The following is a 72,089-nucleotide window of genomic DNA, read 5'->3' as shown; positions in this document are numbered from 1 at the left end:
CAGCTGAATAAGAGAGTCCGGAATATCTTTATGGAGCCATGACTCAGTTAAAAACATGATACAGGACTCTCTGAACTCATTACAGTGACGAGTGTTAACCCGTAGCTTGTCCATTTTGCTGCACAGTGAACGCACGTTACTCAAAGTAATGGAAGGAAGTGGTGGCTTGTTACCCCCTCTGCCGCAGCCGTTGTCTGAAGCCACCTCTTTGACTCCTTTTTCACCGGCAGTTGGTCCACCGGCAGTCGGTCCTCTCTTTACCTTGTCTGGAAGGTGATCCGGCTGCGTGTCCCCTTTGTGCATAGCCAAAAGGCTAGCTTACATCCGTAGTCCCTTGCCAGATGTTAAAAAGGCTCCCTAAAAAGACCAAGATTAAACAAAAAATGAAATAAAGCAAAATAAAATGAAAATAAGAAGGGAGAGGAGAAACCAAAACACAAACAAACAAAAAAAGAGAAGAAAAGAAAAGCACAAATAGCACCATATAATTGAAATGACTTAAAGCTACATAAGGAGATGACAGTCTTTGAGAATGTTTCCATGGACATAAAATGCACGGAGCAAGACAATCAGGAAGCAGCAATGAGGGAATGTTAAGGAAGACAAGCAGACAAAACAGGACAACATTTAACAGTGCTGTACACATTTGCATCTGACAAAGACTATCAATCATTAAACTAGCAGCATGCAATTCAAAAGAATCAACATACATTAATATCCATACTTTTAATACTTTGGTCATTGCCCTTTGGTTTGCGTTGGAGTAGTTTTGAAGCCTTGAGCTGCAGAAGAGACTCTGTGGACAGCTGCAACCTACTAGCAAAGATGCTACAACTGTTAGCGAGTGTAATGGCAATTTCTTGTTCAGGCTATGATGTCAGCGTGATAGATGAAATAAACTCATGGAGAGACAAATGATTGTCTATTGTCAAACTTTATTATCAGCACTCTTTGCAAAGAGGAAGAAAACAAGTGAACTTCACTCAGTGGAAGTCAGATGTCTTCTGCCCTGAAATGTGAGTTCAAACAGTATATAGAAAATAATCAAAACAGGTGTGGTACATTGACAGGAAGCTTCTTCCAAAAAAGGTAATATCCTGTGGTTTAACAAAGATCATTGATGGGTAGAATACAGGATATGTAAAGAAGGAGTTATGGGAATACAGGAAACCTTACTTCTCATCAAACAAAAGCCTTCTGTGTACGACCTTGGATAACTTCACCTGCAACAGTTCCTATAAGTCTTACAGAAGCACAGAGAAACAGAAAGCACAACAGTTTATTCATTCATTTTCCACCACACGAGCTAATCTGCAATCATGTGCCCTCAAACCTGTATTTGTAGGCAGTGTGAGCTTGAGCTGTAGTCGGGCCTTAAAAGTTAGACCCGACCTGACCCAGAGCCCGACAGAAATCTGCCCAAACTCGGATTTGGGTTCGGACAAATATCATCAAGATTCAAGATTCAAAAGATTCAAGGTTCAAAGGTTTTTATTGTCAACTTTCACTGTATATATGAGACATACAGGAAAAACGAGATGCTGTTTCTCTCTTCCAGCTTTTAAATATCTAAAATTTAAATATGAAATACAATAAAATATAATAAAATACAGTATATAAAAACAGCCTATGTACACAGTGCAGGCAGTGCAGTGACAGTTTAAAAATGGACAATGAAAATGAAAATAGATAACAGTGCAAATGATATTAAGGTGCAGACAGTAGTCGAGATAAGTAAATGATTAAGTAAATGGTTAATGTGCAAAAAGCAGAAAGCAGCTCTGGTGTGAGCTATATCATTACTGTCACTGTGACTGTCATGTGATAAACCCTTCCAACTGTGAGTTAAAACACAGGATATAGCATTCTTTTGACCTGTACTTCCTCAACCAGTGCTTAAAAGACAGTTTTGGATCAGCAGAACTTAAACTGTTTTACCCAGCACTGCAGTGGGATTCTAACTAACATTTAAGACAGTTTCCACTGTTGCTTCTTCTCTATTTTTCATTAAATATCAGATTACAAAGTCAGTAGCTGCATTAGGTACAGTGGGAAGTGTTTTATTGTCAGACTTTAGTTATTATTATGAGCCGTTAAATGGTTTGGGTTTGAGCCCACTAACTGGCCAAGCCGCCCACAGGTGTGCCAAATACTTAGTTTTTCCGATTAGTGGCAGACCCCAGAGGCGTTTTGATATGCTGTGAATGTTCATGCACCTTGGAAATGGAAGATAAAATGAGAGTTTGCTCACTAATTCCAGTTTGAGTATTGGTGTGTTGATGCCAAGCGAAGGATTAATGGGAAATGAGACCAGAACACACCTGAAATCTGAAAGCAGGCGCGATTTGAAGAGACAGTGCCACACCACAAACTGTGAAGATGCTGCAGGCATGGGTTGTTGGGGTTTTACTGCTTTGTCCTTTGAGAACACTTTGGCAAAATTGCAGGATTGGATTACCATTTCGGGAATGTGGCAGACAGTACATCTGCTTACACTTTATGGGAAATAAAATGTGTTTGTGTTGTTGCTAACGTTCAGCAGCCAACTTCCTGTCAGTGTCCTGTGTGATCCTGGTTCTTTCACACTAGTTTGCGGCTGTCTCGTATTGTAAGGTTTTAATCTCCTGGTGTTTCACATCGAAGTGTGATAAGATTATTGACTCTGCATGCGGCTCTGTGACAACAGCAATGTAGAGAATTTAAATTACACGGTGAAGCCAGCCGCATTGATGTCTGGTCACATTATGTCAACACCTCTACTGAGATATACTTACTAAGCTGAAACACGATGATTACAGACTAAAGAGAGCATGGTTACAGAGCACAGGGGAAAGAACATTCCCGTGTTTGATTGGAACAGCCTCCATGCTCCGACAAATGTACAAAATGAAGCCGAATTAAGAGATGATGGAGTTCAGTGCATTCGTAATGAAGTGCAGCAAAAGGGACGTAGGAATAATCTAAAACAATAAATATTGATCCCATAATTGTTCAAAACACTCTAAACATGTGCTCTGAGTTTGTCTCCCTTTGATATATGGGCCTTTTAATGATTCCACCTGCTTTATTTGATCTCTGACAGACCTGAGATCCACAGGTCAGGCAGCACAGGTGCATCATAATGTTTTGGAAACACTTGCATGTTCCTTTTTCATGCACCAACATCAGACATGCAGTGACTGACAAGTGCAATGCTGCTGCAACAGCCCGAACATTTACTACCAGAAGAAATGATGCAAATTCAGAAACAGAAGACCAAGAGTGTGCAACAACCAAGCTTTTGCAAACAAAACACTTCTTTAATTTGCCTTTTTGATAATCTAACACCTTCAATCTCTGCATGTTTGACTGTGTGCATGTCAGTTGTTCTGGTATGTATTCAATCCTCTTTGGGGTACATCTTAACTTTTCTTTTCATGTATCACCACCGCCATTCTGTTTTCGATCCTTCTACTTGGTGTTGTAGAGAACTTTGTAACCCTCACTTATGAATTTAAAGTTACTAACCATAGACCTTTTTGGAGTCCCTGAGCTCCCTTGTCTCATAGGTTCCTATGGATCTCTGCTGTAGACGGCCTGCTGCTGTGGACGTGTCAGGGTTCCAGCTGCTACAACTACTACTATCCGTCTCACCACTATCATCTCTCTCTCTCTTCATCTCCCTCTATCCCTCTCTCCAACACGGTCTCAGCAGATGTGTGTCTAACATCATGTCTGGTCCTGCTGGAGGTTTCTGCCTGTTAAAGGAAGTTTGTCCTTGCCACTGTAACTTGCTAAATGCTGCAAAGTGCTCTGCTCATGGTGGATTAAGATGAGATCTGACTGAGTCCTGTCTGTAAGATGGGACTGGATCTGATCCTGTCTTGATGTTGGGTCTTTGTTAATAATAGAACATAGAGTATGGTGACCTGCTCTGTTTGAAAAGAGTCTGAGGATAATGTTTGTTGTGATTTGGTGATATATAAATAAAGATTGATTGACTGATGAATCAATACATTACAGTAGTTTATGGAGTCATTTTTTGCAAGTTTTATTTTAATTCAGCGTTAATAGACCCCTAAGATTTTTACTATGAGCCTTTTAGAAGTCAGAGAGAGCAGGAAGGGGATGAGGAGAAATAACGGCCACAGGAGAGAAACAAGACCCAGCAGAAAATGATGCAGGAGTGATGACATCTACTTGCAGTCCACTATATTATTTAATACATGATCTACACATGCTTTAATCTACATGATCCAAAGATGGAAACCCAACAGCTGTTCAATGTAGTAATAGTTTAGTAGAAATAATTCATTGTGGTGAAGATGCAGACATTTCATAACGTGGCTCAGTGTGTTTATCATGCAGGTTATTTTGCCTGTTTTTGCACTGTGATCAGAGACTACAGTCTGCAGTTCAGTCCTTATTTTTCACTGATAAAAGAACTGTTGAGGAATCATGATGCTAATGAGCAAAGTCTTTTTTTATTATCCTCCATGCTGGACCTCACGCAGCTCTCCCTGTATGCGTCTTATTTCTGACTACTTGTAGTACAGAAGAGAAGGAGGGAGATACAGAGAGAGTGATGATGACAGTGTCCTAATACTTTGTTTTATTGGCGTTTGTGATGGAAAACTCAGCCCGTATTTTCAGCCTCCTACTATTGCTGCATGCTGAGCGGAGGCAGAGTGGGAGAGCTCAACTCCCTGATGTGGCGCCATGTTAAAAAAAAAGGCAGTTTTTTAATAATGGAAAAACTCTAAATCTGCACCCGACAAAATTATGTTATAAAAACTTAATCCTGCAAGTTGCACTTTAACCCCCAAGAGGACAATAAGTTTACAGACTCTGTTCCTGATCATCATTCTTCTTCTTCTTCTTCTTCTTCTTCTTCTTCTTCTTCTTCTTCTTCTTCTTCTTCTTCTTCTTCTTCTTCTTCTTCTTCTTCTTCTTCTTCTTCTTCTTCTTCTTCTTCTTCTTCTATGATTCCAACATTTTGACATTTTAATCCATGTCACTTTGCACCATCTTTTCAGACTGGAACAAAGACGCTCTTGTTCTGAAAACATTTACATGGGATTGAATTTCAGGCTTTGAATGGTTTGTTGATTAAAATATACGTACAAGTTTTAACAAGCCTCGGCTCCGTGCTCCTCTCCCATGCATCATCCATGTTAGCCTCTCCACATGATGAATGTTTCAATGTACACACACACACACTTCATGCATCACCTGACAGATTTATCAGAAAACAAAGTGTCTGATAAAAAAAGACGCAGCATATAGTCTGAAGCTCAGAAATGGGCATGTAAACGTAGACAAATATCACTCCACTTGTCTCTCTGTTTCTCTGTTTCTCTGTTCCTCTCTCTCTCTCTCTCTCTCTCTCTCTCTCTCTCTCTCTCTCTCTCCCATTGGGTCTCCATGCTCTCTTCTTTATTTTCCAATGAACACTTCAAGAACAATCAGAACTTTGTTTAGGTCAGCAGAGGTATGACTGAGGGCGTCCTGAATCGTCCTGAAACAATTACGTTTTTGTCTGTAGTTTGTTCTAAGTATAAGGTAATTAAACTAATTTTAACTTTATTTTTGAGCATTTTCTTTATTCAGACAGTGATAAAAAACTTTATAACAGTTTGTTAAATATTTCTGCCTCTGGTTAAAACCTCAAACGATCAATACTTGAAGAATCCCAACTGTCGGGGCAGCCCCCAGTGTGTTACCCAGCTCTCCTACTGAATACATGGCTGTGTTAAATGCTTGATCCTGAAAGGTCAAAACCCAATAGCAATGAGATTACATCTGAGAAGAAGGAGCATCACCAGATCACACACGATATATCAGATCAATCTGTAGAAAGGAGTCTACCTCTGCCTGTTGACACTCTGTCAGGATGAGGGGGTGTGGGACCCAAGTGCGGACCACAGGGTTTCTCAAAGTTATTCCAAAAGGGATAACCACTGTTATGGAAGTTTTTCCTGTTACTGGTCCATCCATTATCTTAAATGCTCATCCCTTCGGGGTCACGAGGGGCTGGAGCCTATCCCAGCTGACTTTGGGCGGAAGGCAGGGTACACCGTGGTTGTACGCCAACCTATCACAGGGCAAACACTGAAAGACAGACAACCATTCACGCAAACACTCACACCTATTTGCAATTCAGAGTGATCAATTAACCTGGAGAGCAGGTTTTTGGACTGTGGGAGGAAGCCGGAGTACCTGGAGAGAACCCATGCATGCACGGGAAGAACATGCAAACTCCACACAGAAAGGCACCTGTCCGACCTAGGCACGAACCAGTAACCTATTGCTGTGAGGCAACAGCACTACCCACTGCATCACCATACAAATCTTTACAATGATGAGAGAGAAACTAAATCACAACTGCAGAGCAACTGACTGGAAACCAAGATAAGAAGGAGACCCAGGAAAACGTTTTAACAAAACCAAAAAGGCTGCTCGAGATGTCTTTGAAGAAAACCAAAAGACTGGGGTAAAGACCCACCCAACTTCAACTTAGTATTTTCTTATAGACCTAAACCAAGAGGGCAAAACTACCAGAGGTTTTATAGTGATTAGGTAAGGTATACAATGCAGAGATCACAGGACAGCTCCTCTCACAAACTCTGAAGGTGAGCTCATGAGTAGTCCAAGAGCATATATAAGCTCACACACCTGATCCTGCACTGTGATGATTACCTCACCAAACTCAGAGAGTGGCAAAACTGAGTGCCCCTCACACACCGTGGCAAAAACATTCTAGTTTCAGATAGAATCGATGGAACAAGATGGACAAGATGGAAGATACTTTTAATACTAATCTCACTTTATCTGGAGAGCACAAAACTTTAGAGTCACCAGTAGAGAGAAAATCACAAAAGACAATGAGAAACAGATTTCTGTGTTTTAACATCCAAGAGACGTCCATCAAATCGAAGAAAACAGACCAGGACAAGGTATGAGCTGAGGCAGAGTACAGGACTGGCTGAGGGAGAGGGAAAGTTAAGGGGAAGAGGATCTTACACATTTTGTTTGCAGGTGCTGCTGTTATTTTCTGCATCTGTTAAAATGCAAATAAAAAAAGCTAATGATGGACGGCACTCTCCATGTACAGCCAACTTTTGTTCTCGGGAGCCAGTTAGTTGGAGGAATTAACATAAAAAAAATAAAGATAAACCGCTGCACACTGAAATTACTTCACTGTGAGCAAACGTGTTTTACCTGTAGTTTCCTCACGCTGGAAAAACCTGAAGAGGCAACAAACGCAATATTAACACTGTTGCAAAGGAAGCCTTACCAACTGTTGAACCTCAGGAACTTTTTTTTAAGCTGCATAAATTTGAAACCAATAAAATAATCTTTAAAGGAATAAGAGGCAGCGTTAGCCGCAGCTAGCATTAAAAAAAAGGTGAGTCATGTAGTGTTGATTGAACAGATGCAGAAAGTTTATCAGAGTCAGCCTGGTGTTCTGGGATTATGTCTAATGTTACTTCCTGCCATTGTTCTGGTTTCCCGCCTTATTTTCCGTTCACACCTGTGCCTCTTTTGCAATTACCTGGCCGATATCCCCCTGTGCTTCCACTGACCCTCTGCAGGATTGTCTTTGTAACCTTAGTGTGTTCATGTGCTCAAGCCTTGTCTTCCTTGTGTTTGTGTACCCGGTTTCTGACCTTTGATTGGATCTTTGGATTTTCCCCTTGCTGGATTACTTTGCCACCTTCCTTTGCCAGATAGAAACCAAAGATTTCAGCAGCTCATATTTAGAAAAACCTTTCTGGCCTTCAGGTGTGCAGAAACTTCTCATTTTAAAATACACAAATGTAAAGAGCATATTGAGAATCTTTTCTGCATCAGACATCAGGAACAGTCATATTTCAATGTCCAACTTAACATCAGACATAAATGTTTACATGATTTGATATGTTTTTGTTCTCTACAGGGGTACATTTTGTTCAGCTCAACCTTATAAATCCTAAACAGGCTTAAATCTATCCATATTCTTGGCAACGTTTGGTTCTGTTTAATTGTTTATTGTGACTTTGCGCCTTCCTGGTCCATCTGTTTTGCAGCCCATAGTAAAACAAACCCTCTCTGAAGTCCTTCTTGCACAACCACGTGTCGGTTTTGACTGCAGATGAATGAATAAATAGTGGTCAAAGTGTTTGAACTCCAAAGGATGCAGGTGATAGAATAAGGAGCATGGATACTGTGAACAAGATGGAGCAGAGTTAGTGTCTAGACTTCTGTTTTGCACAAAGGTCACAAAAGATTTGCACCGGCAGGGCGTTTGGGTTGACGGAAGTTCATCCCGGGGCCAGTTGTGCCGGCAGTTTTTGCCTGCCTGTCTGTGCCTGTTTTTTTGACTCCAGATCAAAAAATAAAGCATAGAAGTGTTATGTTTGGACTCAGACACATCCTGGGTAACAAAAGGACACACAGGCCTCCAGAGAGAAAGCACTTACACACTATGAAAAATAATAAAACAAAGCAATGGAAGTTAAATAAATTTTCTGCACACAATGTTGATGAAAGACAAAGAAAGTGACATGGAGAGCTGGAGCGAGGACTGTGGGAATATTCTGCAGTTCAAGCAAATACAATATTGGCTGTAACAAAGATGTGTGACTTATTTCAAGTATGATGAAAACTTGGCTTCAACTGAAAGGACCAGAACAAGGCAAGCCAAAACTCATTCCTCGACATATGTGTAGAAAATTGGAGAATTTTCATTTCGATGAGCAGAATTTCGATTGAAAAATTCTGAGAGACTCACTAACAAGAGAGCAAGCCCCTTGAAGACGGAGACTTTTATTAAAGCCAGCTAATGTGGCCGCAAGTGTGGTCACAGGATCCTGGAAAGCTTACACGGGTGTGACAGAAACATCATAAAGACTCAATTTAATATTCTGACTGCACCACAAATGTCTTTTTGAATTGAGGTGATATGAAGCAGAGAACATAAAAACCTTTGGAGGTAGTTCATTTGATGTGCTGAACAGTTAAAAGAACTTTTGGCAATAAAACTATCATCACCAGTGTAAGAAATAAAGTCAAAGTACATTTTTTTAAGCGTTAGTTACCTCACAAACTCAAACAGGACTTCACTTTTCTCTGTCCTGTTTTCTAGAAGGGGTTTGTTCTAAACCAGGATCTAATTCTGAACCTAGTGGTTTAGTTTTGGTGCCTACCAGGTTCTCAGTCATCCAGGTCATGGACATTAGAACTGTTTATCCATCAGTGCAATCAGTGAAGAATAAAGACAGTCAAGGTAACCTGCTGTTAATGAAAGTGTTTAAAAGTTTATAAATAATATACAGAGAATCAGAGATTGGACCTTTTTGTCTAATTGTGATGGGTCTTGTTTTTGTACTTTATAATTTAATTTCTGTAGAACTCTGCTCCATGTTGAGAATATAAATAAAGTATTTTAAATGATGCACATTTCATATAATGTATTTTTTTTACAACAGTAATTAATTTTACATATAATTTTACATTATTTTAGGTAATACAGCCATTCAAACAAGAAAAAATCTGAGGAGCCACTTGGGAGCCGAAAGAGCCGGCTCTTTGTAGTGAGCCGAGCCAAAAGAACCGGCTCTCTAAAAAGAGCCGGAATTCCCATCAATAATCCATAACAATATGAAACAAAGGTGCTGTTCTGAGTTATTTGCTCTACAATTTATTTGGGGTAGATGTTTTGCAAGTTTGCAATCAGAGTGCATTTGAGAAGCCTCTGCATTCTGAGGTTAATAACCTTCAATGATCTTTTGAGTACTTTTGCAGATATTTTACAGCTCATTAGCCAACTCAAGTCAAACATGCAAAACGGCTGAGTGACACAAGACCCTCTTTTTTACTCAACCGTATGAAAGACAGTTTTTTAGAAAGCAGCAGCAGTGAAAGATTTCTTCACAGCAGCTCTGATACAAGCTTTATCTAACAGAAGTAATACAAGTGAACAGTTAGTTTCATTTGCTTGTCATTTCCTCATTGCACCTGGGAAGTTTCCCCGGACCGCAGAATCAGAATAAATGCTGCTTTTAAAAAAGAGACCAGAGCGATAAATGAACGCTTTTATCACTTGTACTTCCCTATGGTGCGAAATGTCAACGCTACACTTCCTTCAATTTTATACGCATCACAAGGGCTAGTCACAATCTCGTCCACATTTATGCTTTGTTTGTTATGAGCTGCAAACCTATCAACATGATGCTAACAGCGCAATGAAACTGTGGGAGCCACAGGGGAGGAAGAAGCATGTCTGACACAGCTTTAATAACGTCTGCACTTTGCCTCATACAGCAGGGAAACCCAGCTGTCAGTTCCTCATCACCCTGTGGACGTTAAAGCACAGTTTCCCAGAGAAAGAAGGCTGTTTGTTTCATGAACGCGGACACATTTATGGTGTAGATAAAACTGGAAATGACATGAGAGTGGAGAGGCTTTTATGTTCGCTGTATTATTTATTGCACTAATCCCAGTTTTGAAGTTTTACTCCAGAAAGTTTGCTTGGATTTGAATTGACATTTGGAAAACTTACCGATTGCCTCATGATCGTTTGTTTTTGTTGCACTTGTTTTTGGGAACGAGAGAAAAACTGTGAGAATCAGCTCCATCGACACGCCTGCAGCATTCCCCGCAGGCCTCATGTGTTTAAACCAATATTGACATAGCTAATGAATGCACAGTGTAACAACATGGTTTTGCAATGATGTAGTGACTCCTCAGGCACACTGATGTATCATAATAAATGTAAGGATTAATGACTGATATGTAATGAGCTCAGATGAGGTTGTTTTTATGTGATTTCTGAGAGAACTGTGAGCCTGCTGCTACTAAAAATAACTTCCTGCAATTACTTCGTATTGCCACTGGTGTCGCCAAAGCCGATGAAGTATATCTCCAAGCTATCTGTACCATGCAAGCTAATGTGGAATTTACCCGTTTTTTTTAAGTGTTGTGAGGATATTCTTTCGTTTCCCAAGAGGATCTGAGAGGAGCTGGAGATATTAATACTTTTCCACATAAACTGAAACGTATTTATTCAGTCTGACTTTTATTTAGGGTTTAACCATTTTATTACTAACTTATGCTGTTATATTGCTTTAAACGTTGCTTTATTCTTTTATTAATTTTTACTGTGTATTTATTAATTAATTTATTAATTTATTTATTTTAATTTATCTACTCAGTTTTATTGATTTTTTTAGCCTTCATTTTATTTTCAACTCTTACCCCTTAGCCCTTTTTTAATTAATTTATTTTAACTATTTATATTCTTAATATTAATGTGATGCTTTATCTTATTTCAATAACACATATTTTATTGTTGTTTGTGTGCATTAAATCCATTTTTGTTTTTTAATATGTCTTTCCATTTTTTTATTTCTGCTTCTTTCTTGTTTTCAATTGCTGTAAAGCACTTTGATTTGCATTTGAATGTATGAAAGGTGCTTGAAGTGAACTGAGTTCTCTAGCCTTGCGTTCAATTCTGCCTTTTCTTTTTGTGATGCATCTTCTTTCTTTGCATGTGTTTTTAGTAAATCCTGCAAAACCAAAAGTCTTCTAAATCGGTAGGTTTGTTGCAATTATGCGCACCGCTGAAGCATCAGAATGACACCAAGCAGCAACCTCCAGTGTCAAAATATGAAGCCTATGTGGAAGTGTTATAAACAGCAATTCATCGAGAATCCGCTTGAGGCTGGCTGCAGAAACACCGAAAGCCACATACACTCCAATTCAAAGAAGACGATCTTTACAGCAGAAATAAACATGTTTACAGCCTGGTTCAAAAAACGACTTGGGTCTAGGTAGCTAATTTCTCTATCGGCACACACTGTACGGGGGGGTGAGTTTTTTTCTATCGCAACGGTTCAGAAGATATCTGAATATCAAGATTACGAGTTTTTGCCCAAACAAGGACATGACTGACTTCATTGACAGGTGGGAACACATAGCTGTTGGCTAGGAGGCTCAAGCCCCGCCTCTTTACCTCACACTATGTTTGGTTGAATTAATCATTTCCAATATGGCTGCCACCGATGATTGGCTTCAAAACAGCGCTCAGGAACAGATGGGTGATGTCACGGATTCTACATCCATTATTTATACAGTCTATGGAATGACACTCACATAAAGGTGGCGCTGTAACAACAAAGTTTGGTTTCCATGCAAAATCCCATCATTGTTTTTACTCTGTTCGTCTGTTTTGTTGTTTACTTCTGTAAAAATGTTCGTTTTTGAAGCTTCACCTGCAATCAACCCCCAAACGGTTTCAAGAGTATCAGTTGATCAGTTTTCTGAACACAAAACCTGCAGATGCATTCATATTAAACACCTGCTCTGGCATTAAACTGAAGCTCTCACAGCTGCTCTCTCAGCCCTTTGTTGTTAAAGTATCTTATAAAACATTAGCACACGGTGATGACCATGATGGATTACGTGAAGAGAAAGTATTTATTAGAGAAACAACCAAACAAATTGTAATCTGTTTGCACCCCAATCATCATCTCTGCTCTAGGCTTCAGCAATTGCAGATGTACCTGATCACAATCGAGCATCAAGTGATGACTGTGATTTGCCTGCAAGAATAACACCAATGAGGTCAGCATCAGGTGTTCAGGGGGGAATCATTGGGTTCATGGATAATGGAGAGATTAGGAGACACCAGGGGGATTAATTTGCGACCTGCTCGCGAGCAGGTCGCAAATTAATGAATGTATGGGAAACACTGCGATGGATGCAACACATTAACAACTGCGGCCCACCGGAAAACTCCCGGTACTCCCAATGGCCAGTCCGCCCCTGATACTGGGGCCCAGCTCATTTATACTGAGGCACGTACCCCAGTAAAGGGGGTCTGGCGACGCCCCTGGGAGACACTCATCTTGTTGGAGAGAATCTTGACGTGCATTTATTCACAACAAAAAAATGTGTGCATCAATTTTATTCTTACTCATTCCCTCTCAGTGCTCGAATCTGGTTCACAGATTTTGTTGTAACAGTGTGTTCTTTTCCAGGAAAGACGAGGCACATGAAGAGCAGATAAAGAATCTCTTAAAGATATCCCTTCCACAGTTATTATCCACGGTGGTTTAACAGTCATGCAGTGACCGAGAGTTACGAAATGTTATGTAAATAGGTTTGTGTTTGACTCTTGATCAATTTTCCATTTAAATACAAAGTAAGTAGTTCAACAGAAACTGATGACGCTGGTCACATTAACATAATTTAATGACATTTCCTCTGACATTATCGTGAACTTGAAATGTGCTTTGGAAAATTGCTGTGAAAAGATTTTGAACATCATAAACAAAACAAAGTTCAGGAGAGAGATTTAGCCTTCATTGGGCCAAAAAGTCAGACACAGGGGAAAGGCTTCCACAGCTTTTGCTTTCAGTTTTCCAGGAGTTTCTTGAAGTATTCATCAACTCTTTTATAAAAATAAGCATTTCATTGTCCACGGTCTTCATATGGCTTCTGATCGACATCATTTTGAGGTGCAGCAGCAGGAGGAGAGGAAAGTGCAGTCTTTGTTCAGCTCCACTTTTTGCAGACGATGTGGTTCTTTCAGCTCCATGAAGCTGACCTCCAGCAGACAAGTGCAAACTGGTCTTAGTGAATTCCTCAAAGTTTTCACTGCAATTTAATCTCTCCTTTCACCTGTCCTTTGTAGAAAAGGTGAAAAACACTGGATGTGTCACTAGGCCAAACCGGCACCCCTTGGGATACTCAAAAGGAGCCAGTTGAGGTGGTTTGGTCATTTAATTTGGATCCTCCTTGGAGGTATCCTTGGCATGTCCAACCGGTAGAAGTCCAAGTGGAGGACTCAGAGCTCACTGAAGGGATTGCGTAGCTCATCTGGTCTGGGAACACCTCTGGATCCCCAGAGAGGGGCTGCAAAATGACACTGTGGAGATGAACATGCGGGGTAACTTGCCAACAACAACAACAACAACAACAACAACAACAACAACAACAACAACAACAACAACAACAACAACAACAACAACAACAACAACAACAACAACAACAACAACAACCAGGTAGTGGATGAGCAGGTGTGGATGAATGGATAAATGGAGGAATTGTGGAATGTAGCAATAATGCAATACATGAATGGATGGATGGATGCAAGGAAATATGGAAGAATGGATGAATGAACATATTGATTAATATGTGAATGAATGGATGGATGAATATATAAAGAGATGGATGTATAAGTAAATGGTTGGATGAATGAGTGGATAAAGACATGAATGAAAGACAAAAATATATTGACGAATGCATGAAATTATGAACAACGTATGGATGGATAGAGAGATGCAAGATGCATAATCATATGATTGGATAATTTTATGGATGAATGGATAGATGGATGGATGGATGAATTAATTAAGAAATGGAGGGATGGTTGAATTCATTAATTAATGGATGGATGGATAGATAGATGGATGGATGAGTTAATTAATGGACAGATGGATGGAGGGATGGATGAATTAATTAACTAACGGACCAATGGGTTGATTAATTAATTAATGGGCAGTTGGATGGATGGATTAATTAACGGACAGATGTATGGATGGGTGGAGGGATGGATGAATGAATTAATGGATGGATGGGTGGAGAAATGGATGGATGAATTATTTAATGGATGGATATGGATGGATGAATTATTTAATGGATGGATAGATGGAGGGATGGATAGATGGAGGGATGGATGGTTGGATTAATTAATTAATTAATGGACAGTTGGATCGATAGATGGATGGACAGATGAATGGATAAATAAATAGAAAGATGGATGGATGAAGTAATGTACATTTGGTTTGATGGATGTGTGAATAAATTGATGGATAGAGGGATGAAAGTATATGCATGTCCATTTGTATGGATGCATAATCATATGAATGGTTCATTTTCTGGATGGATGGACAGTTGAAACGATTGATGAATAGATGGATGGATGGATGGATGGATGAATGAATATATGAGTTGATGTATAATGCATGTATATATAGATTGATCAATCAGAATGGATGGATGAATATATGGATGGATGTTCAGGGAAAGTTTTGCTCTTTGTTTATGTTCAATTAAGAAACTGTTTCAATATAAAAACCAGGTCGATCTATCGATCTCTGTAAGTGGCTGCAGGTATTGTGTTTCTGATATGCTGCTCTTAAACTCATAGTCTGAATGCCACAGGCTTGTTTCTGTGAGTTCTCTCTCTGTACCCCGAGATCATTTTAAGTGTTAACCCTGCTAGCTTGTAAGATGTGTGAGTGCTGTGAACGGGCGCTCCACAACAGTCGCTCCACAACAGTCGCTCCACAACAGTCGCTCCACAACGGTCGTCTTTTCATAACTTCATGATGAACATATGAAGCATGGATAATCTTATTAAAGCTTCCCAATCAGCATTCGGACATGTCTTAATTGCTGGCAAATAAAAATCATAACATGGTGTGAACGATTTCATGGACTCGTCTTCTGTAGCTGAAGCATTATGAGCGCTTTGCTTTTTTGAATGCAGCTCTTTAAGGAAACATAAGGACTGTAAACGCTCACATGGACGACATTCAGGACGTACAAAGACATAAGTTGATAACCAGCTGATCACTCCCTTCCTCCCAAAGCATTGAGTTCTAATGAGTTCTCAATGCTGAGTCATGTTTGACCTTATTTTGTTCAGGTTATTTTTAGCACAGTGGTCCGGAGTGTTCAGCAGCCGGGTGAATCTGAACACAATCTGAAGGAAGGTAAGATTATGTCATCATTCAGGAAAACATGCGTCAACGAAGGAACCCACGACACAATACTCAGAACTGCAGTCTCATATTCTCATTGTGCACATTAGACTCAGTGTTTTCAGACCGTGACTGTGTTTCTCTCTTTACGTCAAACTGTCATGGGAGCAGTTTCCTGAGGGCGGTCTGTGAGAGATATGTCTGCAGTCACTGTGTTAATGTTTCCCTAACCCTGGAACCAATGGTCCTCATTTCACTTCAACTTAAAGCCATAAATTATAACATTCACTCTCTGCTTATCACCACGAGCAGGAGAAGAGATGAACTTGCTGCAGTGTGAGGGAGAGGACTGACAAGCAAGTCGAATTAACTTGTAAAATTGAAAAGGGGATTATTCAGGATGGATCCAGAAGAAAAACAAAACTTGTTTGAGCTCTGCAGGCAAAACTGGGAAAATGGATCAGTGCATAAAAGCTGGCTCTCTTCAAAGCCTTCTCCTCAGGAGGTAAATGAGACTCACGCTGAGGTTTAACACAAAAATACTCCTCAAAGTGTTCCCTCTTAAGAGGTCTAATCAAAACATACATGTTGTTAAAGAAGCACATCAAGGAAACCCTCAAACGACAAATTTATGATCCTAAATATTATATATCCATAAATACTGAATCTGGAGCCAGAGAACTGAGCAGCACGGCACTGTGCTTTAGTTTATTGTTTTAATATACAAAGAGTGTAGAGGTTCACATGAGAAGAACAACGAATAAACCAAACAAACACAAGACGTTCAGTATTCGTTCATATTTGGGTTCAGTTTCATCCCTGAAACCTGGGAGGCAGACACTTTTTATGCTAAGAGGAGGCTTTAAAATTTACTTTTTGATAAAACTTATAGTGAAGTCTGGCTCAAGCTTGGACCAGCTCTTAGTTATAGTGCATTAGGCTTAGACTGCTATAGAATTATAGTTAGAGCTAGCTTAGGTTGTGAACAGCTTTTCGTTATGCTGCTATACGCTTAGAGTGCTATAGGCCTAGACTGCTATAGACGCATAGTTAGAGCTGGCTTAGGTTTTAACCAGCTTGATGTTGGACTTGATGTTGGGTCTTTGTTAATAGTAGAACATAGAGTACGGTCTAGACCTGCTCTGTTTGGAGTCTGAGGAGAACATTTGTTGGGATTTGGCGCTATATTAATAAAGACTGATTGATTGACTCAAAGAAGCTCCACTGTAGTTTAAACAGCTCGTCATAAACAGATAAATGAGCTGTGAGTTTCTACCCAGATGTAAACATGTTTATGTGATCAGTGTGTTTATGAAGACACTTTCTCTGTCTTTAAATTGTCCTGTGTGAGCTCAAGGGGAAAGGTCAGTGGACAATCACCCAGAGTTGTTGTTCTGTGTTTGTCCTTTGTGTGAAGATGTTTTCCCTCTCTGCAGCCTGAAGGGGAGGAGGCGTCAAACATTCCTGATGTTGTATGCATGCTTTAAGTTCGCAGATAAAACTGCTCCACAAATCAGTCCCTCTCACAGCTCAGCTCCTGAAGAGCACAGTGAGCTCTCCTGCACACCTGAACATGACTTTAATTATCCATGAAAGGGAAGTTAATCTGAGAAGATGACAGGATGACAGACGATTTGACAAGCACCACTTGATCTCGGACTATAACTGTGATAGTCGAGGACACAAGACACCCGGCTATTCAGTTCCACAGCAGCCACATGTATGTTCAAACATTCATGTCTGACACTGACTCAGATTACAGAGCTCCCTCTATGATGACCACGCTTGCTGAATTCACCCTTTCACAGCAGGCGTGCCTCAGGGCTGTTCTCCGTCTGTGTTTTTTTTAGCAAACTGTTCCTGACCACCACCCCCAACCCCTCACAGTCATCACGGAAACTTCAAACACAGAGATAATTGTTTTCTCTGTGTTCGTGCGTTTCTCCCGACCCCCTGGCCCCCTCCCTGTGTTATATTTTAAAGCTTTGCTCTGAAACATTGAGCCTTTTGTCGCTTTCTGTAGCTTTGACCTGCACACAACAATGTTTATTCAAAGCAGCAGAAAGTCTGGACAAATTTTCCACTTGTGAGGGAATACAACTGTTTCTGTGTCTCATCACCTTCAGATCTTTGCTTGTGTTCTTCTTGTTCTCGTATGTACGTCGCTTTGGTTAAAAGCGTCTGCTAAATGACATTGTAACATTGTAACATTGTAACATCACCTGCGACATGCAAACATGCAGCAGAGAGTGAACTCCAAGCAGAGGAAATTATTATCAATTTAAACCACCAGCACTGAGTTTAGGAGAAGAAAGATATTTCCCCTGGAGCTGTACTTTTTCCAGCCTTATTCGGTCCCAATAAGGTTTCAATAAAGTGTTTTTAATTACTCTTTTAAAGTGACTAAATGCCTGAAACTAAGATCATCAGATTTATAGGGCTGTTTGATCGACACTGACGAGTACAAAGCAGCTTTATGAAAGTCTCGTCTAGCGTCTTATCATTTCTTCATATTAAGATAAGATAACAAGCAAGGAATTCAATTTTACACCATGCTACAACTCTGCCTCATAAGGAGCATTTCGACTGGTGGAACTTTACCCCGGAACTAGGGACTTTACCCCTGAACTACGTGCGTTCCAACCGGTGGAACTAGGGTCTAATATTTAGTTAAGGGGTAGATAATCTACCCCCTAAAAAGCCTGGGGCTTTTGCGGGACAGGGCCTGCAATGCTGAACGTGTCTGATTGGTAGATTACCTGCAGTGTTTTTATTCCGCCCGTCGTCCACAATAACATCACACACATCTGTGATTCACTTGATTTCTCTTTCTTTCATTTGTTTTTATTTGTTCTACCTTTATTGTATGTTTGTGTACTCTTCAAAAGAAGAAGCTGTGATTCACTTGATGTAGCAGCTTGTAACAGTAGCCTTCTCTCAGCTCACTGATGAAATACAGCACGATCTGAAATAGCGCAAGCTGAGTTTCTTCTATGGGTGCTTCTCAAAGCTCTAAACTGCAGTCTCCTCGCTCCTCGGCCGAACCGGAAGTACTTACTGACGTGCCATTTTAACTTGCGTCCCAAAGCTCTTAACGCTGTAGGAGGAGAGAGGAGCGAGGAGCGAGGAGCGAGGAGCGAGGAGACTGATCCGAGGAGGGATAATCGAGGAAACACGAGAGCAGACTTTGCGGAAGTCTTTTCTCTGACAGACACGCCCCCTTATCGAATATCACTCCCCGATTGGACGCTGCAGCGGCTCGGACTTAACCGAAACTTAACATCAGCTGAGTTTAATAACAGAGAAAAGACGGACCTTAAAACAGTCACTAAGGGTGCCCTGAAACAGATCATAAACACACGTTGGTTTCTAAACAGTCTGTCTGTGATGAGCTGAAATTAAAAAGTGTTTGATGTGAGTTTTAAACACAATATACTGATTTCAAAATCATAAATCAATATAACAGAGGATGGATTATGTTATATCTGATTGTTTTTGTCAGATTCACTGACTAATGAAATAGATTAGTAGAGTCTAACATCATAGATAGAATATATGATCAGTTATTTCTCCTGTTAGTTTCCCCGTTTGTTCTTGTTTCCTTCATGAAGAGAATAAAAGTCTGACAGTAAAGTCTGTCTGTTAGTAAAAAAACTTTTTCCTGTCAGGTTAATAAAGTTTTATATGAGGCTGATCATTAATGAACACAGGGTTTGAAAAGAGTTGGTTTATATTTTCCCTCAAAGTAATAAATAATTTAATAATGAGGCGTTTTACCGGTGAATCGATCCGTGATGCTTCAGAACAGAATAAACAGAGAGCTGATTCTCTTCATGTGCAGGTGTGTGTTAAACATGTAAACACAGAGACAGAGCTCTGTTACTGTTTATATTGATCAGAGTTATTACAGTGAACATGTGTGCAGACATAAACAGCTGTTAAAGCCATCATCACAAACCGACGTCGCTTCACTTGACGCTCCGGAGAGGACGTCTCATTTCTCTAAATACAAATCTCCTCTCTCCTCTCTCCTCTGGTTTCATTTCCTCGCATCTCTGGTGGGCGGGACAAAGATGCGAGGAAGAGATGCGAGGAAACGACGCAAGGATGGACGTTGAGAGCTTTGAGAAGCACCCCATGCTGACAGGCTAACTGCTGTGATACCTGCCGGTCCGTCTTCTTCTGTGGTGTAATCTGTGATGAATGGCATTCGTCTTTAACTTACCGCCCTCTACTGGTCTGGTGGTGTAGTGCATTTACTTTTTATTTCCTCCATACATCACTTGCCTGATTTTCACAATCTATCCCGGGGCTTCGTCCCCACGGTCAAAACGCAGACAACAATGGGGGGCAATTTGATTTCAAGAACACTGCAATCAAATTAGCACATTTGCACAAACATTGAATGGCCTCATTTTGACTCCAGACACACCACCTTTAAGACTTTTAAATTATGGATTTTTCACCTGCTTTAACAAACATTGCACGCTGTGTTTTCTTGTGATTATTCAGAGAATTCAGCTTACTCAAAGTTTAACTTCCCCTGTCCTGTTCTGCATTTCAGAGCTGCACTTTTCACAGCATGTGCACTTGTGTGCTGCTGAGCCACTCTAGTAGTCATGTGCTTTTTGACTTGTGGCCTTTCCCCTGGGGATGACACCCTCCTCTCCATGTGATCAGGGACAGAGGGCCGTGTGGGCAGGAGCCTCGGGCCACTGTGGAGGAGATGTATTCTTTTCATAAATCGTCCTGAAATAGAAATGAGTGGCCAGAGTGTTTCAGAGAGCGGCCACAATGAACCCTCCATGTAGTGTGAAGCAGCGCATATTCACATTCTCATGACCGCTAACTGCACACATTTACAGCCCGTCCTCTGAAGGCAAACTGGAGTCAGAGGAGACGGGTCAGCACGCCAACACTCACACTTACTCTGTTTGATCAGAGTTTTCTTAAAGCAGCTGAATCTGTCGCTCTTAGTTTCTAAAGATGTCAATAAAGAACACTGACGAATGAAGTCTTCTTGGCTGAAACCAAAAAAAACCCTGTTATGGACACCAATATCTTGCACATCTGGAGAGTGTGCAGAAGAGATTGGCTGGTGGAGCCTCCTGCCGCTCTCGCTAACAAAAACGCATTTAACATATGGGTTAAACAGCAAAGCTCCCTCAGGTAGAACAGATTCCCGGCACTGTTTGAAACAGTTACATAAAGTTCTCCTTGTCTTCTTTCTTACATCATGCTGCAGAAGCTTCTCTTTGCTTTTTGTTCATCCTGCAAACAGGGGAGTTCTGCTTTCCCTTTCCTCTCACTAACATCTCTCCAAATACGTTCCTCTCTGTTGTTTACTCTTTGGGTGTGGTTGGAGGTGAGAATGAAGGGCGTGGTTTCTGGGGCTGACTGTTTAGCTTCTCCAAGTGTGACTAAAGAAACACTGATGAAAGGAGGTGACCAGGTGCCAACAAGCCACACGTGGGACAGATCAGTTTGGTATAATGTCCATTTAAACCCCCCAAATAAAGGACTTCTTTTGAGAGTATTAGCTTATATGTATCAAAAACAATGCTTACCACCAGTTGATTTGGTCTCACACACAGTTCAGGCATCGGGCTTTTATTTTGAAAATTCATATACTTTGTTTGAATGCAGTTTTGTTTTTTGCTCTTGAGCAATACAAGTTATCAGTTATGGGATATTTTGCTTGTATACATCTACAGCGTTCAACAGCTTCTTTACGTAGCGTGCTAAACTGCACAACAAAACAAAGAGACATGATGTCTCTGAGCGTGTGAATGTTTATTTTAGCTACTCTTACCTTATCTGTTTAGTGATCCTCTTTTAAACATCTCTTCCTCCTCTTTCTGTAAAGCGTCTTCAGATAACATTTGTTGTAAATTTGGCGCTTTATATAAAATGATTACTTTCAGAGGGAATGTTTCCACAGATCCACATTTATCTATATGAGCCTGGCGTTTCATGTGATGTGTGAGTTAAATTCTTATCGTCCTCTATGTGCTATTAAATACAAACTCTGTTGTTGCAATAACCTCCTTTAATGATCCTCGACCTGAGTTAAAACTCTCCCAGGCTTTGCTGTAGCTGCTTCTCCTTTTCTTTGTCAGTATCCAAGACAGGATAAGAACCAGTCCCATCTTACAGACAGGACTCAGTCTGATCCAAGCAGCAACCTACGGTCTCAAACGATGAAGCCCATGCGGAAGTGTTATAAACTGCAATACATTGAGAATCCGCTTGAGGCTGGCTGCAGAAACACCGGAAACCCCATAGGCATGAATGGGAAGAAGACAATCTTTGCAGCATTAATAAACATGTTTACAGCCTGGTTCAAAAAACGGCTTGGCTCTACGAAGCTAATCTCTCTAATGGCACACCCTGTACAGGGGGTGAATTTTTTTCTAACGCATTTGTTCAGAAGATATTAAGATTTCAAGATTTTGCCCATATAAGGACATGACTGACGTGACTCCCGGTCCGGAACACATAGCTGTTGGCTAGGAGGCTCACACTACGTCACACTCTGCCTGGTTGAGTTCTGCATATCCAATATGGCTGCCGCCGTCAATTGGCTTCAAAACAGCTCTCAGGAACAGATGGGTGACGTCATGGATACTACGTCCATATTTTATACAGTCTATGGTCTGATCTCCACCATGAGCAGAGCACTTTGCAGCATTTAGCAAGTTACAGCGGCAAGGACAAACTTCCTTCAACAGGCAGAACCCTCCAGCAGGACCAGACTCATGTTAGACACACATCTGCTGAGACCGTGTTGGAGAGAGGGATAGAGGGAGATGAAGAGAGAGAGAGAGAGAGAGAGAGAGAGAGAGAGAGAGAGAGAGATGATAGTGGTGAGAGTATTGTAGTGGAGTAGTGCAGGTATTTTTGAGTTTATCAGACAGCTGCAGTAATCCTAATCATCAGAAACTATCAATCAATCTTTATATATCAAGCACCAAATCCCAACATACGTTATCCTCAGACTCTTTCCAAACAGAGCAGGTCTACACCGTTCTCTTTGTTCTATTATTAACAAAGACCCAACATCAAGACCGGATAAGATCCAGTCCCATCTTACAGACAGGACTCAGTCTGATCTCATCTTTATCCACCATGAGCAGAGCACTTTGCAGCATTTAGCAAGTTACAGCAGCAAGGACAAACTTCCTTTAACAGGTAGAAACCTCCAACAGGACCAGACTCATGTTAGACACACATCTGCTGAGACTGTGTCGGAGAGAGGGATAGAGTGAGATGAAGAGAGAGAGAGATGATAGGGGTTGAGACAGATGGTAGTAGTTGTAGCAGCTGGAGTCCACAGCAGCAGGCTGTCTACCGCAGCGACTCAAAAAGTGACAGGTGGGAGGTGCTAGCTATCCTGTGTAACCTATGGGCCGTGTTTGTGGTGTTGTTGTCTTCTGAGCATGCCTCCTCATGTGTGTAAAGACGACAGTGATGCAGACTTGAAGTTCTCCGTCAGTGAATCAGACTGCAGGTCAGTTTGTTGGAGCTGAGCTTAGTCTTCAAATCATGAACCTCACCATGCAGTGTCTCTAAAGTGGATGAGTAAGTGCAGAGGTGACCAGCTGATGGCTTCTGTCATTGTTGGCAGGTGGATGTCATGTGCACAGAGGCCCTCGCCTTGCAGTTTGGTCATTAATTCATTCATTAGTGCGGTCACATCGACACTTAAAGGCATGAGCTCTGGGATATTCTATTAAGAGAGAGAAAAGTTGAACTTGTCCGCTTTGTTTTGCAGCTTAAGCTCAAGATTACCTACGATGTTCTCGATCAATGAAATTAAAAATATTTTTGACAGCTAATGAAGTAACCTTATGGTCTGACACCTTGCTCTCTCTCTGAGTCTACACCCTCTTGTCCAAATCTGCCCAATCCTGACTCAAGGAAATAAAGATGGCCACAGCTATTTTGCACGTCACGGTCCACCTCCACGTGCAGTACCTGTAAAAAAGACACTCTCACTCATGTTCAACCACTCTTTGTCAAAAAAAATTTGCGTGATGATTATAGAGAAGTTTGAAGAAGAAGTCAGAGTCTCTTTGGCGTTTGATCCTTACAGGAAGATCGGAAAAAGATCAAAAGGTGTCTGCCCTGAGCTGCAGAAAAATCCATCATCCCTGTGGAGTCCGGATACTGGCGGTGGAGGTGTTAGTCTATGTCATCCGAGGCTGATAAGATAAAGGAGCTGATCAAACCACAGGAGATAGAAGTGAGCATGCATGGAGGTGTGAGCACACTTGGTGAAGTGAACGCTTCAGTTTGTTAAAGTGTGCAGTAAGGCCAAGTGCAGCAGCTGGGCGTAGAGTGAGTCTGTCTTATCTCCCACATCAGGCGCAGCTTCAACTGACTCTTCGGTTTCATCTTACACTGAGTGCACCAAACCTGAGAGAGAACAGGCGTAGCCGATCCCTATCATATGCGCGTGCACGAAAAAGGTTCACAGAGGGGTGACTATTGCAACCCTCCTCTCCAATCAAATATCTGCAGAAGGTATAGATAACACAATCCTTAGTGAAGTTAAACTTCTGTCTGCTCCAACCTAGACGTAAAGCTAAACCAGAGGCATTTTTCGACCAGAGAAACTTTACCCCTGAACTGTGTGCATTTTGACCGGTGGACCCAGGGTCTAAATTTAGTTCAGGAGTAGATAATCTACCCCCTAAAAAGCCCCTGCTAGGGGGGGTAGTACTTTGCAAAGGTCCCGGGGCTTTTGGGGGGCGGGGCCTGCAATGCTAAATGTGTCTGATTGGTAGATGACCTGCAGTGTTTTTATTCCGCCCGCCGTCCACAATAACATCACACACATCTGTGATTCACTTGATTTCTCTTTCTTTCATTCGTTTTTATTTGTTCTATCTCTTTTGTATGTTTTTGTACATTTCAAAAGAAGAAGCTGTGATTCACTTGATGTAGCAGTCTTCTCTCAGCCCACCATGAATGCGTCTCTCCCGGTGTTACAGTTTTAAAAGTGACCCTGTAAACTGGAGACCTTCAGCTGAACGTGTCAGTGTTTGTGGAGTTTACACAGCTGTTGAAACACAGAGGGAGTTCCCGGGAATGCAAACTAGTTTAGTTTTTATTTAGATTCAAAATATCCTCATCAGATATTTAATGATCATCTAAAGACATTTATGAGGGATGCATCCGGCTGAGAGTCTCCAGTTAACAGGGTTGCGGTTTAAACCAAAACACCGGCTATCTCTGCCACGGCTTTTTGAGTTCAAAAGGATTTTAAAGCCGTGTTGAAACGCCTTTGCTACTCGCGCTTATCTCCTCTCACGTGTTGATTCAGTGAATCAATCTGTGATGAAATATAGCACCATCTAAAACAGCGCCAGCTGAGTCTCTTCATGCTAACAGGCTAACTGTTGTGTTGCTCATAATGATACCTGCCTGTCCGTCTGCTTCTATGGTGTCATCTGTGATGAATGGCATTCGTCTTTGTTTTACTGCCCTCTACTGGTCTGGTGGTGAAGTGCATTTACTTTTTATTTTCTCCAAACGTCACTGGCCTGATTTGCACAATCTACCCGGGACTTCAGCCTGCAGTCGAAACACAGACAACAATGGGGGCATAGGAAACTTTAGTTCAGGGTAAAGTAGTTCTGGGGGCTAAAAGACCGGAACTCTTGGTCGAACTGCACCTCAGGACTTAACTTTGAGTCCACCCTAACCTTCCGCTCTGAGGAGGACGGAAGGATACACTCAGGCGTATGCTCAGCTGGTGCTCTCTGCTCCTGATGTATCAACGGCTTGTCTGCACAATGCCTGCTCTGTGAGCAATAGAGCGCTTGTTTCCTCGACCACGTTGCAACACAAATTAATTTGTCTCAAACTTCTACAGCTTTAATAAATGGCTTTTTAATATATTTCATTCGACAAGGCACATAGTATGACCCTTTAAGTCTGCTAGGTCCCATAAAAGGTCAAAACAAAGTGTTAAATCAGCTCTTCAGAGTCTCGTTATGTCTCAGCCTCCAGCCGTCTCATATGATTCCTAAAAGCAAACTCCCTTCAGAGTCATGAGTTAGCATGTTTCCCTGGCTCGCAGCGAATTCCCAACATGGACTGAGATGGCAGCTATAAATTACAGATGGTGATCAATTGGTGGTCGGTCCTTCTGGTGGATTTATGCTCTGTGTATATGCACTTGTATAAACATACATGTGAGTGTGTGTATGTGTGTGTGGCCTTTAAGAGGTGAGGTTGTCTCGATAATCTGTGTGTGGTTTATTGCCCTATGTGCCCGATGTGATAAATCGATGGTGGTATCTTTTACATTATGGGGTTTTAATCTGGATTCAATGCCCCTCGTTAAACAAAGCACATGCCGTCCCCTCAGAGGGGAATCAGGATATAGGACACCAACCACACACACACACACACACACACACACAAACACACACACACACACACACACACACACACATGCACACACACACTGGGGTAAAGAGACAGATCTATTTTGCAGCAGATGTGTGCAAACCCTGCAGAGCTCCTGGACCTGCTGTCCCAAAGGAGCAGAGGATGGAGACCGCACGGAGAGCAACAAGGCGTCGAGTTTCATGAAGGAGACTGATGTTACATATCAAACAAACCAAAGAGATCACTAATCGAATTGTCTCACACTCACTCCTGCAGCCAAATATATCAAAATCAGATTCTGTGTCAGTGCTGTAAAGTTAAACACAATGCAATCAAATTTACTTCAATCGCTCTGAGTGATGATCTGCAGAGGTCTGTGCCAGTCTTTCCGTGATGTTAGAAGATCTTTATTCATCGTTCCAAATCCAATCTGGCGCACAAAGCATTTAGTGCACGTTATCGGCTTGTTTACAAGATATGTGCAGATGAAATCTCAAAGACATGGTTTGTTCATGAGGAGAAGCAGGGTCATTCAGAATCACATCACATGATTTGCGTCTGAATCATCACCTTCCTTAACAGTTGTTTTGCTGTGCTCCTCGTTTGTTCCACCGCTCTCTACGCACACGTTTTGACAGCGACCGAGAGCCTGCAGGGCACCAACTGTCCTGAGCGCCCGGGTGAGTTAGCCGGAGAAATGAAACAAACGTTGTGAACGGTATCAGCAGAATCATAGCCGAGTGTTGACACAGTAAATACTGTGAATGTGTCTTTGTCTGGCGCTCCTCTCCCCTGGGCCTGATCGCTATCTCCTCACTGCAGCACATTTGTTGGGTTAGCTTGTTAGGTGGATTCTCTTTGCTTTGACTTCATGTATGTGAATGCATGACTGCGTTATCTGTCAGAGTGCATGTGAGTCATTTCTACTCTGCTCACAACTTTCTGATGGATTGCCTTGAATCCCTGACTCTCAGGAAGCCCTCTCAAGAATCCTACAGGCTGTGGAGATCCCCTCAACAGCAGCTGAAGTCTTTCAGTTTGCTGAATATCTCAACATCATACTCCAAGAGGGTTACTAAAGGTCAACAAGACTTATTTTATTCCCCAACAAATCTTTGAGAACGTCTTCTATCCTCCCTCCATTTCAAATGTGACTGACTCTTTCTATGTTTACTGATTTTGCCGTTTAACTTCATTGCAGGTTTAGCCATCATCCCTCGAATGAAAGCTTCTTATATTGGGGGGACCATAAGCATTCCTTTTTGATCAAGCCTATAGTAAGAGACAGCTCAGGTTTGGACCAGCTCTTAGTTATGCTGCTATAGGCCTAGACTGCCACACTGGGATCCTGTCTTTCTGTTACGGGTGTGTAAGGAGAGCCAGAACCTAGATGCCGAGTCGAACAAAAAAACGTTTATTTACAAAAAAGGTAACGCACAGAAAATCACCTTGACGGGAAACGAGAACAAAAGGTCAGAAATAACTAAGGGTGTCCAGGATGGAAAAAACTCTCTAGAAAACAAAAACCAGAGTAACTACGCTGAGCACAATACTTAGACAGAAGATCTTTACGAAAGCGAGGACACACGAGACACAAGCATGAGCGGTAATCTTCTGGCACTGAGGAGAATTTGGAGCAGGCTTAAGAAGCCGGGCTGATTGCGGGATGAGAGGCAGGTGTGTCTTGTGAGCCTCGCTCCCGTGGAGATCGGCCCCGCCCCTCTGCATGTACCTGCTGAGGGAGAAAGGAAAAGGATCAGGAGGGAGGGCAAAACACACAAAAAAAAACAGACCATGACACTTTCCCTCTCATGGGATGCAATGTTATTAATGCAGTGATGTTGTCATTAAAGCAGTCTGGTCCTGCTGGAGGTTTCTGCCTGTTAAAGGAAGTTTGTCCTTGCCACTGTAACTTGCTAAATGCTGGAAAGTGCTCTGCTCATCGTTGATTAAGATGAGATCAGACTGAGTCCTGTCTGTAAGATGGGACTGGATCTGATCCTGTCTTGATGTTGGGTCTTTTTTAATAGAAGAACACAGAGTATGGTCTAGACCTGCTCTGTTAGGAAAGAGTCTGAGGAGAACATTTGTTGTGATTTGGAGTACAGATCTCTTCCCAGTAAGTCCAGAGACAGCTGCTGAGACCACGTCTCTGTGAAGTGCACTTTTCTGGTGTGGGTACGTTAAATGGACCTGAACTCAAAATGCTTTCACACCACACATTCATACACTGGTAGCAGAGGATGAAATAATATTAGCATGTTAGTTATTAAAAGGATGACGATGATTGATTATGAGCAACAGCATGCTGATAATCTGATGTTTTCTCACAGAACAGCTTGTTACCTTATTATCAATGCTGCCTTTTTTTTGAGTCTCTAATTTATGTAAATGTCTTAAGGTTTTTAAGAGTTGCATAATATTACAGATATGGATAACAGACTACTGTAACCCTCCCAGGAAAGTACAGCTTGTATAATCGCTGCTGCCGGAGTTTTAACAAGCATAAAGAGAACAGATCAAATGGTCTCACTCCTTCAATCTCTGCTCTGTCTCCATGTTTCTTTCAGATTATTAAGTTATTTTACTCATTTTTAGAGCTCTCACCAGAGGTCCCCAAACTTTTCAGCCTGGGACCCCGAAATAAAGCTGCCAAAGACTTGTGACCCCCACTGTCCCTCGAGGTGATTAATTGGCACTACTACTTGATTTAGCTGGTTTAGAGTATATTAGCCTCCTAAATGCTGCTATGTTGCTGCTAGCTAACCCTGTGTTTTTATTGTTATGCTGTCATGATGCATCGTTTTTATCTGTCATTATTTATCTCAAGCTATTGTTTTGAACTCTGCTATGTATCCTGCCAGGGGAGACTATGGATGATAATTAGCCTAATGGCTAACTCTGGCATGTTTACATGAGATGCTGCGTTGAAATGTTCATTAATGTGCACCAAGGGACGGTGCACATTTTGAAAAGTGAAAACATTTTGACAAATAATTAAAATAAAATAAAGTAAATTACAGTAAAATGAAATAAAATAAGATAAATAAAGTGAAAATAAATAAATAGATAAATAAAATAAGATAAATAAAGTAAAGAAAAATGAAATTTAATACAATAAATAAATAAAATCTGATAAATGAAGTCAAATAAAGTAAATTAAAATACAGTAAACTCACAGATGAATATAATAAGATAAATAAAGTCAAATTAAATAAAATAACACAATAAAATAAAATAAATATGCAATCAATACTAACCTCAGGGGTCATCAGGTAACAAATGAAACATTTTTATTCACAATGTTTTAATTCAAATTTTACTATACTTGTTGTCTATACTTTTACATTAATAGGTAAAATATTTAACTTTAGATTACTTAAAAAATACTATAAAATATTTGTAAGACATGCAGGGGCGCAGCTAGACTCTCAGCCAGAGGGGGCAGAGCATCTTCAAGGGGCCCTTCTGATAGTCAGATTCACAACTGTAAAACAGCTGTTATATTTCCTCCCCTACTCATCAATAAAAAACACAAATTCTCACTTATTGATCCAAGACACAAGACAGCCCATAAAAGGCAACAGGTTGCTTGTCGAGTTCAAATGTTTCAGCTGCACCGAGGACACTAAACAGCCCTCTACTGCATTGATTAATGAATGGTTCAGCACAGACGCCAGTAAACAGCGACAGGCAGGTGCATTGCCCAGTATTGTCTTTCTCAGGAATAACATAAACATAAAGTCTACAATACCTCAGGAGATGACACATAGGTGCCGAGATCCATTAAACACATCAGTGAAACATCAGTGTTAGGATCCAAGGCTGGCACAATGAATACAATGTCTCAAAAAGAGTGGAACTCCACAACTTCCTCTGGCTTGGGGATGTCTTCTGAATAAAAACATGCAAGCTCCAGCATTTTCTTTTCCTCATCAGGGTGCTCAGTATTGTGAACAGTTTGGCCATTTCTCCATTCTAGAACTGCCCCGCCAAAATATTGAGGATGTAAAATAAACCTCTGCTGAGAACAAAATGGGAACCGGTCAATTCCTGTGCCGCTGCTGTGACCTCACATCACAGCTGATAAAGGGGAAAGCCCAACCTAACACCTGCTGAGCTGAAGTCCGAGATCGAGCGCACCTGTTAGGAGCGAGAGTGACGCAGTAACATGCAGGCATATTTCCAACACCGATTCTAATAAATATAGGCACAAGGGATGTGGAGATCCAATGGAATCCAGTGAAGCAAAAAACGATTTGGGTAGCAACCACTCCCAAATAAGTAAATTGTCTCTCTTCAATTTGGAATGGGACACTGCTGTAGTCTAAGTCAAACGCCTCTCTGATAAGTGGAAACAGTTCGCTCTTGTGCATATTGATCTTGTATCCAGATATAGATCCAAATTGCTCAAGCAGGTAAAAAGCTCCTGGAAGAGAGGTATCTGGGTCCAAAATATATAGCAAGAGATCATCTGCATATAAAGACACCCGATGCTCTATACCCCCTCTCCAAATACCAGAGACACCCCGGCTGTTCCGAAGAGCCATTGCGATTGTAGTGGGAACAGTGCTCCTAGTGTTGGTTTTTCATTGTTGGCTTTGAATGCAGCCGCTTGGAAGTCGGTCAACTCCTACCCTTAATCAGGTGAACTATATAAAAGGCACCTGTGGCAACATGGCTGCCTCTTTGTCTGGTTTGCCTGCACTGAGGTAGGTGAGAAATCAAAGCTGTTCCTGTGTCATTGTTGCAGTGAAGCAAGTTCCTGGTAAGTTGGGCGACATGAGGGTTGAGGTCTATTATGAATTATTATCAAGAAGTTTTAAAACGTAATGCTTTTCTGTATTTTAGGCCTTATCGGCTGCTGTTTTGCTTTTTTTTTTTTGGACCGTTTTGCCGTTTATTGACTGTTTTGTTTTGCCTTTGCTGTTTTGATTTGCCTGTCTTGATTTGTTTTGCATCTTGCTGTACTTTTAATAGAACCAACTGGTTTAATTGTTTTCTTTGTTTGATACTATTTTTAATTTCCCTATAGTGAGGTGGTTGCCAGCTGCTGGTCGAGGCTAGGCACTCTAGGTGGTTCCCTGCACTGCTTGTAGTGGTAAGCGCACCGGGACACAATAGTTTGCACCCGTTTGCCTGTTTTTCTGTGAGTTCTCGAGTGGTGGGTAAGTTGCACTCCTGGAACACACCCCTTATTAGGCTGCCTCCCCTCTGCTGGCACCCCTCACTTCCCCTTCCAATTTTGCTAATTTTAAATCACCTTGGACTGAAAGTGTCCTTTTTTAAGATAAAATAAACAAATGATATTATAAAAATTTAATACATCTCCCCAAACTGACTAATTTACATCCTTACTGCAATAACTAACCCCCTTCTCTTTACAGATATTCCCATTTTAAATTATAAATAAATGTTCTTTTTTTTTTTTAACCACGTCTCTGTCTCACTTCAGTTGTTGAACCTGTGTTGCCTTTTTATTTATTAAAGTGTTTGTTTATATCCTGGGGTGAAATTCCCCAGGTGCCATGTCGGATCAGTTACTTTTGTTTCTTTATTTTATGTCAAACTCTTGCGTGTTGCGGATGATCTACTAAGACTGCGTGCGCAAATGATAACGAGTGCAAAAGTGGTGCAGACCGCCCTATTTTACGAGGATTTTGCGTGTGCTATCGGCTGTCACCATGGAGCGTTTGAGAGAGCAGAGTGGCCTTAAGTGATAAATGACGTTTGAAGCCATGGAGTTGGAGATCTTTGTGGAGGAGGGAAATAAACACATCGGTGAACTCCAGCAGAGACATCTCAGCGTTAGAAACGCGTTTTTGGAGGCCATCTGTGAAAAGTTGAATGCTGTGAGAAAAAAAAGAAGATCTGCCGATGAAATAAACGCATCTACTCTACTCCAAAACGCAATCAGTGTTTTGATGGAGTTTAGCGAGCGATTTGATGAGGCTTAGTCTGCCACTCTTGCTCTAGAAAAGTTAGGCGTCACTTGGATGAAGACAGTCGCCTCACTGATGCAGAGAGCAACTTTCGGGTGAACGTTTTTAATGCCTGATATCATCATCCAGCAACTGTCCCAAAGATTCACCAGCTTAAATGGAACTGGGAACATGTTTGAGTCAATTCACCCCAACACACTGCTGCAAGCACGAGATGAGGAGTTACGCAGAGCTGCCTGGCGCAGCTCAGTGAGCGCTCATTCTCCAAGTTAAAACTAACCAAAAAACCCTTGATGAGCACGATGGGACAGGAGAGACTGAGTGGACATGTCATGTTGTACATTGAGAATGACAGATCAAAGAAAATGAACATACAGCGCATCGTGGACAAGTCTGCGGAGCTTAAGGCTCGTCCAAACAGTGGTGAGTAGGCCGAGTACTTCAAATTGATTTTGTGTTTGCATGTGAATATGTGGGCCGCTGTGCCAATTTGACTAAACTGTATATCTGTTGATACAGTGACCTACTGTGCTCTCATTATATGAAAAAGTTAAAGTGAGTATCAGAATGATGCGGTCGCTATCCGTGGTGCTGAACTGCTTTGAATTTGTGTTGTTTTATTATTATTATTATTTTGTTCTCTTGGTTTGATTGACAAAAACATTTAGTAATGCTTGTAAGCCCCGCTGTTGTGGGCATGTTGTAAAGCAATGTTATGATGAGCTTTACAGTGACCGCAGCCATGTGTGCGTAACGCTGTGCCAGTTTGCACCTGCCTTTCAAACGTGCTAAATATAGACGCAAAAACAGCGCTCGCTATCTGCTTCAGGGTTTGATAGATCACATTACGTGTGCTAAATGATTACATTTGCATCTCCTCCTCCAAGTATTTTGCGCGTCCTGGTGATCTACATGTATTCTGCATATTCATGAAGGCAAACACACTAAATGATTTGCGAGTGCTATTTTGTTCATTTAAAAGACGCAATCCTCGGTGCTCCCGGTTAGTACGTCAGCTTTGCGCGCGCTATCAAGTTTGCACGTGTTTTTATACACGCAAACCTTTAGTAGATCGGGCCCTTAATGCCGCCCCCCTCCACCTTGCCACACGAGCGGTTTGATCGCTAAATCAAAGAGAATCGGGTTTAGTGGGAAACCCTGGCAGGCTTTGCGACCTAATGCAAAGGGCTGAGAGACTGAGCTGTTTGTTTGAACTTTAGCAATGGGAGAAGCATACAATAATTTAATTGAGGCTATAAGTAGCGGAGCTAATCCAAAATTTTCCGAACCTTTTTAAATAAATATTTCCACTCTACGCGATCAAACGCCTTCTCGGCATCTAGTGACAAAACACATTCAGGGACATTACTAGAGCTTGAGTATAGACTGTTAAAGAAGGAGGGTCGGTTCTTTTATAAAGCCGGTCTGATCCTGCGCTATTATTAAGGGGGCAACTTCCTCCAACCTGTGTGCCAGCGAGGACTTGCATCTGTGTTCAACAGGGAGATTGGCCTGTAAGAGGCACAGTGTGTGGGATCCTTACCCTTTTTAGCTATAAGAGTGATACAAGCCTCATTCATCGGTTGAGGAAGTGAGCCGCACCTAAGAGACTCTGAAAAGACAGTAGCAAGGTGTGGAGAGAGAAGTGCTGAAAATGTCCATCTTTAAACATAATGGTTATGCCATATGCGTTTTAAGGTGTGTTAGTGTGTATGTGGATTTCTGGGGATTATTAACTGAATGACAACGGAAGGTTGCTTTAAATTTAAAATAGGTGTGTGTGTCTGTGAATGTTTTTTAATTACAACATCGACTGTGGACAGGGACAGACATCGGCTGTTCCGGTCTTGTCAAAAAAGTAGCTCAGTAGGGGGCCCCTTCTGAACGTGGGCCCTGGGGCGGCCGCACCCTCTGCCCCCGCGGTCGCTCCTTTTCTGAAGACCTCTCATGACCCCCAGTTTGGGAACCCCTTACCTACATGGCCTTGCTCCTCCAAACATCACAGATCTACCCATTTTATGTTCTAGCTCCATCACTGAGGTCCTCTTATGCTTCCCTTTTATATACTTCTCATGAGTCCTACACGAGCGCCGGCCTGAGAGCTCTCTGTTTTAAATTTGACATTAGAACGGCAAGCTCTATGCAGGTTTATCAAAGTAAACTAAAGAACAACATTTTTAATCCATCTTTTAATTTGAAGTAATTCCTTTAAGCATTGGAATACATTACCATTATTTTAACATATGTTTATTTTATTTATTTATCAATTTATTTCAAGATTTTTTTTATGTTATTTTTTGAGTTTACTGTGTTGATTTTATGTAAGTTTTTTAAAAATGATTTTATCCATTTCTCTTATTTTCTGTTCTTTTGTGAAGCACTCTGGGCTGCATGCTTGTGTTGCTTCGAGTGGTCAGAGTACAAGAGAGAGTGCTGTATTAACACAGTTTGTTTACCTGGACAAACAGAGGACAAACACTTCTCTGCAGTTGATTTGCATATGAGCAGTTCTAATGAACTCCTATTTTGAATGTCTCATGCGAAGCGGACAGGCGCAGGACGGTTGAGTTGTTATTGCTGTGCGGTGACCCTTCCTCCATGCAGGACTCATTTTCCTCAGAAACAGTCCCCTGTTGCTTCCTCCTGGACACAATCCGTTCTTTCAAATACAAATATTACAGAGCTTTTTGTCCAGATGTATTTGTTTTACTTTGCATGCCCCTGCTTGGGAGCAGACTGCGGTCAACACCTGACTTTACAGACTCCACTGCACCCCTGATGTGGATGCTCCAGGTGGAAGTGTTTATCCCAAAAATGTAGCAGCTCATTTCTCCTGCAGAACAACCTGCATGTAAACCTTCAGCTGTTGGTCCAGAGTACACTTCTCTATTTACCTGCAGCCTGGAGCAAACCTGTGCCGCCTCTCTTTACACGTCCATCCAGTCCTGTGCAGGCTCCTCTGGGCTTCGGCGCTGCAGCTGCAGTTTGAAGCAGATATGGAGACCGGTTTGCATGAGCACAGGTCTGCCTGAAGGGTTCAACACTGTAATGAGAAACCTGCACAACAACACTGATAGCAGCACAAATAACGGAGACGTTGTTGTTAAAGTTGTGTCGGTGCAGATGGAGGTATAGCTGCAGTAAAAGGGACAAAATGAATTCTCAAAACAAACATTTGTTCTCTTTAACGTGATGTTATTTATCCCCTCATGACTCCAGCTTGAAGTTTCAGCTCATTAAAGATGTATTAGACCACTGCTCAACACACACACGCACACACACACCCACACACACCCACACCTAGATTCAGGTCATGGTGGAGCTTCACCTCTTCATCATACTGGTCTTCTGTGGCTTTGTCTCCTCAAGGTGCTGTGCATTATTTAGACACTACCTCCCTCTAGTGGCAGAAAGAGTTAATGGCAGGTCACTCTCTCCTGGTCTCAGCAGATCCAGTGGAGCCTTCTTTGAGATTATCAAATGGTTTAAAGAAATCTCACCCTCCAACTGAAGCCACTTTAACTCTGGGGGAACTAGGAAGCATATTTAGCACATTTATTTTTTAAATGATAACTCATATCAGCAGTTTTCAGCTCTGTTATTAAAGTTATTATCGCCCTCTAGTGGCTAGACATGAGATTGCACTTTAAACACTTGTACGCCAAGACACCTTGGCGTCAAATAGAACTGAGGGATACTTAAGATTACTCCTAATTTTTCTTTCTCTGTCATTGCTCCATCACTACTGCTGTATTCAATCAAATTTTTTAAGTACTTGTGCTTCACTGGAGTATCTTAATTATTGGAGAAATTATTAGGAAAAAGGTCTAAAGGAGGTCAGATTTAGCAAAGTTTCACCAGAATAATTTTTTAAAAGTCTAAGGATTTTATTCTTCGGGAATTCAGGATTCTACGGCCTGAAAAATTGACTTCTAGGACTTAAGTATCCTTGATTTTTAAAAGGACTGCAGCAATAGGTCAACTGTTTGGCATCTGTTAGCACCGACACTGATGCCTCTTTATGACATTCAAAAGCCAACAAGACCATGAACAACAACACTGATACCTTCTGTGTTGTCATTTTTAATGCCTTAAACCACTCAGAGGGGGTAGGTGTCAGATCACATGATTGACATTTGGCTTTAGAAACATCCTTTTTCAGCTGTTTTCATGGCAAATAATCACATTGAGTGATAAATCTGGCTGTTAAAAGACAGCAGGGTGAGTTTTATCTTGAAAACACTCCTTTTGCATGTACAGAACAAAAGATAAGAGGTATCACTTTGTCCACAAAGGGGGCCCAAAATTGATATAAATCAAAAGTTCCTCACAGCAGCTTTAATGATCAGAGTATACACAGTTAGCAGCAGTGCATCTCTCTCTCCCCTCTCTGCAGACTGCATGCTGTCCCTGAAACTCCATTCAACTGTGTGTTTTGTGTGCAACAATTAGAGTCAATAAATACAAAATCTGAGAGGCTGCATTTAGTTGTTTTTTTTAGCATATAGTGTATCTAAATAATTATTTTTTTTGTGCATAAAATGAGCTGCTTTAAATAAGTGTGCTGAAATCGTGCTCACAAAAGTCCAGTTGGTGTACAAGTCTGATCATTGCAGTGAATTTGAGCCTGCTGCACAAATAAAGAGTTTGCATCTGTAGTTTGTCTAATCTGATGGTGCAAACTGCTTGTAAAAAAGCACTTAAACAACAAACAGGTGGAGCTCAGGATGCAGGTGTTTTAACTTTTACTGTAGGTCGCAAATTTGTGCAGTCAACATTCTGACAAGTTCTGCTCCCTTCTTTTGTTTATTTCCCGGCTTATTTTTTTTGTCCTTTGCTGATCCATCCCTGATAGAAGAAATGACTGACTCAAACTATGAGATTAAAACCTGCGAGTTAAACAAGCTGACTGTGCTGCTAAGATAAATGCTTGAAATGACCTCCTCCTGCAGCAGGTAGAACAGTCACATGTTGCGTGAACATTGATGCATTGTATTAATAATCTATAAAAGCAGGACTTTTATTGTGAAGGAGCGTTTATCTTGTATGTATGCTTGCATTTCTTCTTCTATAAATCCTGTATGATTTATTCTGATGTCACATGCTTATATATAAACTGCCACATACATAAAATGAGACCATTTTTTATATGTTATGAAATTTTAATGTTCCTTCCCTGCAGACGAGCACCTCATGAATCTTTACAAGCGCTCGTGTTTTCCTGCGTTGTCGTGTAATAAATAAATATCAGAGAGAGAGAGAGAGATTGTTTTATACATAATAAATCATTTATTGAAATATAAATCATCTGAATGTACATGTTGTAAAATAATGAAACGTACTAAATCATCATACTGGGTGTGATTACAGAGACTGTACCGTCGACGACACACACATTCACATCCACACAGACTCAGACACCGAGCGAGCTTCTTTTCCTCTTTTGTAGCTTCAACTCTTCTGCAGAATCCAAAGCAAAGTGCAGGAGGAGGAGGAGGAGGAGGAGGAGGAGGAGGAAGAGGAGGAGGAGGAGGAGTTGGCAGTGGCACAGCTGGAACAGTAGATGGATTAGAAGAGTCTACACATAATCTATCTGATGTATAACATCAGATTAACATTAATCTATCGCCCGTCTGTGTCTGAGGAAAAGTAGAACCTGATAACTGACTTCAGGGAGGAAGAGGAGGGATGAACTTGTTTCAAAAAGCACGGCTTTAAAGGTTTCTGAGTCTTTTTTGTCAAACTTTCCAAATTGACAAATGTGCATCACTTTCTGCAGAAACATGGTCAAAAAATATCAGACTTAATCACACTTTGCAACTCCTGTTTTGGCACATTTGTTATCAGTGATATAGTTTGAGGTTGTAAACGTCACCTGACATGATTTGGAGCGATAAACACGTCATGTTTTATGAGCAGCCTTCATGTTTTTTTCCATATTTGGGCGTAAAGATCATAAAAACACCACAGCTGGAGGGAAAACTCGTGCACGTGGATACAGCATGAAATCATTAAATCATCATCGAACATTTTTATCTGATTGTTTGCCATGCATCTTTTTCAAGAAGCTAGTGTTTTGCTTTAAGGCTGATTTATACTTCTGCGTCGCCCCTACGCAGCCGGTGCCGACGCGGACATGAGCACCACATACTTGTGCATCGATGGGTCAGTGACATGCAGCAATTATCCGCCGAAACGCTTAAGGGCAGTGCGGTCTCTCTGATAGCCGGTCGCCTGCTTCTGGCCCCGCTATGATCTCTGTTTACTTTTCCACAGCGATTCAGAGCGTGTTATGTTAATCTACAGCTGATACATGTTGCTGTTTATCATACAGACATGATTACATGAAGAATAGAGAGGAGGAGGTGAAATACAATGCTGCCTTGCGGACCAATCACAGGGCTTGTGGTTTGCGTCACTTTAGTCATATTTTGGAGGAGGTGCACGTTGGCTATGTGTGTAGGCATCTGTGTAGGTACGGGAGCTATGTGGCCCTCCAGCGTAGGCTACGCTGTCGAGTCGACACAGAAGTACAAATCAGGCTTTAGTTATGATGAAGTAAGTAAAAATATTGGCGTCATTTGGTCACAGAAACTCCAAATGTGCTTCTATAAAATCCTATAATCCCAATAATCCTCTTATAAAACAACTCTGGAGCTATTTACAATACAATCACGCTTCGTTTGGCTGACTTCAGTCTCAGACAGGAAAGACTTCAGGAGGACATCTTTAAAAGAGACACCGTGGAGGACCATTCACACAGCTATGCTCGACATCTATTCACAAATCATACATGTTTACATAACGCTGAAGTAAAAAAATAGATTTGATTACTGCTCGTATGAAGCCTTTGCAGACATTATAAGGTCATATACATAAGAATGCACACAGTCAAGATTCTGTGCTCATTGCTTCTGATTGTACCAGCATCAGGTGCTTCTCTGGCAGCAGGGAGAGCAGCTGCTGCTGCTGCTGCTGCTTGTTGGACTCGTTGTAGTGGTTCGATAAAGTTTGCCCTATGGATGATATCCTGCTGACCATCATGCTGAATCCTCTCTTCTTGCTTATGTTGCTGTTAAAGAATGCCCCGAAGAATAAAGCTTTACAAAAATCCCACACAGGCTCGGTGGTTCTGTGAGTCCTTGTTGTCACAATCCGTCCTCCAGCCCAGCAGGGGGCAGTGTCCAGGAGGTAAAGGGTGTACCGTACAGTCACCACAGACTGGTCCACACAGTGAAGTGGTTTTGTTCTGAGGAGGGATCGAGGGTGGAGAGTCTTTGGTAGATTTACACGTCTCAGTCTGTTGCTCCTCATGTCCTTACACCCCTCGTCCTTTCTGTGTGTGCTCTGCAGCGAGGGGCAGGTGTCACAGGAAGCTGTCCTCCACCAGGTCACTACAGTCAAGACACATCTCATCCAGCAGCGTGATGTCCTCCAGAGTCTCGCCCTCACGCTTCGCAAAGGTGGAGCTGCTGGAGCCTGTCTCGATGGCGCTCTCCTCGGACGTCTGGGAGCTGCAGAGGACGTGAATGACACGGGTTAGCGAGGTCAGGGGTCAAAGACAGATTATCTAGAGGAGCAGAGACGTTCTGATACCAATGATAACTTCCAGTAGCTTTCAGACAAGCTACTCTTAGACATGCTTTTGGAACTTAAGGTGGTTATTACATGTTAAGACTTTGTTTTTCTTGGCTGTTCATTATTTACAATCCCGCTGGAAAAGATTCAGATCCCTAGAAACAAGTCTGGAATAACATCAGAGAGACGTACGCCTCTCTCTTACGCACTGACTACTGAAAATGTCTAAAAACTTTCAGGAGCTCTGACCCAGAATTTTCCAAAAATGCTCATTCACACACGTCCCTCACAGCCTGATCTCTTCCCTGTTAGGTGAGGGCTTGGTGTGCAGGGAAAAGATGAGACTTTGACATGACATCAAACACGCTCAGAAAGCTGCAGCGTGATGTATACAACATGACTGCAGATAAAGCAACAGAGGTGACAGTTTTTGCTCTACTATCAATGCTACATGCAAACAGACAGATGTGCAGACATCTTCTCTGCTCTCATCTTGAACGTGATCCTCCTTCTTCAACCTCAGAAGTTTTATCCATCCTGTTCATGCTGCTCTTTATGGCCCTTGACGATTTAGCTTGGTTTTTCAGACGTATCAAAATGCCTCTAAAACGCTGACATAAGCTGACGTTTTTTTCAGTTTTGGGCGTATACATAGATATTCATAACTTATGCCAAACTATAGTCCACTTGTGCAAAGCGTGCAGCAGTGTAGTAACGCAGATGAAGTGTATAAAGAGGCTGAGCCGTGGAGAGTGTCAGAGGAGTGAAACCAGCAGGGACACAGCCTCTGCTCTTTACAAGAAGTTACACTTATTGACTGCAGTGCATTCAAAAACGTCACATTTTGAACTTCATTGAATTCAAAAACAGCAGCTTTATCGTTGAACACCACCAGACTCCGACATGCTGGCTTCAGCTTCTGTTTCAGAGGCTCTGCTATTTGACACTGAGTGAGGGCTCCAAGGCTTCTCACACTCACACACACGCAGACACACAGCTCTACTTGTGTGAACTTGTGTCAACCATCGCATAACTTACCTACAACTTATGGCAGGCGTATGCCGGACGTATGATCCCTACTCGCTGTACTACGAAGTTTACCAGCGTGCTTCAGCGTGCTCTTAACTTATACAAAACTTAGCTATAACTTATGTGACTTACGCCAGAGTACTCGCCAATGTTTTTATATGCTGGCTAAATCGTCAAGGTGTGACAGGGCCATTAGAGTTTGCACCGGTTGCATGATGTAAGCGTCATCACCCCTACTTCCTGCTGCTCACCCTGATTTCTTGCATTAATTTATTTAGAAGGAGGCCTCCAGGAAAGTTTTGAGGGACTTTGTGCATGTGTGAATACAGCCAGCTTGGGCCTATGCTGGGATTGTTAGCTGCCCTTGCACGCAGATGTTTGTGCAGAGACACTGGCAAAAAACTAGATTGTTGTCAGATGTTAGAGGATGCATTCTGTGGCGGCTTTACAATGCTTCTTTTGTTGTGCTGTACAAACCAAAGCCTGCAGAAAAAAAACACTAGAAGACGATAGACACTACTGATATCAGAAATCCTTTCCTCAACCCACAGATTCCATATTTATTTATCAAAACCTACAAATAAAGATTACTTGAAGCTTTGATTTTGCTCTCCCTGGACGTGTAACTAAGAATCTGCAAATACACAAATCTACAGCAGAACTCTGGATTATCCAGTGTAGCTCTGACTACGGCTGCACTCTCTGTGAGGAACTTATTCATGTTTTTGCCAACATCAAAATATAGTGGCGTGACGGTGTGAAGGCCTCTGTTTTGTGACACTGGTTTTGGTAACAGAACACCTCCTCATGAATCAATACAGTGAAGTCTCTGGTTCCCTTACCCGTGTCTGTTCCTCTTGCCGTACTCGTCGTCAGAGATGGGGTCCAGGTCAGGGAGGGGGATGATGTAGCCGCTGTCTGAGCTCAGCCGCTGTTCGTCGAAGCCGCTCTCCCGGTCCTTCAGCTTGCCCTGGTTCTTGTAGGTGATGCCAATGTAGGCGTCGTCGTTCTCCATGCAGACCCGGGTTACAGCAGGGTGGTCGCTCTTCAGGAACTCGTGGTTCACCCTCTCGTAGTGCTGCAGGCAGACAGACAGAGGACAGTTAGATATTTGAGATTCTACAGTTTGCAGAACAGGCGATAGCACCATGAGCTGCATGAAGTCTGTGGGGGGGGTCACAGAACGTGTCTCCATTTGAATCGAGCGATCCAACATGAAATCACACACACGCCAGAGGTGCTAAAACAAGAGTGGGTTCCTCTCCTGCCCCCAGCCTCTAAACCTCTGCAAAGAAGGCCGAGGTGAGGCTGGTTTGATGTGCCATGTGTGCTGAGGGGTTTAACGGGGTAATTAAGGTCAGGGCGGTGGAGGCGAGAACTGAAGCTGCGTCATTACCCAGACTGAGGCCGGCCGCTATGACAGCCAGCTGCTGCTTCAGCACTCTAATCACCTCTGGCTTCAGTTTTACAGAAACCCTCAGACACACTCCTTCATGCACGTTGAGAGGAAGTGGACGGGTGGAAATGATCAGTTTGCTGCTTTTAAAAGTGCATTCAAATTATTTTCAACCTGCACTTCGCCCAGAAAGACTCACAAGTTACAGTGTGAGAGACGAAATTAAATGACTTCTGAAAAAGTTAATCAGCAGCCAATAAATGCAAAATAAGAGGGACAACTTTTATAATGAAGTTCAAGACTGATCTGAATTTTTACACCAGTATTTTATTATTGTAGTCAGTTTGTTGACGTGAATTTGCATTTTTATTTGCAGAAATTTAAAGCAAAATGTCCTCAGAACTGTTACATTTTATTGTATCTATTTCCAATACTTTTCTATTATTCTAATCAGTATTATTTGAAATAATTCTATTTATTAATTTAACTTTTTTGAGGTATATGTTTATTTATTTTGTATTAATTTTTGAATTCCTTTAATTTTTAATTTTAATTTTTACATTTCTTTTTCAAACTATGGACTTTAAAATGTTTTTTCTTCATTTAAATTATTTCTTTGTTTTGATTTTATTCAGATTTATTTGTTTATTAATTTGTTTTATAATATATAATTTATTTATAACTCATTTTAAATGTAAGTTTATTTCTACTTATCTCTTTCAAACTATGGACTTTTTAAAATTAAATTTCATTGAATATTTGTGCATGAGACTTGCCTCAAAAGTAAAAAAAAAGAAAATAACAATAAAAATAATAATAAATTTAAAAAAGAAAAAAAAGAAAGAAATGTTACATTTTGCAAAAGAAAAATTGCAAGTAGATCTGCGCAGTTCATTTGCAGTTTTATTTTCACATGTTGCATTTTATTCACTTAATTTTATCTACTTTGTCATACTACTTAAGTCTTAATCTTCCCTGTACGTACTGTACCGTCTTTCTGTTTTGCTTCACACGGCTCAAACAGACATACTTAAGAACTTTGTGATACTTAAGCCATTTTAGTAAAAGTCTGTGAGAGTGTGAGACCTTCACACAAAGACTCACCCTCCTGTAGCTGGAGGGAAGCAGAGAAGCAACTGTCTCACTCAGACCCAAGAAGGACGGCCTCTTCTCCTGCTCGCTGTTCCAGCACTTCATCATCATCTCGTATCTAAAAAAGGAAAAAGAAACAGGCGTTACTTCCAAGAACTGTACGACCTGTCACGTTCCTGCAATCCCATCATGACTAATGTCGAAAACAAACTGTCTGTGTTTACAGAAAAACACGACATCATGAGGCTGATCACGTACACGTCGGGAGGAGCGTGCTCTGGTTTGGACATCCTGTATCCGCTCTTGATTTTGTTGTAGAAGCTTGAATCAACGACCATCCCGGGGTACGGGGTCCCACCTGCACACCAGGACAGATCTCATGAGTTTATCATCACCATGTTCGCTCTCATGTGGTTTATATTTCTGTGATCGAGGCTCACCCAAGGAGAATATCTCCCACAGCAGGATGCCGTAGGACCAAACGTCGCTGAGGGAGGTGTACATGTTGTCAAAGATGCTCTCTGGTGCCATCCACTTCACCGGGAGGAACGTCTGTGACACATCAGAGAGGACATGTTTGTTAGAAAGTGCAAAAACATGACGGGAAACATAAGGAAGACATTTTCAGGACTTGACTGGAGACTTACACTCCCTTTGGAGACGTAGTTGTTGTCGTGCATGATGTCCCGGGCCAGTCCAAAGTCACAGATCTTCACTATCTTCCCCTGAGAGAGCAGCACGTTCCTGGCAGCGAGGTCTCGATGAACACACTGCAGAAACAAAGTGTGCAGCTTCACATTTTCATGTCCAAACCAACACATTTCGCTCTCATGGCTTCATCTACTGCATCTATTTCTGCCTGTATTTCATCTCAGCCGAGTTCGTTTTAATCCCGTTTCATTTCTCTTTATAAAGCGTTGGTCTTTGTGTAAACATGCCAGTTGGAGGGATGGCTGTGACCACTGGATATTTAGGGATAATAACTATGAAGCGTCTGGCTGAGCTGTGTCCCTGCCTGCTAATTCTAGCCTTGGCGTTGCTGCTCCTATATTCAGTCTCATGAGTGGGCTCAGCAGCCTTCACAGGACCGCTTATCACAAAAGTGCTGATTTCAGTCCCTCACTTTGGACTGCATCACTGTCTTTACACAGGAAACTGGAGGCAGGACCGATGTGGTTTGCAAACCCCAGCAGTTCTTCATACAGAGGAGTAAACTTTGGGATTTATTCACCAAAGAATCCGTTTTCTACCAAATATGAAGACGTTTACTTGGAGTTAAAATGCAAATTGCCTCCTCAGCGGATTCAATCCCTCAGTAAACATTTCCCTGATGACTTTATGGTCTCAATCTTTAGTTTCAAGTCTTCTTTAGTACAGCATCATGTTTATTTTGGTCCCATTTAGAGTCAAATATGACACAAATGAGGTTTCCTGTTGGGCGGGGCTACCTGTGATAGACAGATCTACTGCAGCGACCTGCATCAGGATGGAGATTGTAAACTCAAAGCTGGCTGAGTCCATTCATTCCATGCTTATATGCATGTAAGAAAGCCGTCCCAACTCACGTTTTTGGAGGCGAGGAACTCCATCCCTTTGGCCACCTGGTAGGTGAAGCTGAGCAGGTCGGTGGTGGACAGGCCCTCATTCATGTCGTCTGACAGCAGGTCATCCATCTCGCCCTCTGGTTTCAAAAACACACACACAAGGACACGTTGGTGATGTAAATATAGCCCTGGCTGCTCAAACCTGGCGTTTACTAATGGCAGGGAGAAACCGGGCATTATTATGTGTGCTACAATTATCCTCTCCGTGTAATTAGAGGGTTGTACCAGCCCTGAACTCTGACGAGGGTGGACCCCACAAACTCTGACTCAAACACACACCATAACTAACTTAGAGAGAGTGAAGCGTGTGTGTGTGTGTGTACCTTTCTGAGAGGGGGGGTGATCGTACTCCATCTGGATGTCGGAGTACTTGGAGCCGTTACTCATCTCCAGCATGGGGACGTACTGAGTGTTGTCGGCCTGCTTCATGTCCATGTAGTCGCCTCTGCTCTCGAAGGACAGGATCACGTAGCTGCAGAGACGAGAGAGACGGAGAGAGAGGTGTTGAAGCAAATGTTTTTATCTTATTAAGACCGACTACATATACTATTTTGAAAATCCACATCAAATCTATTGTAGATAAATAATGCAACAGCATCGGTAAGATTAATAACAAACATCGAGGCACAAATGTGAAAATGCGTTCTCAAACCTGCAGAAATCTATTGTTTTCTTTCATGAAACAAACATTTAATTTAAATCAATTAATTCTTCTTGGGTTCTCAGGAAATATTATCTCATAAAACTTCTCCAATAAGTTTTTTATTTCATCGTAAAAAATATTTTTTGAACTCAGAAAACCACAAAATGGCAAAAACATAAAATCTGAGAGTCACAGAAAAATAAAACAACTTCCAATTTGCAGGAAAGTAACATGCCAAAATACAAGATACTTTTTTAGTAGACCAAAACATTTTGCACTAATATAAATCAAAGATCCAACTCAAATGTGAAATTGAAAAAGGCATCAGTTTTTTTAAGGAGGAAAAACCACGTTGGTTTTAAGCTTTGCAAGAGTATTAAAACACAACAAGATCATTTATTCTAGGGACAATTTTTAGGGAGATTTAAAGAGCTGGTAAAGGCGGACAACAGTTTATAATATGTTTCATATTGCCGATCAAAGGTGCAATATTTAGGGCACAGATTTGGCCTAATGGTTAAATTTCGTGCCTGTTGTGGGCCGCCTGGGTTCACTTCCAGCCTGAAGCCCCTTTCCCGCATGTCATTCCCTCACTCTCTCTCCCTAAGTTTCCTGATCTGTCCGATGCCCTCTTCTCTCTAAAGGTGAAAAGATGGCCCCTGTCCCACCACACACTGTGATTGATCCGGCACAATTTTGACTCCTTCACATGTTGCTTTATACTGGACAATGACCACCACTTTGCCTTCTTTTATTTAGGGTTTACCATTTTATTACTTACTTTTGCTTTTATATTGATTTAAATGTTGCTTTATTATTTTATACATTTTTACTTTTTATTTATTTTTTTAATGTATTTATTAATTTATTCATTTTGATTTATCTAATCAGTTGTATTGATATTTTTAGCCTTAATTTTATTTTCAACTCTTCTCCTTACCCTTTTTAAATGTATTTATTTTAACTATTTATATTCTTAATACTTATTTGATGATTTAACTTATTTTAATTGCAAATATTTTTTTGTTGTCGGTGTGCATAAGTATATTTAAAATCCATTTTTGTTTTTCCAATGTCTTGCCATTATTTTATTTCTGCTTCTTTCTTGTTTTCAATCGCTGTAAAGCACTTTGGGTTGCATTTGATTTGTATGAAAGGTGCTATGTAAATAAAGCTTGATTGATTGCTTGATTGTATGCACCGCTTTGCACCTGCCATTCAAAAAACGCAATTTCTTTCAGCTGTATACAAGCTATCCACATGAATGACAATAAAGTTTGAGTTGAGTTGAGTTGAGAAAGCCCCAAAATATGACTTAAAAAAATAAAGTTTGATGTTTGGACCCCTGTTCTATCTCGCCTTCAATATGAATATCTGAGCAAAGGGGTGATGGTCATCCCACTGCTGTGACCGCATCAGAGGTAGCAATGACGGCAGAGACGAGACAGGATAGCTGGAGCAGGCAGGGCAGAACAGTGACCCCAATGTTATACCATCATGAGATCAATATATAAACCATAGACTGTATAAAATATGGACGTAGTATCCGTGACGTCACCCATCTGTTCCTGAGCGCTGTTTTGAAGCCAATCGACGGCGGCAGCCATATTGGAAATACTGAACTCAACCAGGCAGAGTATGACGTAAAGGGGCGGAGTTTGAGCCTCTTAGCCAACATCTATGTGTTCCCGACCGGGAGTCAAGTCAGTCATGTCCTTATTTGGGCAACAATTCGTAATCTTAATATATTCTGAACCGTCGCGCTAGAAAAAAATTCACCCCCAATTAGTGTGTGCCGATAGAGAGATTAGCTACCAAGGGCCAAGCCGTTTTTTGAACCAGGCTGTAAACATGTTTATTAATGCTGCAAAGATCGTCTTTTTCCCATTCATGTCTATGTGGTTTCCGGTGTTTCTGCAGCCAGCCTCAAGTGGTTTCACAATGAATTGCAGTTTATAACACTTCTGCATGGGCTTCCTCGTTTGAGACTGGAGGTTGCTGCTTGATATAAATTGACATGTAACCACACCACCAAAGCAATGAGGAACCAGCATAGGCATCAGGATGCTAACCTGCTGGTGGTGCTAGCTCTGCTAATGATAGCCACACTCTGCAGACTAGTACGCTACTCTGGATGCTGTTGATAAGAGAGATGCTGCAGCCTTTTTTAAAAGGTGATGAAACAATAATTGTAGAACAAAATTCAATACATTTAGGAAACGTATTTAAACGTATTACATTTCCACACAGATTTCAGATCGCAACGTGTAAAAACAGAAATGCTGCTTTTGGTAGCTCTGGTGCTGACTCCTCTCCTCCCTCTGGTTGTTCGAGAGGAAGATGTGGTCGAGGCTAACATGCTCGCCAGGATTAAATCATGTTATGGTCAGTTCGAGGTGTGGTCGCTGTGAGTCATCGCTCACCACAGAGCAACCTCGGAGGGAGAGACCGGGCTGCTGTTTCACCATGAGCGTCTGGGCAGACAGAATTAACAGGTACCTCGCAGAAAATGACGTTAGGCTGAAAGCTGAGACCAGTTCAGAGCCAGATCAGATTTGGTGAAGACGCCAGACAATCTCCTCAGCCGGGGGGAGAATGGCGATAGAGTTACCGATTAGAGTGAGAGGGGAATGTGAGACAACCGCTCAAATTGTTTTATCTGGGAGTGGCAGAGAGGATTTTTCATTTGTATTCAAACAAGAAGTGACTGAATAAAAAACCCAATCTACCTCCTGCTGCTCTCATCCGCAGGGTTGATCCCAAAGATATCCAGCTCCTTCTTATTCTTCTCAGGGCTCAGGCTGAGGAAGTTCTCTCGGTTCTTATGCAGGTAGTTGACCAGGTCCCCGTAGAAGCAGTACTCTGTGATTATGTAGATGGGGCCTGGGAGGAAACACAGCAGATGAAGTTGTGCATCGGCGTCAGTCTGCAGGCTAATCTTATCAGACAGCTCGTAAAGGCTAAAAGCACAGCCAACAGGGCAAGTCTGCACTTTCCCATAAAAGGCCTGTTAAAACACCACACCCACCACGAGTCGGGTCGGGGCTGTGGACCTCTCTCTGACCAAATCTGAGTGGGTGTGTTTTTGTGTGCACGTTCTTGGCTCACAGTTATTGGAGAGACTAAATGCAAGAGAGAGGAAACACTGTATGTGTGTGTGTGTGTGTGTGTGTGTGTGTGTGTGTGTGTGTGTGTGTGTGTGTGTGTGTGTGTGTGTGTGTGTGTGTGTGTTCGTGTGTGCGTGTGTGTGTGTGTGCTCACCTGATTTGGTGCACGCTCCCAGGAGGTTGACGATGTTGAGATGCGGTCCGAGGTGGGTCATGATCTTCAGCTCTGACATCAGGGCCTGTTTCTCACTGGAGCGAGCTGTGGCTGCAAAGAAGGAGCAAGAAGCATGAATCTCAAACTGTCAGACAAGCCAACAAAGCATGCATTCAACTAAAACATCTGTTTTATGATGCTGTTAAGAATCCCAAGAATCTTTATATCCATCACAGGTATTCAGTTCAGCACAAATTATGTTGAATTACGAGTGTTTGAGCAGACGGTCAGTCAGCTGCTCGCTTTCTCCTCCTTTAGTTTTGCAATTTAGGATCATAAAAGTGTTAGAAAGAAGCAGCTTGGATCTTCTGTTTATGATGTTTTTTATAAGATGCAGAGGAAACCCTGACTGGATGACTTTTCTGCAATCATACGGTGCAATGTTTTGGATTTTTTCACACGTTAACTGACATTTATCCACGACAGACATCTTAGAAGATGATATTCTCCAAAACAAAGACCTGGTTTTTGGTGCAACTTGCAGAAATCAGAAGCTATTGCTCTTAAAGTTCCATAAAGGCCCCAATTTTACTGACTAGATGCTTCAATGTTTTGTAAAAGTAGTCCCATTGTTGTCTGTCAAACTCACGTTTCAACATCTTCACTGCCACCTTCATGACGGGTTGGGAGCGACTCAGTCCGTAGGCGGTGCCCTCCACCACCTTCCCGAAAGCTCCGGAGCCGAGAATACGACCTGAGTCAGACAGAGAGTCAGAGGATTTAGCAAACACAGACACACAAACACTTCAATGCACTCTGCTTTCTCATCTGTGACCTCCCCCTTGATCACTGAGTCAAACCAAACCAGGCCGGAGAACCCCCCGCCACCCCCAGCCCAAGATTATCTCATAACAGCGTGACTTCAAAGACAAAGTGAGATATCCTGAGTAGAACATCTCTGCAGGGAGGCTGCAGAGACACAAGACTGGTTCATTATCACGGTCTGCTCACCGAGGACGAGTCTTTCACGGGGGAACTCCCATCTGGAGTCGTAGGGGAGCTGCATGGGATCCACGTAGATGTACTCATGACCGTCTGGACTCACAGACTCGATGACCCTCCAGCGGATCTCATAGCGAGGTTTCTGTAGGACGAAAAAACAGGAGCCAGATCAATTTACCTTCATCATGTTGAGGGTGTTTTCAGAGAAAGTTCCTCCTGTCTTTGGAGACTCCACTCAGGCATTTAGCGTATTAGGAGCACGTTCAAAATAAGAGTGAACATGAAGAATTGAGCCTTTAACCAATCAGAGCAGCAACTTCTGCAACGTGCAAACAGTCAAAGAGAGATCTTTGTTCATTTGTGCAATACAAGAGTATTTAAGGATGCATCGTGGTGCTGATCTGTTGTGTTTTATGTCTTGAATTATCAGTAGTGACAGAAAATATTGTACATGAATCATGCTGCAGCTATTTCTTTGAATTTTCTGCAAAGACATTGCAACTTTACAAAACTCTTGTGGGATTTCATGGACCTCAATCTTGCATTTTTGTAATAAAAAATGAAGGAATATCATCAATTATCAAAATAAATTGCATAAAGAAAATTAGTCTCATATAGTTTTTTGCTCTTTAGATGTCATAACCAACAAATATCACAAATTTGAAGTTATGTTTTAATCTAAAAACTTTTCAATTTAGGGGGAAATGTCATGCATTCTCTGCTGTAAGAATTTCTTTTGATTTTCTGCAAAGAAATGTCCAATGTGCAAGCTTCCGGTGGGATTTTAAGCACCACCATCTTGCATTTATTTAATCATAAATCAATAAATTATAAAATGCATATAGAAAAATCAATTTAACATAGTTTTTTGCTCTTTAAAAGTCATAAACATCAAATGTCTCACATTTCAAGTTATGTTTTAATCTAAAAATATTTAAATTTAGGGGGAAATGTCATGCATTCACTGCTCCTGGTGGATTTTTAGGCACTTCCAGCTTTCATTTATGCAATGAAAAGTCAATAAATATCATCAATAAATAAAAATATGCATATAGAAAAAATATTTAACTTTTTTTTTTGCTCCTCAGGTGTCATAAACATCAGATGTCCTCAAAAAACCTTCAATTTAATGCTCAGAAGTGTAGATAATTGTGCTCTGATTGGGAAAACATGTCATTTAAAGGGTTAAAAATGTCTAGGAAAAGGTCAAATGGCTTCATTAGTATGGATGTTTCAAAGTAAGTATGTAACTATGATCTTTTTCAGGGTGCAGAAGCCTATTTTTTATCATCTTAACCCATGTAATCTATGTGAGCATCTTTTCTCTCTTGAATCTAAAAGTCTAAATCAACTCGTTATAAATTATCAAATATGCGAGAAACAAAATGTGCATGAACAACGTGAGAATGAAGGATGGCAGCAGTACCTGTTTCCAAATAACAACCAACACAATGAGTGAGATGATGACAATGACCAGCAGCACCAGCACGGCCGCGGCTACAGTCAGCTCAGGGTGGGGGCCTGTGCAGGGGGGAGAGCCAGTGTCACACAGGTTAGATGGAGAGCACAATGATCACATGACCAGCCTGTTTGTGTGTGTGTTTCATGACTCATCACATGCATTGAGTGAAAAACGCTCCAAAAGGAGTGTGGAGGACTGTAAAATCCATAGGGAGTCCAGATTGCTGGAACCAGAAGGTATGCTGGGAGATAAGAGGGGAGTGTGTGGGGGAGGGGAGGGGGTGAGTAATGGGGGTGTAAAGCTCATCTGGAATGACCAAATGTCCTAAAGAATTCTGAGTAGCTGTCAGAATAAAAGCCCCTTCCTCCTCCACCTCATTCTCCGCCTCCTATCAGCTGTCTGACTGTAAACAGCTGCTGCGACGCTGCTGACAGCACAACACGCAGAGACTTAAACGCAGCCTGCGACACTCTGGGAGTCAGGAACCAAACAAGCTTCAGAGGGGACCAAGTGTTAGACAACAACATCCTAAAAGCTCTCACGTGTGTGTTCTCTTACCGTTGGACACCAGTTTGACCTCCCTGCTCACCGCCGCCATCTCGTTCCTGGCCAGGCAGCGCACAGCCAGCGTGTTCTCCAGGTGACCGAACATGACCTGGCTCTCCAGGTTGTCGTCCTCGTCCATGTGCGAGTCCATGGTGATCGCTGTGGAGTTGGCGGGGAGCGGCACCCAGGAGGACGTGTCATTGGCACAGCTGCAGGAGGACGGAAGAGTTCATGCATTCATTCAGTTAGAGAAATCTTTTACCATATATGGGCATTTCCTCTGGTTTTAAAAACTATTCAGAAACATTTGGCTCATCAGTAGAACAGAGCTTGAGGATGTAACTCTTCCTGCTCCTTATTTAGAGTTTGGCTCCTCTTTCTGTACTTTTTAAAATCTTTCTCACTCTTTATTATCCGTATAACAACAACGGTAATTACAAGATTGAACATTTGCACTTCATGCAAAAATCATTTCAGAGAATGGAAAGGGTAGGACTGCTTCCTGCTTCTCTCTGATTGGACCAAACCCAAGCCTTTTTCCTTTGAAGCATTGTTTTATTTTCAATGCATGGCCAAGCTATCGCTGCAGCAGCCTCCATGGACAGGAAATTACGTGTGGCTGCATCTGCAGTCTCTTCTCCAATCACAGAGAGGATGTGCAGTCCCCTTACGTTACCTGAAACAATTTTTGCATGTCTGTTCAGTTAACCTTCAGGGCCATCATATAAATCCTCCTGTATCAATTATTTCCTTTCTCTATCCCTCTCCTCTACAGTGTTTGTTTCCTCCAGGAGCCTGTTTGTGTATTTCGTCTGCAGCTTGCAGGTTTTCATGTTATTTTTCCTCTTTCTGTACTTTTTTTTGTCTTTCTCACTCTTTATTATCTGTATGACAACGACGGTAATTAAAAGATTGAACATTTGCACTTCATGCAAAAATCATTTCAGAGAATGGAGAGGGTCGGACTGCTTCCTGCTTCTCTCTGATTGGACCAAACCCAAGTCTTTTTCCTTTGAAGCATTGTTTTATTTGATGCATGGCCGAGCTATCGTTGCAGTAGCCTCCATGGACAGGAAATTACATGTGGCTGCATCTGCAGTCTCTTCTCCAATCACAGAGAGGATGTGCAGTCCCCTTATGTTACCTGAAACAATTTTTGCATGTAGCGTTTGTCATATTTTTGTGCTTTATGAAATGTTTGTTCAGTTGACCTGCAGGGCCACCGTATAAATCCTCCTGTATCACTTATTTCCTTTCTTTATTCCTCTCCTCTACAGTGTTTGTTTCCTCCAGGAGCCTGTTTGTGTATCTCGTCTGCAGCTTGCAGGTTTTCATATGTTACTTTTCTTGATGCACACCCCTCCATATTGTATCTTTTCTCCTCTGTTAAGATGTTGATTGATCACGAAGAGATGAAGCGATAAGGATTTGTCAGATTCCTACATTTTAACATGCAGCATCGCCTTGAACACGGCAGCACAAGATTAGAAAAGCTATCAACGCTGAGTGAGACTTCAGAGGAAAACGGCTGCATGTGAATATGCAGAATTGAAGGTGTGAAATTTAAAATAAATAGGCACGAACGAAAGAAACTACGAGAGTCATGAATAAAAGAAGCAAATGAAAAGCACGGTTGAAAGTAGCAACATTTAAGAGATGGTTCTGAGACAGCGGTCAGTCAATGTTTTTCATTTCTATAAGCTCAAAAGTGAAGTCAATATAAGTAATCTCTGGATGCTTTAATGCAGCTCTGGTCTGGAACAGTGCATGTGTTATATTCTGCAGAGTAATCAAACGTGAGTCCAACATGAACAGCTCTGTGGAAAGAAACCTCCAGTAGAACCAAACACATTAGTGATCTGCCATAAATGTTTGTTGTAAGAACTAAAAAACTGGGCGTTGCATCAAATGTTGTTGTTTGCACCTTAAACTGCTGACCTGGAGCTTCAGCCAATCACCTGACCCCGTCGGATATTGATTATTGGACCAGTTTGAAAAGGAAGATAGAAAGAGGAACTGATAGTTTTAGATTCAGCAGAGTGAACTCACTGTTTGATGTTCTTGCAGACGAACCACTCCACCACCGGAGTGGGCTGCCCTCTGGTGATGCACACCACAGACTGCCCCGAGGCCGAGCCGTGGTGGATGTCCATCAGGTCCACGATGACTGCGGGCACTGTGACGAAGTGAAGGAGAGCGTGTGAACAAGTGAAGTGAAGCTAAAAGGGGAATAAAGGTAATGAAGGGCCTGGAGCATTCCTCTCACTGACCTTTGACCTCCAGCATCAACCCTACACTGCTCCTCTGGTCTCCGTTCTCCACCCGCATGGTGTAGTTCCCGCTGTCCTCCTCCTTGGCTCGTATCAGGGTGAGAACGCTCATGTAGCTGCACAGACAGACGCAGAGGTTAACAGCCGTAATGACAGGTCAGGTTAGCTGTTAGCTTGTCATTAGCTCTGCACGCTCACCTGGTCTCGCTGAGCTGTCGCAGGCTGGTGGAGATCTCTGCCGTCACGTCGCTGAGCGGGACGCCGTCTTTCAGCCAGGTGACGTGAGCATTTGGGAAGGAGCTGATCAGTGCCTTGAACTCTCGAACCTCGTCCAGCTCTGCAGATTCGTACTCTTTGAACTCAGGACGGATCGACAGGAATTCACCGGCTGTTAGAAGCGAAGAGAGGGACCAAAATCAGCTTCAGAGAAAGTCACAAAACCGATTGAATGTGTTGCTGACTGAAAGTGAAAAGCAGCAGCTTCTTACCGTAAACCTGGATAGCTAGCTGCTTCGTCTGACTCTCGTTGCTCATGATATCCGTGATGGAGCAGGAGTAGATGCCGCTGTCTTTGGTTGAAGCCTGAGGGATTGTCAGGGTGTAGAGGATCTCCTGATCCCTCTTGTTCTCGTGTACGGTTTTGACGGCACGGTTCACCTGCAAACAAAAAAACCCCATCAGGCTTTTTGAGCTCAAACACGCCATGCATCTTCATTTCTCTCACACAGCATGACGCGCTCCCTCACCAGTTTGCCCGGGTATTTCCAGTGATCCTCCAGGATCTCAGACCCCCGAGCGAGACAGGTGACGGTGAGCGTGTCTCCAACGAGCAGGGCCGTTCTTTTTGCCGTCAGCTCGACGTGCAGTGCTGCACCGCCTGGGAAACAACAAAACACCAAGTTGAATTCCTGCAGGAAGGCTCTGTGAGAGCTGCTGCATCAGTGTGAGAAGATATTTGCATCCAAAAGTTAAATAATGATGTTCAAGTTAAGTTGAAATCTCAGCGCATTGTTTGTATTCTGACATTTCCTTTCACGAGTGCCACTACATGTTCTTTAATCCAAGTTTTCTCTCACAGGACGTTTCTGTTTTGTCCTTTTTATGGATGTGAGGTTGATTCAGACAATTAAAGAAACTTTTCAAGGGCTCAAAAACGTATTTGCATGACGAGAATCCCTCAACGTTTATTGACCTACCCGCAGATCTGCTCTTTGTTTCATGTTTTTGCAGATCTCGATCCTATTATCAGTTGCAATGATGCAAGAAAATGTGCAACTAATCTCAACCCCAACCTCAGTCTGTGCTGCCGTTAAGAAGAAGAAGAAGCATCCAAGAAAACATGAAGCTGATGCATCAGATTTAAAGGGTTGAACACACCTGTCCAGCCGTGCACGATGTACTCCCCGCTGTCGTACACCTCTCCGTTTATGACGGCCTTGCAGACGTATGTTCCAGCCGTGAACACTCCCAGAGCGCCCTTCTTGCTGTCGTAGACGCAGGGCACGGGCTCCAGGGTGTCGACATTCATGAGCGTCACGTTAGCGCTGGGATCCGAGACTCGACATTGGATCTCCATTTCACTGGTGTCGGTGAGGACATGGTTTCCAAAAGGCACCGGCGACGGCACGAAGGGAAAATCAGGATCTGAAGAGGAGGGAAATTAGTCTCTTAGAACGGGTTCAGAAGTCTTACATAAAATCTCAAATCTCAAAGCCTACTCTTCTTCCGTACCTGGCACGTAGATGTAGATGCTACTGTCCTCGCCGTCGTCCGTGTCGTTCCTGCTGTAGTAGCAGATGTAGTAACCCGTGTGCATGACGGTGGCGTTGTCCACAGTGATGGTGGTGACGAACAGGCCGCTGTTGTCCTCCTGCGTCTTCTCGGGGACATCCATCGGGGTCTCCCATTCCAGCCTCGCCTCCCCGCGACAGGTCAGCGTGAAGGGAGTGTGGAGAGGCACCACCAGCTCCTCCACCTGAGGCAGCAGCACGGGAGCGGAGGACGGAGGGAACATCGACGAGGTGGGGGCTACAAGGAAGACGTGGACAGAGGTGAATAACTGACCCCTCTTTCCATGCAACCATTCATCCAACTACCATCCATCCTTCTTACCTTTCACTCTGAGGTTAAAGGAGAACTGGGCGGTGCGAGAGCCGCTCACAGCTGTGATGGAGTAGCTCCCGTCGTCTTTGACCAGCGGCTGCCGTAACATCAGGATGCTCTGATACCTGAGGGAGAGATGGAGCAGTTTGCAAACATGCATGTCTGATTTCTTGCAAAGAGTTGGACTGATCACACTTTCCCGCCTGAGCTGCAAAAATCTGAAAGGAGCCAGCTACCTAGCTCAGTCTTAAAGTTACAAAACACACCTCTAAACTCACGGATACCTCTGTTTGCTTGGAAAGCTTTAGAGCGACATGCTGTGGTTTTACAGACATTAGCTGCAGGAAGTTTTTGCTTGGAGTCTAGAAACAGTCCTGCACATGTTTGTTGTTTCAACACATTCAACAAATGAGATGCAGCATGTTCGTACGTGAGCTTTCGAGGCGCTGGATATCAGATTTTGTTAACTTTGGACCAGCAAGCTGCGTCCCCTCACCTCTAAGCTGAGCTGAGTCATTTCCCTCTCATGTAACTTGGCGAGAAAGCAATGGATCATATTTCTTACCGGTTTCCTTGGACGTGGCTCGTCTTGGTGAGGACGTAGTAGTTCTCAGGAATGGGTTTTCCATCTTTCAGCCACATCACCTTGGGGGCCGGGTCGCCCACGATTAGGATGGTGAACTCCGTCTCCTCCAGAAGGCTGACAAACTCTGTCGCTAGAATCCCACTGTGATCCAGAGCCACGAAGGAGTTGTCCTCTAAAGAAAGGGAGGAATGTGTAAGCGGGTGATTGTGGATGGAAGAGGGTGAAGGAGAGGATTGAAACGAATGCAAAGTGACAGAGAGGCCTGACACACATCTGCTGAATCCATCCTATAAAACACAGCAGCTGATGTTTAAAGCAGAGGTGAAGCTAAAAGACCTTCTGTGCACAGAATGATGATGAAACCAGGACTAAGGGACAAAAACGAGGACCAGGATCTGGATTAAGGGATGATGTGGCTTTTGTGACGCTTTTCTGTCCTTTCTGCAAAAACAAATCAGCTGTTTGAAATAAAAAGCTCTCAACTTTTAGATCCCAGAGTTTCCGATAGTGCTGCATGATGTTTTTGTACAAATGCATTGCTCAAAGTAGCTGCAATTTTAGCCGGGTTGGGCGATGTTGACTGTTGTAGTAAATGTGAGTTACATGCAACATCTGTGCAAGACTTTTAAGACAGTCCTGGAGTGTTTGCATGCAAAAAATCTGCATATTTAAGGTCTTTAAAGTGAGACGAATGGACTTCAAGACTTTCTTGGTGCCGATTTTGACAGAGACAATGCTTGGCAGTTTGCAAAAACTTTAAAATCCTTGAACAACAAAGGTATCTGGAAAATACTGTATCATTCTTCTCTTGCAGTCCCTTCCTCTCGTGGGACTGATGGTGTGGTCTTTGCACGTCTTAACGTCACAACATTTCCTTTAAAGCAAACATCTCTGAGCAGATAAAGACTCACCGAAGACAGTGACGGCCACGCTGCCGATCCTGACCTCTCCGTTGTTCTCGTTAGTAACCGAGCACTCGTAGGTGCCACTGTCCTGATCGGAGGCTTTTGGGATACTGAGGGTGTAGATGACCCGGTCTGGAAGAGTGTGCTTCAGCTGAACTGCATCCACAGCCTACAAGAAGAGATGAGCAGGAGTTAGAACAAAGTGGAGAGATGTTGTTCAGGTACAATATGAGAGACTGTGTGCGGTGAAGGATGATGGTGAAAACACTCGCAGGGCCCACAGGAGATAAATCAGGACCACAGAGCCTTTTAAAGGTCTGTAATTGCTACTGAGACCAAAACCAGGAGTGAGGCCTTCTGTGTTCCTGCCCTGGAAAAAGGTTTAGAGGAGTCCCGTGCAGAAAAACAGACAAACATGCTGCATAGATTAGGAGCTGAGAATCACTGTAAACAAACGTTAATGTTCTAATCCCTGCAGCTCACACTTCAAAAGCAGGAGATGTTTATTTGGCTGTCCTCTTCAGACAGCATCTGTCCCACATGTCTGAGGTCACAGAGGTCAGAGGATTTACCATCCCTCTTCCTCCTGCGTTTGAACCTCCTGCTCCCCCCGAGCCATTTGTCCTGAACTTTAACTTTAACTGTAGCAGGAGCAGTTTGGCTCACGTCCGAGTAATGAAGACACAACATCCAGCCCTGCCTCCCTAACACATACTTTGGAACCACTAAGGGCCGTCTTTAGAGCTATATTCCACTTGCTGCTGCCGGGTCCAAAACCATTTCTGGCTAATTTAAGGCTCGTTGCTGCCGGGGAGGAAACGACATGGAAATATGACAAGAGGGTTGAAGGAAAGAGGGCAAGGAGCGGATTAAGGATGAAACCAAAGAGGACACTACATTTAAAGAAAGAGGGATTTCTTCTTGCCTGTTTTTTCGGATGGAGCCACTGCTGATGGAAGCCCGGGCCGGCTGGAGACACACATGTGAGGTTCAGAGGCAACCCGGCTCTCAGTGTTGCCTCGCTGGCTTTCACCTCCACGCTGAAGTCCTCTGAAGTCTCTGTGGCGGGCAGCAGAGGGCAGATATCAGCACTGTCCTCTCACAGGTCCTCAGATACTGACAGTTTGAATACATCTATCTCAGAGTGATATCACCGCTCACACACACACACACACAAACAAATCAGCCCTCCCTCCTGTGATGGTGACATAATGTCACAGCTGTCATGCAGTGAAGTCACCCAGCAGCTCTCTCATGAGACACACACTTTCCAGCTGTGCAATTCCAACTTTTCGTCAAACACTCAGTTTCAGCAGATGTGTGTCTAACTTGAGTCTGGTCCTGCTGGAGGTTTCTGCCTGTTAAAGGAAGTTTGCCCTTGCCACTGTAACTTGCTAAATGCTACGGCTTAGACTGACACTTTGGATCCTGTCTTTCCCCCCTCTCCTCTCTCTGCCTGTCTCTTACTTTAACTCTTCCTGTCTCATTAAAGTTACTAACCATAGACCTTTCTGGAGTCCCTGAGCTCCCTTGTCCCGTAGGTTCCACTGAAACCGAAACCCTCTCTAACTCCCTCTTTTCATGCTCTCTTTGTTTACAACCCGACTCACCCGCAGTCTCCACAGTGTAAACAGCACTCCTGATGGTCTCTCCGTTCACCACAGTCTCACACTGGTACTGTCCGGGCGACACGCTCCCAAAGAAGCCCACCTTGCTCTCGTAATAGGCCTGCATCTCCTCTCCGCTGGAGACACTCCTCAGTATGACATGAGAGTTCGGGTTGGACACGCGGCAGGAGATGAGGACTCCGAGATCATCCATGGGGACGACCAGGTTCTCAGGAGTCTCAGGGACAAATGGAGCCTGAAGATCTGGAGAGAATCCCATATTCGTTAACCACACACTCCCTTAAAGACAGACCTTAAGTGCATGTTTTCCTCCATCATCTCTTGCTCTGTTGTTTAGACTCTGAGCATTTCTTTGCAGCCTTACTTTGTTTGCCATGAACTGTTTTCAAAGATTCGATTTGTGACCGAAAGGGAATAAATCAACAATTTTGTCCTGTAAGACACATCTGTTGAACGATTGCTTCTTGCAGCTCCTCATACTGAAAGATGTGAAGCTTTTCTTCTAATGTATGAAATTATTTAATGAGGCATTGAAGTTTTTAACTGATTGTTGAACTAAATATTTAATCTGCAGACTTCACTTTGCACTGCAGGAAATGTTGATGCTTTTTTAGAGCATTTTTTGACATTATATAAACTGAAAGGTTAGTAAAGTATCAGTGGAAATAAGTGGCAGATTAATCACTGTTTTGCAAGTCTGTCCCTGCAGAGCTCATCACTACTCATGCAAAGTCTTATTTTGAAAATCCTTCCAGGCTTCTATGTGTGATGCAAATAAAAGTGGATATTAGAGATGATGCTTCACAACAGAGGCTGAAAAAAGCTGCATGGTGGACATTTCAGCACAATAAAAACTGGCCCTTAACTTTCTGAATGCATGAACAGAAATGTTAAAAAGTGAGGCCTCATGTTTGCTGATTTATGATTCCTCTCTCTGACCTGACAACACATGAGTTGCGTTCACTGATAGGTTAGAAATCAGCCATCTTTACGTTTGTTTTACTCAGTGACAAAGAGACTATTTCCATGTTTGTTGACAAGAAGACAAACATCTCCACCTGGAACAAACACGTAAATCCCCGCCTCGTTGTCTTCCGGTTCCCCCTCCTGGCTCTCGTAGGCGCACATGTAGTATCCGGTGTTGTCGACTGTAGCGTTGTAAATAAAGAGTGTGGCTGTGTAGTAACCCGGGTACACGAAGGTGTTCTCCGGTAAGGGTTCAGCCCAGATCACAGTCTGCTTCCCCGTGCAGCTGATGTTGAACACAGAGTTGGGCTGCAGGATGAACTCCTCATGGTTGGACACGATGGTCGGGGGTGGGAGTCCACAGGTCACTGAAGGAGAGTTCACGCATTAGACTCTAGAAGAGCTGCTGTACTGTAAAACATAAATATTACACCTTCTTCTGAATTATTACCTGAAACCAGCCCCAGCAGGATCCCCACAAAGACCACATACACCTTCACCCCATCCATGATGGATGCTCCTCCTGCAAGACAGAAAGTGAGTTTTCAGTAAACAAGTAAAACACTTTGATTCGTCTGTCCTGATAAGATTTAAAACCCCTGTTTCAGCATTTATCCTCTCTGACAACACAGACATCTGATCAATACATCCATCCCTAATTGGCTTTTTAATCTCCTCTGTGCAGCCTAACTGGCTCCTCTTGTTTCAATAATCCTCACACGGATTCACAGACGGACATGTGGAACCTGAACGCATCACTTGTGGTCTTCCACACCATTAACACGCTGAGTGGGGAGAGTGAATTAATCTCAGGATGACGTGAATTATTCATCGGGTTAAAATAACAGGGCTGTAAATTCCAATGTGAAGGGTCCACGGGATGAGAGTATGAGGAGGGCCGCTAGAGGGCGACATAGTCCGCATATCTGAGCGCACTGAGCCCTCCGTGGGTCTCATCATCGTCTTCAGTTTGCTCACCCGCCTTTCTAAAGTTTTCCTTTTGTCTGATTGAAGAAAAACTGTTCCTTTTCCCGCTGCTTTCATAAAAACTGTGATTTATAAGAAGAAAAGGAGGAAAAAGAAAACAAAAATAGTCCTTTTCTGACTCGATCCAAATGTATGTTTTTTTTAAAAAGCGCAGATGACTCCTGATGAAGACATTCTCAAGTTTTTTCCAGACTCCTCGCTGCTCTTCGTACAGATCCAGTCAGGTTTAGGTTTGTCATGGAGCTCTGCAGACCCCTGATCTCTGCGGGTCTGGGTCTTCTTTAGGGGCCACACAGACTAAGAGGCGCTCAATCACAGAAAACAGCTGTATTCTTTGATTGACCGCCTCCAAATCACCTAAATGTTAAACTTGTATTCGTTTCTTCTTTGTCAAACTGTTTTCTTCTGCTTGTATTGTGCTGTGGATCTACTGTATGTTATCTCCTTTGCGTATTTCCTCAAACAATAAAACTTTTAGCCCCTGCACCGCTTCCTGTGGTTCATCCGAGACGGCCTAAATGATCCCTGGGTAACCTGGGTTTGTTTAACTCTATAATTAGAGCACCCACTCCGCACAAAACTACATATCTGCGTGGGAACCAGCTGACAAAAAAGCATAATCTGTTTTGACGTGTTTGTGCACACGCCTTGTCTCGAACACATTTCAATGAGAGGGTTTTTGTATCAGTTTGGGCCGCTGCGCGTAAATTTGAGCCAGCCTGCATGGAGCGCCTCAGTCTGCTGCATGTCCGGCTCCTCTCACACCAAGGGGCCCGACAAATGTGGCAGATAACAAATGCATCATCGCTCTGCAGGGCTGCAAACATTTGAGCAACAGCTGATAAGGCTGGTCTCAACTTTCAGCGCTGCACGGAGGGTGAAGTGGCTTAAAAAGAAGCTGAACTCCATGAAAAGAAAATCTGTTTATTGTGCAAAAATGAAAAAAAAAAAAAAGTTTCTGCACTTTTTAAAAGTTGAATATTCTTTTAGTCCACATATCTGAGTTTATTTTCCACTGTTCGTATCCCTGTGCAGAGTCCTCCCGGTGACACAGCAGGGTTAGTGGTTAATGAAGAATGCGTCGTGGCTCCAAAACACACTCAGCTCTTCTCTCCCCCTCCTGAGTCCATCACACGGGCTCTCATTCCTGCGCCTCCGGTGCAGATTTTCCATTTTAATTCCTCACATTCCGCGACCAGACGAGCAAACAATGCGAAGTACAATTTCCAATGTGTTTCCCATTAAGTGCCAGGCAGCGTCCCACAATGGTGCCTTCAGTCTTCGGGGTGACACCTCCAGCTGTGAGGCCGAACCCGAGCGCTTTTATCCAGCAGAGTCAGCGGCATCTCCCCGCGCGGCGTCAAGCAGTGTCACCATATGAGCGCAAGGAGGAAAAATGTAACCTTCAGAAATATGATGCATTGGCCCATGGAAAAGTTGCTTACAACTTTTAATGCGATAAAATATATTTTTTCACTCCATTATAAAGTTTAAGAACTTTTCTAGAGCCTAATTTTCTGCGTAATTGGATGAAGAGATTAATCCAACAATTAAATCCTATAGAATATGATTTAGTCTTAATTCCCCTGAAGTTAATCTAATAAGAAATAGCTGAAACTTTCTGAAAGACGAACAAAACCCGTTTCGTTTGGACTCCAACAACTGTCCAATTACCTTTTGCTAATCCCCTCTTTATATTCCTTTGGTGTAAGTATATCCACAGTGAATTGCTGGCTCCAAAAGGCGCAGTGAGGGTCCTTTGCTGCGGCTGTAATCCTCTGAGCTCCGGCGCTGTGAGAGCATATGTGCGACCCTCTGTCCGCGTCCGCGACCGTCCTCACAACTGCGCTCCAACCAAGCGACCTGTAACTGATTCAATGTTACAGTCCACCCTCCTCCTCCTGCTGCTGCCCTCCTCCTCCTCCCCCTCCCTCCCCTGAAAAATCATCTGGCTCAAAGTAAATAACTCTCAGGAAATGACACCCCCCCTCCCTTGCAGCGTTGGACCCCTTTTTCAAAGTAAGAGCCTCGTTTTTAGGAGGAATATCAGAGGAGGAACTCCGGGTTTATGTTTCATTCAGATCCCAGAACTTTCGGAGGGCAAAGAAATGTCTGCTGTGTTTTTCTGTAACTCATGTTGCATGATCATATTTCACTGTCTTGCTTTTGTTCTGTGACTTGAACGTTCATATCCGAGCTCATAACTTGTTGTAGATGCTTTATTCAGGATGCACTCTGCAGCTCTGTGAATGGACTTATGCTGCAACACAAGTCCAGTGGAACAGTGGAGCGCGTAACTCCTAGAGGGCGCTCCAACACCATCATATCACCACATCATCCCTCCTCCCTCTCTTTCTCTCTCTCTGTATCACTGAGTCACTTAAACACACGCACGAGCATCTCTCTCAACAATTAGTCAGATAAATTGCACCATCAGGGGACTTCTTTTATTTTTCCTGAGATCAGTGTTTACGGGCACACGTGCGTCAGCTGTTTACCGAGTCCTCACACACAGCCGTTACTCCTGTTCTCACCCCGCGGCTCTGCTGGCGGGGAGCAGAAGAGTAATGAGCCCTAATGAATCACCTTTCTGTGGGCACAGGAGAGGGGCATCAGACCGGTGTCCCTGTGTGGAGCAGCATAGCCCCAGGGCCCCTGATATCCTCCCTCCCCCCATCTCCCCTCCTCCTCGTTCAGCTCTGTGCAGCCGCTTTGGTGCAATTACTTCCACATGTTGCAGAAAAGAACAGTGTCCTTGTTCACCAAACAAAGGATCGTAACTTCGGAAGACCTTAAACCGGTTTGAGGTTCTAACTTCTGAGGGGTTTTATGTCTTCGCTTCAGAAGACTCTTACATGGAGGATCACAGGTATGAGGACCTTGAGGCGCTTTTGGGGTGTGGATCTGCTGGAGCATTTACGTTTTCATTCTGAATAAATTAAAATAAATTAAAGGCATATACATATTTACAACTTGCACTCCTAAAGTTTTGCCTTTGCACTGGGACAAGGTAGATCACCTTTGCACATTTAAAAAATCAGCATCGTGGTCTCCAAATAATCGAAACTCGACTTCACTTAAATCTCATAAAGTTGTGTTATTGTGATGAAGACCTCTCGCCTTCACAGTCAGCATTTTTGCACATCATCCTTTCTGCACACACACACACACACACACATACACACACACATACACACATACACACACACACACACACACACAGACACACACGCACACACACACAAACACACACACACACACACAGCGTCATTACTTCGTCCACCAGGGGGCGTTTGGGAAATATATCCAGGTAAGTGGTTTATAAGATCAAACGAAGAAATGAGAGGTATTAAACAGATAAATATCTTTCAAAATCATTAACATAAGAAAACAAATAAACACATTGAGCACAGTTGTCCTATAATATGGCTCTATGGTTCGTTCTTCCTGTCAGAACTGACCCAAATCCCAAATTTCCGCATCCTGAGGTGCATCGCGTGTAAAACCTCCACTCCTATAGTCCTATCATTTATATATTTTAATAACTTTAGACTTTAGATTTAATTTTTCCCTCATTTATCAACCATTTAGTCAATTTTAAAAGTCTTTGTAATGTAGAGCTGCATTGAGCCCACGCCACTTCTTGAACTCTTTGGATTGAAAGTGTATAAAAGTACTCACGTGACATCATCCACAGCTTCATGCGCCTGTCTCTGAGATGAGTTCAGGGTCTGAAGTTGTCATCAGGGGTTAAAGATGACTCCTCGGGCTTTCGGTGGCCTCAGGGCGGAGGTCCCCATGGGAGCTGTCCAGCGTGCTGAAGTCTGACCGCATCTCCATCCATCCATCCATCCATCCATCCATCTATCTATCTATCTATCTATCTATCTATCTATCTATCTATCTATCTATCTATCTATCTATCTATCTATCTATCTATCTATCTATCTATCTATCTATCTATCTATCTATCTATCTAGTGACGTCACACCTCTAAAGGTAGAAGTGATTCATGAAGTGGTGCTTACCTTATGTATGAGTCATGATGATGATGCAGGATAAATCATCTGTTTCTGTTTCACAGTTTTAATAAATAATCAAAGACGTGATTCATTCAGAGTGAGAAGAGGAACAGAATCAGATCAGTTTTATTTTTAATAAGTTTACACTTAAAGGGAATTTATCTCTGTGTTTCAAAAACAAAGATCAGAAAGAATAACAAAGAAAAGTAGTAAACAACAGCACTTCTACTGTCAAGAGACATCAGTGAAAAACAATAGATACAACAATAACACATGGAATATTAAATGTATGATAGGTGTTCTGGCAGAGCAAGATTGTGGTGGAGAGCAATCATTTTAAGGTGTAAAATACAGAGACTGTGCCACGTAAACAAAACTGTTAAATTGCAATCAATAATATAAAAATAATACAAATAAATCATCACACTTTGTGCAGATTTGAACTGCTCCAGGTTGCAGGGCAACATGGGAATACATCTATACTGTATTTAGGTCTTTAAAGCTCCTGTGAGGTGTTTTTCTCTGGTTATGAAACAAGCTGAATTTAATACGAAAACAAGCAGGACCATCAGCAGCGACACGGACAGTTTATGCTCTTTATTATGAATGTCTGAAATCACTGCCGCTGCTTCAGGGGAGGTGACAGGTTAGCTTCAGCATCCTGTACAAACAGACTTTTAAAATACGTTTTCTACAGAAAAGATTCTCCTTGTTGGAAATGATTGACTGAAGAAAGAAATGAAAGTGAGATCCGATGAGAGGAAAAAGCTTTAACATGTACAGGAAGAAACCAGCAAAGAAAAGAGAGGTGACGTTTTGTCCACAGGGGGCGCCAAAATAAACACAAACGAGGTTAATCACAGGAGCTTTAGGTATGTGAACTTCTTTCTTTCTTTTGAATATTTATTTTTTATCATCTTTCTTCCTTCCTTTTTTATTTTTCTGTCTTCCTTCCTTCCTCCCTTCCTTTTTTCTCTGTCTTCGTCCCTTACTTTTTCTTGTTCATTCCTTTCTTTCATCATTCCTTTCTTCTTTTTTCGTCTAGCATACTTTCTTTCTTTCTTTCTGTCTTTCTTTAATTTTTCTCTGTCTTCCTTCCTTCCTTTTTCCTTGTTCATTCCTTTCTTTTATCATTCCTTTCTTCTTTCTTCGTCTGACCTTCTTTCTTTCCTTTTCTTCCTTCTTTCCTCCCTTCCTTTTTTCTGTCGTCCTTCCTTCTTTCCCCCTTCCTTTTTTCTCTGTCTTCCTTCATTCTCATATTCCTTCCTTTTTTCTGTCATCCTTCCTTCTTATATTCCTTCCTTTTTTCTCTGTCTTCCTTCCTTCCTTTTTTCTGGTTCATTCCTTTCTTCTTTCTTCATCTGACCTTCTTTCTTTCCTTTTTCTTCCTTCTATCCTTCCTTCCTTTTTTCTGTCGTCCTTCCTTCTTTCCTCTCTTCCTTTTTTCTTGTTCATTCCTTTCTTTTATCATTCCTTTCTTCTTTCTTCGTCTGACCTTCTTTCTTCCCTTTTCTTCCTTCTTTCCTCCCTTCCTTTTTTCTGTCGTCCTTCCTTCTTTCCCCCTTCCTTTTTTCTCTGTCTTCCTTCATTCTCATATTCCTTCCTTTTTTCTGTCATCCTTCCTTCTTATATTCCTTCCTTTTTTCTCTGTCTTCCTTCCTTCCTTTTTTCTTGTTCATTCTTTTCTTTTATCATTCCTTTGTACTACCTCTGTCTAACCTTCTTTCTTTCCCTTTTCTTCCTTCTTACATTCCTTCCTTTTTCTGTCGTCCTTCCTTCTTCCCTCCCTTCCTTTACTCTGTTGTCCTTCCTTCCTTCCTCCCTTCCTTTTCTCTTCCTTCTTTCCTTCCTTTTTTTATCACTCCTTTCTTCTTTCTTCGTCTAACAGTCTTTCTTTCTTTGGGGTGGGAATGACTTGCACCAAATTATGTCAATCCCACACCCAGTATCAAGAGGACCATATTTTCTGTACAAAGGGCGCGTATACCGTACCAATCAGTGTCCCAAATGAACCATCCACATAGGGAAAACACAATTACTGCTATAATTATAAAATATTAGATCTGTTGAAAATAATTTGTGTAGAGGGAACTTGTGCCTGTGGTGAGTAATCGATGATGACCTCAGAGAAGTGACTGTCACAGAGCTGCTCGTATGAAGTCTGATCACAGATGCAATGACAGAGCTGCTGCAGCCCCCTTGTTTCCTCCTCACACTAACCAAGAGCTTCAAGTTAACTTGATTTCAATAATACAAAGCTGTATGTCAGACACATTGATTCTAATGTCATCTACTCTGAAAGCAGAGCAGAACTGATTATTCATGTTATTTTAATAATCTGCTAACATTGAACTGATCACAGATGGCTGTATTGCCTATCATGTCATCTGAAGTCATCCTGCATTGATCCCAGTCAAACATCATGAGTCAGGCCTTTCTTAAAGCTGCTGTGAGGAACTTCCTGTTTAGTCGATTTTGGCGCCCCCTGTGGACAAAGTAGTACCTCTTATCTCTTTACTGAGCTTGTTGTGAACACATGTAAACATTTTTTTTCTGACACATACTCTCATCCTGCTTTCTTTTAACAGTCAAATGCATCACACATCATGAATATTTGCTTTGTCAGCATGCTGTCAATCATCCGGCACGACACCTGCTCTCTCACAGCAGTTACAAATCACTCTATAGAAGTTATCAGTCTTGATGCTAATGATCTTGTTTGCTTTTGCAGATCATAAAAAGGCCTCACTGTAAAAAATCAGTCTGTTTCATAACCAGAGAAAAACTCCTCATTGGAGCTTTAACTATGACCTAGATCAGGGGCAGATCTACAGGGGTGGCATAGGGTGGTAAGTGCCACCCTGAAACACAGCCTTGCCACCCCTGTTGCCACCCCAGTTGGAAGGATTTAATTCAAAGAAAAGTTATGCCTCATCGGACACATCTATGAATTACTGACTGCAGTGAATGCAGCACCATATGACACATTACATTTTTTTTTTGGCAGTTAAGTTATTAATACAACCTACTTTTTATGTTGAATGAAAAACACAGTGAAGTTACTTTGGATCTTACAGAAATGAAGCGGAAAGACATTAGCAGTTTTTCAAGTCTGAGCAACTGCGCAGTGTAGATGGAGGAGATGACCAGGGACAAGACCAGGTGGATGGAGATGAGGAGGAGCAGAGAAGTGTCAGTGATGAAGAGATGGAAGAGGGACAGCATTGCCAGGATGAGGTAGAGAGAGACAGCGAGAGACAAGAAGGCAACATACAGATTCCAGACAGTGAGAGGGAAAAGACAGAGCCAGAGTCATCACAGATGATATGCAGTGAAGCTGTTCCACAGGGTATGAAAGTTACAAATAAGAACCACAAATGACACAATTGAACACAGTCTGATCTTTAAACACAGCAAATAAATAACAGCTAGTGTTCCCCCTACCAATACTGTTCATTACATTTGCGTTTATATCTAAACATTTAAGGAAAAATATTTAAAGCCTTATGTTTTATTTATATATCTTATACTTCAAACAATTTTTTACCCATATCACATATATATGTTTTCGCATTTCTTAAAACTGAATTGTCTGTTAACTAGATTTTTAGGGAGGGGGGGTTGTCCCGTTGAGGGGATGGGGCTCCCCCTTATTAAAGCAGGAATACACTCTCATTTTATATGTGGACAAATCAACTCAAACAAGGCATCAAGACATCCAGAAAACAGAACAATCGTTGCAAAAAAATATCAAGCTATGACCAAAGTATACACGTTTTTAAATTAATTCAGCACATAGACGTCTGCTATGTTGCCACCACTCAAAAATGTACTGCCCCCCTCTTGCCACCCCATAAATATCTTTCTAGATCTGCCCCTGACCTAGGTATTTATGTGTCCTTCTGCAAGAGTATTACTCCAATGTCAAGTTTCAAAACGATGTAACCACCTCACATAGAAATGAGAAAGTTGAAGTCAGTGCGATGAAAAAGTGAAAGTAAAACACTCAAACATTCACAAAATGCAAAATCCAATTGGCTACCCTTAATTTTGCACTTTCACCAGTGTTTGTTCCAGAAGGCCCAATCCGTGGACAACAGGCCAGCATCCTCGTTTAAGTTGCACAATCAACCGTGCAAATGTCTGATGAGGGGACCAAAATACACCAGAGGGTTAATCAATAGATTGAACCTAAAAAGGTGATTGAAAAGTAAGATATTTTTCCAAATACGCACTCGGATTTGTTTGTTTACCGGGGTGTGGATCAAATATCTCGGGGATGAACAGCCCTGCTCCCCTCTCCTCCACACCGGCACTTCAGCTTCCTCAGCCTCTATCTCTCTGCATGGGACAGCAGCTGCAGCCGCCTGAAAAGCGCTCTTATTAATTGTCTTTTGTCATGCGTAATTGCTGCTTTTCCAAAGGTGGCCTGACGTCTTTGGAGTGGACTCGTTTGTTTGTGCATTAGCAGCTATACAGTCCCTGTAATCGGTGGTCTTTGTCTTGTGTTTCTACTGATGTTTTTGTTTAAAATCATCCTAAAGTGAGGCGTTTGGAGACTATAAATCTGACCTGGATGAATTGATGAACCTTCAAAATGATCTGAGAGTCTGAGGTCAGGTCCTGTGGGAGAGGAGAGGGGGACTCTCTTAAAAACTGCCGTTTATTCCTTTGTTGGTCCCTTTAAATGCTGCACTGGTCTTCCACACCTGCAAGGGGAACTCTAATTCGATTAATAGGAACTTCAATATATATTCATTAGGTGTCTTTCCCCCCAATAATATATGACCATCAGCGGGTTGTGAAAGGGGGCCATTTATTCCGGCTCTGAAAGGGTCTGCGTGGGACCGAAACCTTCACCTGCTTCCCCTCTCAATTAGGAATGTATCCCAAACTCTGACAGAAACGAGTTAAATTAGGCGTCAGCTAATTTCCAGTGGCCCCTCCCACATAATCCCCCCTCAGAGTCTCTCCATTTGAGCGTGCCCCCTTTAATTCAGCACAAGTTGAAAGGTTCAAATAGTGCCTAATGAAACAGTGACTAAATCGTTCTGTGTCGCTCGGAGGAACCCTGTCGCTGTCTCTCAAAGCTTTCTGAGCGCACAGCCGTCAGGGGGTCTCCGGCTAAATGCGAGTCCCAAGGCAGGACAATCTAACCTGTCAAAGCCTTTGCCCACTTCTATATATCCTCGTTCTGTGGTTTCGAGCCACAGCAGCATAATCAACCAACGTGGGACCGAAAACGCAATTAAACTCGCTTTGGACGAGCAGAATCTTTTGAAAAGCGAACATTAATGGACTATTGGCTGCTCCCCGGGGGCGTTATCGGGTACCTTTTGTGGTCAGATCTAAGGAGAAATTACAGCTACACTTTCATATAGTTCCCTCAGTTCACTTTAAAGAGCTTATACCTATACATGGAGCCGCGCTACATTACGTGTGAAGGAAAACTCACAGTGAACACGGGCTCTATTGAACAAAAGCCAATAGGGTGATAATGACAGCTTAATAATAACACCTGCAAGCTGATAAAAGGAGTTGGATCCTGCAGAAGTTAAGAGCGCTTCAAGCTGATGCGCAAAATCAAACTTTTACGCAAACTGGCTGCAAATGAACCCATACAATAATCCTACACTGTCATGCTTTGATTTATTTTTTGGTGTTTTAATAGGATTTAAAAATTATCTACAAATATTTATAATGTTATAAACGGTTCTGTACTATCATTATGATCCAGCACATGCCATTTATTTCACTACATTTTATTTTCTATGGAAACATCCAAAAATAATCTTGATTATAATTAATTGTATCCTTATAAAAGTCGATGCAGGGAAATTATTTAACTGCTTTACAAATGAAGTAATAAAGGATTTTTAATAAGAGGCCTAATTTATTATTTTAGCACCTCAGTGTGCATAAATGAAGAAAGAAAAATATTCATTGCTTTTATAAACTTGAAATGATAGAAATATGCTCAGCACGAGTTCTGTATTTTTTTCCTCAATAACTTAACATTTAAATGAAAATATGAAACAACACACCGACAACTTTTCATTTCAGCTCATCATTTTTATTACAATAAATACAGATATACATAGTTTACAAATTGGTGCGTTCAGGTTCCTCACAGGTTGGCCAACACAGACAGTGACGTAACATTGGGCAATAATTCAGAACAATTACTGGGGACGTCAACCAGACCTGAGTGTGTGTGTGTGTGTGAGAGAGAGTCTGTGAGACCCTGAAGGGATCAAAATACATCAGCAGGGAAACAGGAGGATGGCTTTCTAAATATTTAATGACAGTGTTCAACATGTTTTCACATTTTCACAGCAGTATAAAAGTAGGAAACATGAAAATAACACTTCTGCTCGGACGTCATGCGGGGGAGTTTTTGGGCCAGAGGTCTCGTGGTGCCGTAACCCAGAGCGGTGGCAGGGCAGAGTAAGTGCCAACAGGGTAAGAGGGACTTTGGGATCTTTCAGATGGGTGAAACCTCCTTTTCCTCGGAGGCAGAGGCCGGAGACAGAGACTCCTCATCCTCTGATCGGGAATAGTCCGTGTGGCTGGTTGTACACTTGCACCCGTTGTGCGCGCTCCTCTGGGTGGCTTTGCCCTCCTTCTTGTGCTTCACTCTGCGGTTCTGAAACCAGATTTTCACCTGTTTCTCTGACAGGTTCAAATACGTGGCGATTTCGATTCTTCTGAGTCTGGATAGATACATGTTCGTGGAAAATTCTCTTTCAAGTTCCAGAAGTTGGGTGCTTGTGAAAGCTGTGCGCATCCTCTTTCCATTCTGTATGTGGCTGCTCTCGGATGCGCCTGTTGAAACACATGAAAAATTCTTAGGTTTATATCTTTGACTTAGCAAATACAAGTTTTAAACTGAATCATGGAGGAAATAGGCGCAAACACCATGCGTAATATCTGTG

The 72,089-nt window shown here is 42.3% G+C and overlaps 2 protein-coding genes and 1 long non-coding RNA gene across 3 annotated transcripts in view; 1 reads left to right on the top strand and 2 right to left on the bottom strand.

Annotated features, from left to right (window-relative positions):
- Positions 1 to 37,340: 37,340 nt before the first annotated feature.
- On the bottom strand, positions 37,341 to 62,992 carry pdgfra (platelet-derived growth factor receptor, alpha polypeptide). Its single transcript, XM_034675489.1, has 29 exons — positions 62,807 to 62,992; positions 60,597 to 60,668; positions 60,238 to 60,513; positions 59,162 to 59,422; positions 58,477 to 58,610; positions 57,558 to 57,720; positions 56,626 to 56,818; positions 56,070 to 56,185; positions 55,689 to 55,985; positions 55,335 to 55,601; positions 54,704 to 54,834; positions 54,446 to 54,614; positions 54,156 to 54,345; positions 53,958 to 54,073; positions 53,737 to 53,863; positions 51,700 to 51,896; positions 51,106 to 51,200; positions 49,689 to 49,821; positions 49,327 to 49,431; positions 48,678 to 48,788; positions 48,146 to 48,299; positions 45,097 to 45,245; positions 44,735 to 44,850; positions 43,817 to 43,939; positions 43,610 to 43,721; positions 43,428 to 43,527; positions 43,182 to 43,287; positions 41,524 to 41,759; positions 37,341 to 39,588 (listed from the first exon to the last, which is right to left on the bottom strand). Exons 2-29 carry the CDS (start codon positions 60,652 to 60,654, stop codon positions 39,441 to 39,443), a joined length of 4,383 nt encoding a protein of 1,460 aa, XP_034531380.1. The 5' UTR covers positions 60,655 to 60,668; positions 62,807 to 62,992; the 3' UTR covers positions 37,341 to 39,440.
- Positions 60,118 to 61,616, top strand: LOC117806550. Its single transcript, XR_004629689.1, has 2 exons — positions 60,118 to 60,682; positions 61,287 to 61,616. It is a non-coding gene; the product is annotated as an uncharacterized LOC117806550 (long non-coding RNA).
- An 8,234-nt stretch (positions 62,993 to 71,226) lies between the features above and the next one.
- Positions 71,227 to 72,089, bottom strand: part of gsx2 (GS homeobox 2) — a 1,828-nt gene continuing 965 nt past the window's right edge. The window contains exon 2 of the mRNA XM_034712294.1: positions 71,227 to 71,979. Coding sequence (XP_034568185.1) covers positions 71,639 to 71,979 — 341 coding nt within the window. The 3' untranslated portion in view covers positions 71,227 to 71,638. The remainder of the gene's footprint in view (positions 71,980 to 72,089) is intronic.

The sequence above is a fragment of the Notolabrus celidotus genome, chromosome 2 (assembly GCF_009762535.1).
Source record: "Notolabrus celidotus isolate fNotCel1 chromosome 2, fNotCel1.pri, whole genome shotgun sequence".
NCBI lineage: Eukaryota > Metazoa > Chordata > Actinopteri > Labriformes > Labridae > Notolabrus > Notolabrus celidotus.
This window is presented reverse-complemented; position numbering and strand designations above follow the sequence as displayed.

Excerpts from the sequence above, each read along its gene's own strand:
- pdgfra (XM_034675489.1), bottom strand. The coding sequence starts at position 60,654 with ATGGATGGGGTGAAGGTGTATGTGGTCTTTGTGGGGATCCTGCTGGGG. Across the intron at positions 54,346-54,445 it reads GCTAGCTATCCAGGTTTACG|CCGGTGAATTCCTGTCGATC; the intron begins GTAAGAAGCTGC and ends CGCTTCTAACAG. Across the intron at positions 45,246-48,145 it reads GCGGATGAGAGCAGCAGGAG|CTACGTGATCCTGTCCTTCG; the intron begins GTAGATTGGGTT and ends TCGTCTCTGCAG.